This window comes from Diadema antillarum, unplaced genomic scaffold, assembly GCF_040938485.1.
Source record: "Diadema antillarum isolate AM-2024a unplaced genomic scaffold, OU_Dant_1.0 seq00000798_RagTag, whole genome shotgun sequence".
In the NCBI taxonomy this organism is placed as follows: Eukaryota; Metazoa; Echinodermata; class Echinoidea; order Diadematoida; family Diadematidae; genus Diadema; species Diadema antillarum.
Window position 1 is genome coordinate 3,310,730 of NW_027271682.1, and position 65,598 is coordinate 3,376,327.

General features: G+C 37.8%; 2 protein-coding genes across 2 annotated transcripts; one reads left to right on the forward strand and one right to left on the reverse strand.

Moving 5' to 3' along the window:
* The first annotated feature begins 486 nt into the window (after window positions 1-486).
* LOC139739429 (stimulated by retinoic acid gene 6 protein-like) lies at window positions 487-28,868 on the forward strand. Its single transcript, XM_071650041.1, has 20 exons — window positions 487-567; window positions 894-1,080; window positions 2,164-2,249; window positions 3,001-3,092; window positions 4,320-4,471; window positions 6,148-6,268; window positions 6,960-7,011; window positions 11,392-11,517; window positions 11,869-11,942; window positions 12,551-12,668; window positions 13,462-13,621; window positions 15,194-15,269; window positions 16,482-16,557; window positions 17,589-17,637; window positions 18,176-18,293; window positions 19,036-19,155; window positions 21,237-21,400; window positions 22,149-22,328; window positions 24,419-24,484; window positions 27,968-28,868. The coding sequence occupies exons 2-20, from the start codon at window positions 1,074-1,076 to the stop codon at window positions 28,759-28,761; spliced, it is 2,631 nt and encodes an 876-aa protein (XP_071506142.1). The 5' UTR covers window positions 487-567; window positions 894-1,073; the 3' UTR covers window positions 28,762-28,868.
* Window positions 28,869-44,155: 15,287 nt separating this feature from the next.
* LOC139739358 (G-protein coupled receptor moody-like) lies at window positions 44,156-45,292 on the reverse strand. Its single transcript, XM_071649978.1, has one exon. It carries the CDS (start codon window positions 45,290-45,292, stop codon window positions 44,156-44,158), a length of 1,137 nt encoding a protein of 378 aa, XP_071506079.1.
* Between the last annotated feature and the right edge of the window lie 20,306 nt (window positions 45,293-65,598).

Genomic DNA, 65,598 nt, shown 5'->3' on the forward strand with positions numbered 1-65,598 from the left:
CATATAGCCGTGAGATCGAGACCCGCAGTTCATAAGTATTGCTTTGATTAAATGATAAAATATTGCGTAATGTTTGATTAAAAATATCGAAAGAAGATTACAACGTAAATAAGTGTTACTTCGTGCATGGATCAATACTTGACACCGACGAAGTACCCCCGCTTTTTTTACGTATGAGAAGGAAGTTTTCGTTAAACACTGAGGAATGACGCCTATAACTATGAAGTATTAAAGACTGTTCAAACTGACGAACACAATGAGACCATACCACAAGTTTGGCCTTTATACCCTGTTTGACGTGAGTGTTGTGATAACGCAGGTATGACAACTTCCCATTGGTATCGTGAATTCTTTATGCAGCCGCCAAGACATAGTGACCTTTGCAATCGATGTTGATTCTTCAGCTCATATGGCAGGGTTCTCTATCATTATCGAAACTATAGGGGACCAAACTATCGGTGCTCGTATATATAGACCCGCGCGGAAATCGGCTTATCTCTCTCAAGACCTTCTTCTTCTGGTTGTTCATTAATGAAGTCCTCTGGGTTTCCCATTCTTCAAACACGAGTAAGTTCCATTAAGTCGGATCGTCACTCCAAGTTGCGGTTCGTGTTGATGTTGTGAGTTTTCTGTGTAGGTCGCAACGAAGGTAAACATGTACAGCTGCTGACTGTATTACCCAGGAAGTAACTTGTCGATGCGATGTTCGCAGGGAAAGCGGGAAAAGTTTCGGTTTGTAGGCGGCACTCATACGTCGAAAGGTATGATTTATGATAAACTCTCCGAAACTTCTCTTCACTGAAGAGACCAATTCATCATTCATATATTGAGGAACACTCAGACATTTCGTTGGCTTCTCTTTATTTGACTTCTCCGTATTTCGTTTCTTCCAGGTTGCAACAGCAGGTATTATCCACCGCGACAGAGTTATTGGAGTTCTAGAGAAGTGGGTTTCGAGAAGCATGCATGCAGTTGGTTCGTTGCAGTAATGAATGAAACAGTGAGCCAGTAGGCCCTACCTCCACGCACGGCTGTCAGACATTACTCCTGCATTTCGACCCAAGCTACTCGCCATGGCACGTGAGTATGTTGTGAAATAGCTCTATGCCACGTCCAACAATAACGAATGTGCCAGTTTATCATGACTTCCCGACATGGGTTATGTTCCTATCGCATCACCTGATCGTAATCGGCGACATGTTTCCTTTGCTTTGTTTCTCTGTTCCTTGTTTTTTTTTCTCTGCGTGTTTGTAGTGATTTCGAGGGCTACTGCAGCTGCTGCAGACGAGTGATTCATATAGCCGAGCGGACTTACGTCCCTAAATATATCCCACACAGATGATATTTTAGATCTAGACCACTAATAGTATTGATGTCAGAAAGAAAAGTCATAATAATGTTATACTGCTTATATTGTCAATGTTGTACAGTGTGTACTTCTGATTGACAGAAGACAACATGAGAACATATATCTAAGTTCGTATGCAGGTAAGAGAAGCTAAATGGAATATGTCATCATAAACATACATATGATATAAATATATATATCTATATATATCTATATATCTATATATATAACTATATATATATATAAATAAATAAATATATATATATATATATATATATATATATATATACATATACGCATATACAGTGTGCATAAAATTTTTTCACTTATACGTAGCATATTTTATCAGTATTACTGATATGTTACTCTAATTCTGTCTGGTATATAGCTTTCAATACAATAGCGGATGTCAGTGGTGAATGTAATATGATTCATTGCCAAGGTCTAAAAGTACATACACTACAAAAATTTACCGCTACGTTAGAGCAATTTTAATGGTCAATATATATATGTATATATATATATATATATATATATATATATATAGGAGATAGAATTTAGTTCGGGAGAAACAACTATGCTAAAGCTTTATTTAAAAAGTAAAGTAAAGTAAAGTAAAGTAAAGTATCTACATTATGGTATTTATACGATGTTATGGATATCATATATATATATGTATATATATATATATATATATATATATATATATATATATATAATTATAGATATATGAATGATATCAATATTATGAAATAAAAATGGGGTTATTCTGTGAGCGAGGAATTCACATCGTTTCTCCTGTCCTACTGTTGCAGTCTTTGATGATTTTGGGATCGCGTCGGCCCCGGACTGTCGAGGCCCCGACTGGACGATCTTCATCCACAGTTCCCTGATCCCAGCGGTATGAGGCTAAACAGAAATTTGCAATCAAGCATTAACAATTTAGCATTAGTGGAAGTAGTAGATAGAGTTCTTGGGTGGATTGGATAACACTCCTGCTTTTTATATCGAATACAAATATTACCTGTTTTCATTGTATAATCTGCTGTTTATTATGTAATCATGTTGTCATTTATATATCATACTATCATTACAGACATTTATTCCAAAAAACGAATGCTGAAAAAATATCTACAAAATAAGCTCTACAAGAAGTTGTAGTGGTAACAGCAGCGGTGGTTAGCAGTAACATATCGAAGTAAGCCACTGGAAATAGATCCTGACACCTCCGCAACCTTAGATGCATCATTGTCCTTTATTACGTAATCAAGCTCCATGGCTTAACAAAGCAGAATTTTGTGACATTCGTTTCAAACCAATTTAAAGGAGAAACTGCATAGTCAAGTCTATGAGCGTCGTACACTGCTATGCCTGTGTTAATTGCCTGCGAGCCTTGAGCTGAATGGTAGAAAGTTGTCCCACAGACATTATTTCTGAAGCTTATCATGAATAAAGATAACTTTATCACCTTGTGTTTTGTTTTCTCCGACAAAATTACCTCACGTTCCATTGTTGCGTCATCACAGACGGTGATGTCATTGTAATCTTCCTCTATCATGTCAAAGAGGCGAGTAGATCTATGAATAACATAGATTATGTGTTAGATATTACGTTTAAATTGTGTACCTGCCTTGCAAACGTCACTTCCGCAGTTGCTGATCGTACTTATTCTGAGCTTCTTCGGAAAGCGATACAACTTCCGGTTACGTTCTCTCTTCGGAATCAAGCAACTGGCCGTCATACTGTGAGTCAATCCCAAATCCTACATAGCTCCTGTCTCCAACCCCTTCTAATATCTGGTATCCCCCTTTACTTCTAGTATTTGGTATCGAAACGAGACGTCTCATGCATCTTATCTGTTCAAAAAGTAACATAATGATTGTTAGATAATGATCTTTGCGGCATTTTATTGTTTCTGTAATCATTTTTTCCTGTTCATCTTTTTCCCTCAAAAGCGCATAATAGACCTTGCCAAAGGTATTGTGCCCTATGTCAGAACGGTAATAATAACAGTAATAATGATACTACTACTACTACTTCTACTCCTCCTCCTCCTCCTCCTCCTCCTACTACTACTACTACTAATACTACTAATAATAATAATGATAATTACAATAACAACAATAATGATATTGTGGAACTGTCTCTTTACTTCATTCATCAAGGATTTAAATTACGTTGGATATCGCTGTATTATAGTGAACTCCACAATAAATATGACATGTCTTCTAACTGCCCTTACGATAAATAAGAATTGTTGCTATCCGTGAAAATAAGCGTCACGTGACCAAACCAAAACCATTCTGATTAAAGATAAGGGATTGGTGAGTCAAATACTGACAACAGGTTACACTGGTTCCCAGACCCCATGACTGGCAAACTGTTCGAGCAAATTACAGACAAAACAAAACAAACAAAAATCAAGAGACAATGAAAACCCTCATTACTTATTAACCTTTGATACAATCTATTACACTATACACATGCATTTTTGTTCCTCTCTATAGTTAATTTGGAATGTTTTGTGTGGTACACATGTGTTTTTTGTTCTTAGTAAACTTCATTTACAGTATTTCAAGTATCAAAAAATATTTTTGACGTCGAAGTGAATTTGAACACATACATTGAAAACTGGAGTAAACTTAACAATGTTCAGGTCAAATTGAAAAGAGAGAACTCCAATCAAAGAGCGATGGATAAAAACTTAACAAGGTGAACTTAGCGAAACCAAGGCAGGTAAACCTTGGCCAAATGGAGCCAAAAAGTCAAAGCAGCAAACTTGATTGCTCCATTCAGAGACAAAGATTACTACCTGTAAGATGTACATAACAATTAATAGAGCATGAGAAAGAAAGGGAGGTAAGTTAGATATAGCTGGCTAGACAGCTGGTATGTATGATTATATGAATGTAAATGTGTACTTGCTTTGTTTATGTTTGCTTATTATTGTTTGTTTGCCTTTTCACTGAAGTCCGATAAACCTGCTCGACGACCACGACCATCGATGGTCACATGCCCTCGCATTCGGCGCCACGGCGTCGGTCATCTTGACCCTGTTCTCCGGGGGATACACAAACCTCTACCTGCCGGACGAAACAGAAGTTGTCGAAACATGGTTAAAAAGTAAGATATAGAGAGCAGAAATATACACTATTATGTTTGATACATTTGTTGTTCGTCCTCTGAAGCGAGAGAAGAAGGGTTTTTTTTTTCACGATTTTTCAAGGCGAATGTCATTTCAATCTATCAATCTATCTTTCTATCTCTCTGCCTATCTGTATATTTGTTGCTGTCTCTCTGTGTTTCTATGATATGTATATGATTATATTGATATACATTGCTATATATATATATATATATATATATATATATGTATATATATATATATATAAGTATTGGAACAAGTTCACTCGGTTGACAGCAGGTTCATCCGTATTTTATTGCTACTCGGAGTTTCATGCCACCTCCATGAGGGTCAATCATCAGGCAATCAAGATCGGATCAAGATTCCCCTTGATCCTGCTGTCACCAAGTGTATATATATATACACGTATATATATATATATATATATATATATATATATATATATATATATATATATATATATATAAGTAACAAAGCTGCAACAAAGTTCATGCTGTTGATATGCTGTTGATATCAACACTTGAGAAAGGGCGGCGAGACGCTCGAAAATTTGTGTGAAGAAATAAACCGTTGGTGAATACAGCATGAACTTTGTTGCAGCTTTGTTACTTATCTTTTTATCTTGCCAACACGTGGACTGCCTTATCAACATATATATATATATATATATATATATATATATATATATATATATACATATATATATATTTATATATATAGCGGCCACTCTTTTCATCTCCCTTGGTGACCGTCATTGACAGGCTTGGCTGCATATATATGTGACCGTGCACCACAAAACGAACACAAAGTCGCACACACTGATTTTGCGTGAGGACTGAAAATAGGTGAAATGGGTCAACCTAGCCGATCTTGACTTTTGCATATTTTCTGAAAGGGCAAGTCTTCTATACATTATGCTAAAATTTGGGACCATAAAAAGGGCTGGAAAGTGTGTTTTATAGCAGCTTATCTCGAACATTTTTGGTAGAATACTGTAATTAGATGTGTCTTTAGAGTCCAATTTTCATTTCTGAGAAACCTTGTACACATTCTTCACTTTCAACTCTAATAACTTTTGAAAGGGTGACGCTACTGCTTTAAAAATTGGCATTAATTATTGATAGAGTGTGTTAATAAGGAATGGTCAATTTCAGTTCAATTTGATAATCCCTTCATTGTTGTTACTCCGGTGGTTTACTTCCTGTTTTTGTCCCATTCATCGCACAGGCAGCATGGCTTGGTAAAGATTAAGCGGTTCAATACACACTGTACTTCAGAGCCTCTTTTCTCAGTTCACACTTTTCCTGAGTGTGTGCTTTCTTTCCAATATTTATATAGGTTAGGAGCATCCATTTGAATTGATTTATACATCATTTTAGAACTTAGAGTCTGCTTTTTCAGAATCTGCTCTTAACTAAAAATCCATGTCTGGCGACTTTTTGTGTGTTTTGTGGTGCAGGGTCACACACACACACACACACACACACACACACACACACACACATATATATATATATATATATATATATATATATATATATATATATAATGAAGATAAAGAGAGATATATTCGAGAATAGTGACCGCGTTGTAAGCTTGTATCATCTATTACGCGAATGTTAATTTGCATCCCTGTGCATGTCTTCTTTTATAGTTCTGCTTGGGGCGATCGCAACGTTCGAAGTCGGTACCGTACTCTTCCCCTTCTTCGCCTGCATCACCTCTCCCAACCTCTTCATTGGTTCGCTCCTCGGGTTCATGTACGTCGCCGTCTGGTGAGTGATTTTTCAGACAAGAAACTGTGCATATTTAAACTAGATATAAACAGTAAAGCGTATAGTCATAGTTTACGATGTAGATGAGGTAGATATCCTTCAGATGTTTCCAGAAAAAAAACAAGTCTATTCAAATTTGATCTTCATTTGACTTATTGTTTGTTTGTTCTAGATATCCTTTGACCAAGGGTCTTATAACCCGCAATCTGATAATATCGATAAGAGAAGAAATGATAGTGCGTCCAAATTTCATGTTAATGATGGCTCTTGACCCTTTAGTTGGAAATATGAATGGCATATTTCAGTGGTGTGCTTTTATTGGATGTTCAAAGGTCTAATTGACATGATAACACAGCCTCGTGACAATGAGTGTCCAAAGTTCAGCGAAGACTTTTAATTACTTTCTCATTACTGGTTATGCATATAGACAAGCTATGCACTTTGCCCATAAGTTTCAGTTTCTTGTGCTGAACTTTACTGTTCTTACTTGTGCTTACAAAAAGCTAATCTGTACTCAACGCTAGCTGACAGAATTTTCATGGCCTTTCGAAAAATGATGAAACATTCATGATTTCCTTGTCTTTCATCATTATCATTATTATCATCATTATTATTATCATCATCATCATCACATGTTCTCATTGCATAAAGATAACATTCATTTTCAATATGTTTGTTACTTTTGTGTAAGGTTCTCGGTGTTGCTGTCAACCATGGTTTTATGCCCAAATCTGGACGCAGGGGTACGTTCTTAAAACCAAGAATTCAATATTACGAGACGTAATTCACATTGGTACTTGTTTCCTGGAATCCGCAGTTACAAGCTATACTTTTGCCATTCCTTCATATTTCACAATGCTTATTGAGAATTGTCTTTTAATGTAGATTTCGTATGCTGATACAATTTCTGGTCATAATCCACTGTATATCACATTTTTGTCCCTTTTTTGTCCTTTAAAAAAAAAATATATTATGTATTACATCAATGTGTATTGAACTATGCTAATGCCCCAGTCACACAGTGCTTTACGATGGCTTACGTCCGCCGCGGATAGATACGAATGAGTGGACGCAGGGGGACGCAGCGTGGACGCAGGCATCCGCAGGGACGTATGTAGACGTAACTGTCCGTAACTCATCCGTAAAGAAACGCAAAATGACGTCGCCGAACCTGCGAAATTTTGAAATGTTCAAAATTTCTCAGAGGGACGCCACGGACGCAGACTTACGCAAGTAACCGTAACCAAACGTAACTATCCGTAACTGAACGTAACTACCCGTGGCTTGGACGCAGACCATCCGCAAAAGAATTTACCTTCCGTCCGTTTGCGTTCGCTTACGTCCACCGTAAGTATCCGAAATTAACCGCAAGTTAACGTATCACAACAGTTTCGTCCGCTTACGGATATGTACGGACAGCTACGGATGTTGCGGACAATTACGTCCTTCGACGTTTTCCGTTTTCCACTCGCATGGGAACACAGAGACTCGTGGGAAGGCACACTACTCCTGTTGCCAAGCTGCAGCGCCTTTACCTGAAGGAATGCTACAACACAGTCGGAGCGGTGGAGAGGCAGAACTGCATGGTCAAATTATGAAATTTCTCCCACAATTAATGGTCATTTTAAGTGGCACCCATACCATGTATACTCATGACATTGGTTGACTCTTGGTGCTGAACTTTTTTTTCTTGTACTCTTCGAATGTATATTTTTCGAAAAAAACAATATCTTGGGTAGGGGATGGGGTGATAGCATTTTATTCACTTTTCTGGCCGGGGAAGGTGTGGGACACGGGCAACTATATAAAATGAGAACGAATTTATTTCTCTATAGTCTTACCCATTCACTTTACGCTCCATCGAATGTGTATATATTACATTTTTTATAATAATAATAATAATAATAATAATAATAATAATAATAATAATAATAATAATAATAATATTAATGATAACAATAATAATAATAATAATAATAATAATGATAATAATAATAAAGGACGTTTATATTGCGCAGCTACTATGATAATATACTCTACTGCGCATTACAAAATGACATGCATACAAGAAATTCAAACAGAAAATACATTACTTCAAGAGATGACTTGATATTGTACTTGGGTGTGGGAGGGGTGTTTGAAAGTTCTGATGTCTTTTTGTTTCTGTAAATTTAATAAGCATTGCTTTATCATAAATATCTCCTTAACATAACCCAGTAAGTCATGAATATCGCTGAGCAACGACAGCGTAACCACAGTTTGTCTATTCCATGACTGCAAGTAATATTTTCTTACTCTAATGTTTAACTTTGTATTTTATTTGTGGTATAGTGACGTTATATGTGACCCTGCATCACAAAACACACAAAAAGTCGCCACACATGAAATTTTAGTTGAGAGGATATTCTGAAAAAGCAGACTTTAAGCTTTAAAATGATGTATTACTCAAGTCAAAAATGGACTCTCCTCACCTATCTAAATAGTGGAAAGAATGCACACACTTAGAAAAAGTGTAAACTGAGAAAAGAGGCTCTGAAGTACAGTGTCTATTCAAGCGCTTAATTTTTACCAAGCCGTGCTGGTTGTGCGATGAATGGGACAAAAAACAGGATGGAAACCACCGGAGTAACAACAATGAGGGGATTATCAGATTAAACTGAAATTAATAATAATAACAATAATAATGATAATAATATTGATAATAATAATGATAATAATAATAATAATAATAATAATAATAACAATAATAATGATGATAATAATAATAATAATAATAATAATAATAATAATAATAAGGCCTTATTTACCCAGGGTAGCCAAGTCAAGATCGGCTCTGTTGACCCATTTCACCTATTTTCAGTCCTCACACAAAATCAGTGTGTGCGACTTTTTGTTCGTTTTGTGATGCACGGTCACATATATTCTTTACATTTATGACGTTTATTCATATTTGAGTTGCACAAACAAAATTCAAACTTCAAGTTCAAAATTTCATATATCTTTCACTATTGTAAAGCAAATTTTAAAGGATTACGATTTTTTTCACAACTTGTACGTAATTCAATTTCAGTTTTCCTCAGTGTGCAATGTAAGACAGTCCAAAGTGTGATAACCTTGCTGTCATAATACACTGACTTAGCAGGAATCGTAAGAGAAAACCAAATTGTCCATAATTATTAATAACAATCTGTAACTATCCGTAACTATCCGAAAATATCCGCAACTCTCCGCAAGTGTTCAGAACTATTATGTTCCAATTCGTAAGAATATCCGCAAGTGGACGCAAGTATTCGCATCTGGTCGTATCTGTCCGTATCGCCCGCATTTTTTTGCCCGCATGTTTTGTACAAATTTCTGGTGACGGCAAAGGATCCGCTGGGGTCCGCGGAAAAAAATGACTTTTTTGGACGTAACGCCGGACGCAGAGCATTATGTGACTGGGGCTTAACAAAAATGTGCTGGAACTGTCCGCTGAGTCTTGAGTGTAAGACCGGTGCAGTTTCAGTGATTGGATTCAATTCAATTCGATTTTTCGAGAACTGGAATAGGGTTTCAGATTTTTAAATAGTGGTATGAAAATCAGTGTTACCAAATTCAACCATATGCTAATCCGTACTTCATCAATGTTGTTGTTGTTGCTTTATAGAAAGAAAGAAGAGAGAGAAAAATGGGGCCCTATGCAAATAATTTGCCCAAGACAGCACTTAACATAAAACAGACATTATAAATCTTAGAAAAATATAAACAAGATTATTAAATATATATATTCAATAATCTTCAATATACTTCATTAAGTATTCTACAGGTACAGAGCTTAATATGATTGTGGGTATTCTATTATGTCAGTTACTTGATTTACTGAATTTAGTGCAAATATTTGGGCAGTTCTGTCTTTTATTATGAACGCGTCATGTGCCTGTTTAAAAACATTTAAGTGATTCGGAATTATTGCATATTTTGTAATTATGTCTCATCATGATTAGATACACAAATAAGATTAAATAAAATCTAATTACTTATGACTGGCTGACGAAGGTATTGTGGTGAATCTTACCTGACTGTATATCCTCGAATGGTAAATATCTCATTGCCGTGTCATTAGACTTGTTCTCAGAGTGACCCAGCCATGGAGCAATGAGCCAGTTCGCAGTTCCACTTTCTGACTTTGCGCATGAGCAGAAAATAAGACCATTCGTACGAATAGGAATGTTGGTTTTTAAATTCACTGGGATAAACGTCTGTGATGTCATAATTATTCATGTAATCCTGGATTATATGCTGCTTGCCAGCACATCCAGCTGACAGGAAAAGCATGTATTTGGCAATATCAATAGAAAGAGATTGTGAATACATTCAATGCAAAAATAACGAAATGGATGTTTTCTAAAGTGTTAATTGACTGATCATTCTGGTCATATTGTCTATGCAAGTTCATTCTTTGTTTTAACAGGATTGATAAACCCCATAAATTGTTATGTAAATCTTATGCATTATATTCCTCTGAAAACGACTGAAGCGCCCCTAATTGACTGACAAAAAAGAAAGGTCATTCGTACCAATGTGCCCATAAGCTAACTCCGAACTGGCTTATTGGATTGAGTGCATATTTCAGTAATCCACAAGAAAGCAAGTTCCGAAAACACTTTTCTCTTTATTGCGTTGATCATTGTCGTCTAACGTTTTAGAGTAAAACCGTAATTCAAGAACAAAGATCTATATAACGACCTCTCTGTTAAAAAAAAAGATAACAACAAAACGCAACCAAAAAAAGAAACCACATTTTCCTAGTGTTTTACTACTATACACTATTTCGACTACAACTACATAGTACTTCTGTTACAACAACAACAACAAAAACAAACGAGAAGGCACTAATTACCATGTACTGCTACTTTTGTATCAACTGATTTCTATTCACAGTGCTTCTTTTCAATCTGTTCATCCATTTCTTCTTAAAAATGCACTAGACTATCTGATTTCACGTATCTTTTACTCCTTGTCACTCTAATCTAGTCATTATTATTTGTTGTTGTTTTCTCCTGCTTTCCTTGATCGTCTTCTTTATCATGTATTATGACGTCATCATCTCTCTGTCTTCCCTGGCACCGCTCCGTGATACCCAGGGGTTCCCCTACGAGTCGGTGGTCCTCCAGTTACCCGTTCTCGTCTTCACCTTCCTGCTGATGTTGAGGTTCCTCTACTACCTCGTCGTGTCCATCATAAGAAGGGTTAAAGGAGTCAAGCTGACGGTGAGTGTAGTCTATAATATTTCTGCAAAGCGACTTGAAAGGCGTCTAGTATAGCAGACATGGCAATTTCTAAGTCTCCGTGATAATCTTATTGTTTGATACTATTGTAAAAAAAAAAAGCCAATTTCATTCGCCAGCATGTTACAATACTTTCAACATACTTCCAATGCATGCTCCGGCTTGCGTTGTTTATGTAAAGCTAATGAAACGTCTTTTCGTTTTATATTGTTTCATTGAATTCTCTTTATATTCGTTTATTGTATGTCATATATATATAATTGTCCACGCACATTGAGTCCATTGATATCAAAAACAAAACAAAATAAAACAAAATTCAATGTTTGCCTTTAGAGCGACGAGAAGTTGATGAAATCATACCAAGCTCAACACGTGATGACGCTCCTTCGACCACCGCAGCCAGAGAGGTGAGACGATATAGTAATGTGACGTAAGAACTAAACTGTACCAGACAAATTTACTTTTCTAGGGCATAAAATCACCATTCCATGAGATTGACTCATTTATTTACTCAGATAAATGGGCATCGAGCATGTTTACAGTATGATATCAGAATTATGCAGAGTGCTTCAAATTTGCTTACCTATAAACTTGCAGTGCTCTACCGTTTGCACTCCAATCAGGTAAGCCATAACCATGACAATATTATGCGGAAATGTTGTTTCCTGTCTTTTAAATATGATTCTATACAATTCAACTCAGTTCAGATTTTATTTTCTGTCCAATAAAGAGTGGAACAAAATATAATGTAATATAATGCATGCGAAAAACAGACACATTAAGTGATGGAAATGTACACCTGAACAATAACATTGTTTGATTAATTTTTATCGAGGAAAAAATGGTGATGTCCGATGAATACACTGCTTTTTAATGTATCTTTTCAACAACCCTGTACAGAATCAGAAGGGTTTTATTGTCAAGTGTGATGCGAAGGCGAACAGCACGTATTCTTTTGCAAAGCGCATACATGTATATATTAAAGAGGTAGGGTGATTTGTTATCTTTGATATAGAGAATACACCAAACGATGGGAACAAATAGCGTATAAATGGTACACCCCGGCTGACACCTTCGTCTATCCAACTCGGATCATCTGTACTTTCACCGTGGCTATCCTATGCCAGTATGAGGTAAGTGAATCATTATCATAGACTTACAGATTTTGCATGATTTGTTTCCCTTTTTCATGTTTCGTATATTATCTACTTAACATTAGTAGTTATGTATGTTATATTAATATGTTATTGATTGTATGATATTTTGCTTGGAAATTGTCATGATTTTTTATACAAATCAGATTCTAAATAACTTCTTTATCTTATGTTACATAGTTTTTAACCAATAACAGAGCCCTGAGGATCAAGACCGCCAAGTAACTTTGCTTTTTTAAAATTTGCATGATTGTATCTCATTGTTTTATTTTGAATGCATATGATTGTATATCATGTATGTACTTTGTTTGTAATCCCTGTTGCTGTGTTTAAGTTTTTATTCATTTTTGGGTGATCAGGCCACTCTTTGTAAAGATTTGCAATAGACATGAAATAAAAAAAAAAAAACAATAGACCACGTCATTATTTATCATTCCAATGGCGTAACCTAGTGGCGTGGATCATATTATCATGTGTGAATATTGAATCATCGCGAACGTACTGTATGAGTAGTATGGCAATAAAATGAGTGTGTAAATACGTTTAAGAAGTGCAGTTTCATTTCTCAGAGTCCAAAGGCTGCAAAAAGACTGCAAACTTCAGATGAAAGTTATGGCAGATGTTTATATAAAAGATTAAAGCAAACTAGGAATAGGGAGTTTGAAAAGACAGTAACATGATCTCAGGGTCTTCATTCTTTCTTGGGAAAAGAAACACAGTCATGTCAAATTGTAGCAACTTATGCAATGATCGATTCTTGTGTAATGTATAGATTTCGATCGGGCTCACGTATAGCTTCGATCAATTTATCAATCGTGTGGCGGACAGTTTAAGGGAGTACTACGGTGTATACGTCATCAGCTATAACATCACTCCAGCAGTGGCCAACGAGACTTACCTGGCCATCACCCGATACGAAAGCGCCGCTCATGGTAATTCCATTTCTCCTGTTCCTCCGTCAATCTTCTCCTGTCTTAATATCTGGTTTATTTCAATTGTTCTAAAAATCTGTTTTCTCTCTCCTTTCTCTTCAATTTGATGATGAGCTAATTCTATTCCTGTCGATAAAAAAATAACACACTATGTGCTACAAAGGACCCTGGCTATTCGTAATATAATGCACTGCTAGAGTTGCAAATCACGAATTGAGGCGAGCATCCTCAAAGCACGGCTACCAAAGGTCAAAGGTTGAAGGTTAAAGATTAAGTGAAAATGTATTTTTTCACATATATATATTTCGGAAATGGTTCAAGGTACATTCATGCAACTTAGTGAGCATACCCGTATTGATTGGCAGTGATTGTTTGAAAGTTTAGGGTCAAAGGTGAAGGTCAAATGTACATTTTTCCTTCTTTGTTTCTCCCATGCTTGTGCAATGCCGGAGGGTATATTTTGAAGCTTGGTGTGTATTTGTATTACTTGATGTTTTTTATTCTTGGGTTGGGGGGGGGGGGGGGGGGGGGGGGCATGAGGTCAAAGGTCAAACGTCAAGTGTAAATAATTTTTTTATATATCTGGGAAATGGTTCAAGGAACTTTCATGGAACTAAGTGAATATGCATGAATTGATGGGCAGAAATTGTTTTGGAAATATTAGGGTTAAAGGTCAAACATAAAGTGAAAATGTTACAATTCCAATTTCTTTTTTTTTCCTCGTACCCGGAAATGGTTTAAGGTACAATGTACATTCATGGAACTTAATGAATATTCATGTACTGATTGGCAGTGATTGTCTTGGAAACTTTAGGGTCAGCGATCCAAGTCAATTCAAACTTTCATTATTTTTTGTGTATGCAGTGCCTGAGAGTTTCTTTCTTGTTCGAATTGTTCTTGTTTTGTGTGAGCCTGCGTGTTATTTTGATTTTGTAATTTTACATTAATTTTGTACTATGTAATACTGTGTATGAATATTTTTCACTTTTGTAAAATCATTTGTAATTCAGCCTCTGGCTGCGATCAATGATTTGTTGAATAAAGATACCATTAATAATAATAATCAGGTACGGCTGAAGAACTGATAGCGCAGAAAAGTTGCATTCCAGGAAACATGTTGTGTTTCCTCCAAATGTACCCATGATGTTACATTCATGTCTCTTAGGTAGAAGGGTGGCAAATTGTTTGAGCATGCAGTATGATGCTTTTGGTCACATGGAAAGTTATAAAGTGAAAAGATAAAAAGGCGCTGTCTATAGTAGTGACAACGAAACAAAGTTTATGTGCATGCCATGGGGAAAGAAAGTCGAATGAAAAGTAGGATGAATGTTCTACCGCCCAAACACGTATAATACTCTCTGTAATAACATGTAGAGCGTGCAGAGCAATCAACTTGACTATCCCATCGATTCGTCTTATTCGTAACCAATCACATGTTTTCAGACTGTAAGAACTGCTATATTCCTTTAAAGGAAAAAAAAAGGAGCTCATGTGGTATGTGCATAAAATTATTATGTGTAATGTGTATTGTTTCCTCTTTCCTTCTTTTTCTATATTGATTCAAAATTCCAGTATCTTGGTATCTGGCTGCAGCTTTGTCTATTATCACTTCCCTCACATATATTGGCCATATCTTCGTTTGCTACAGGTAATATTGCTTCTTCTTCTTCTTTTTTTTTTTCATGTAACCGCAGCTTATCGAAATTTAAAATACCAACATTACAGATGGACAACAGATATGATTCGTGCTACAGTCAGAGTTCATAGAAATGTATGGTTTTGTATTATAGTGAGCGTTTATTGATGAAAAGCATATAACTAAAAAAACATGATCATGTTATATACCTCAAAAGTGAGAGTAAGTTTTCGAGATTTTTCTCTTAAATGCAATAGTTTTTTTTTGTCTCCTTGTATGTTATTTATTAGTCTGTTCTATGGAGGACATGTTATTTTGCAGTCCTACTATGAAGCTACTATAGCTCCATGTTATCATACTGCTCGACACTTACTTCCGCAATACTAAATCGCGATCACCATTTTATGATGTTGAAAGCTTAATTTCAAGATATGAAACTAAATAATACAGCCCCGGCCAGTCTCCACGCTATGGTGGTTTGTCACCATGTCAATGATGAATGATAATCTGATAGTGATAGTTATATTGTTGTTGTTTTTTTTACATCAAATTTTGTTGTGCGCTCTAAGATCATTTTGTTCTACATGTCAACAAGTTTGTTCAATGTACGCAAATGGTATGCATATGCAAGTTGCTACACAACTTCTGGGCTGCGAAATATTGCAAGGAAATATTGTTAATCATTAACAAAACAGTTATGTATGCGATTGTGTGTGTGCGTGTATGTGAGTGTATGTGTGTGTGCGAGGGAGAGAGACTCAAGGAAATGCATTTTTGTTTTATATTCGAGTTTAGTGTGTACGTCGTTAATCATTAGCAAGACGGTTGTGTGTGTGTGTGTGTGTGTGTGTGTGTGTGTGTGTGTGTGCTAGGTGGGGGCGCTGTGGTATAGTGGATAAGACTCCCAATTCCCGATCGGAGGACCAGAGTTCGAATCCCGCCCAGTGCTTACATCCTTGGACAAGATGCTTTTACCACCATGTCCCTCTCGACCCAGGTGTATAAATGGGTACCTGGTAACGCTATATAGGGTAATAATAATGGCAGGCCCTCCGGAAGAGCAGTGGTTACACTGAAGAGGTTACCCTTGGTAAAATAAGACCTAAAAAAAAAACAAGAGAGAGAGAGAGAGAGAGAGAGACTAAAAGAATGCTTTTGTTTTTATGGTCAAGTTTTGTGACTACTAATTTTCACAAGGCTGTGAATTGTTCTTTTTACTCTCAGGAAGCATATTCTTCGTCTCTATCAGGGAAATCGACGATTCCTACCCGACATCAAACTTACATCCACGCAGAATATGGTAATCATCGGATGTACAGTATGTCCCCCAAAAAAATTACAATTGGATTTTTGTATTGATAACTCACAATATGATTAAATCGTCTAAATGCTACTTCAGGGTCCTAAAATCGAACATCTTAGTTCTATTTTGCAGAGAACCCCATTCAATTTGGTTAAGCGGTCACAGAGAAATGTGGATTGTTGTAAAGCATGTCATGAGTCTGATTTTTCCAAGTTTAGCACTTGGATACTCTTGGAACTGCATATGTAAACACAATATACAGAACTTGGAGGGAAGAGATTTCTGGCATGCTCTACAAGAATCACCATTTTCTCTGACTACTGAAACAAATTGAATGGGTTTTCTGTAAGATGTCGGTAATGAGTTATAGTTTCATACCCTGAAATTATGTTTGGATTGATTCACTATTTTTAAAGTTATTGTTGCAGAGGGGACCGTTGTAATTTTTTTGAGGGGACATACGGTACAATGTGTTCATGCCTGAAAGATATTGGTATTTTGATGGAATAATGTTGTTTAGGATGGTCAACTGTTATCTTAATTTGACGTTTGTAATTTCTATAAGTGATAATTTTAATGCAGGTGTACTATGTGCCTGTAGAAATATTAAAGCTACTCGCTTTCAGAATGAAGAAGAAAGAATTAAAGAAGAAATTAAACAAGAAAAACCCTATTCAGATTCAAATTTGAACATTATCTTGGACATTTTACACTAGAGCTTGAAATATCAATAGAAATACTTGCCCTTTATCTATGAGAGTATGGTTATGTATTGATATTGATTTAAAACCCTTTTTTCATAGTTTTTATGATATACATTTTTGGAAACTAACGCTGACATTCTGGTAAAGATAGCAAACTTTTTGTTGTTGCGAAACATTGTGAGAAGATGGCAAAACGTTCTCAGAATTTAGCAATCCCTTCAATTAGAAAGTCTGTATTCACATGATATTCGTGAAACGTTATGATAATAGAGTTTTACTTTCGGAATGCCGTTAACACATAATTCCTTAAAATCTTTCATACAGACGGGAAGTTTGCAGTATTGTGGATTTCAAATCGCGTACTATCTGTCAGGTAAGCAGAACATTTCGGGTGAACGTGGTAGTAGTCAATATATTCTTAGATAATGACTTACTATGCCTGATTTCTTGCAAAATAAGCTGGGCTTCTTCGAAAGAAAGTTACTATGCTCCGTGCTGCGATTTAAGGTAACAAATAGCCCTCTGCGAAATGAATCGGTAGGCCCAAATAATGTTACTGGCATCAAAACATTTGAATTGATTTAATATGTGACGGAAATGACAAACATTTTGTTTTATGCAAGAGGTCATACCACTTGTTCAACTGTATGGCAAGTTTTCATCTGGAAACACAAATTTATAATCTACAGTCATATGACACTGATACCAACTCAACGTTTTCACTAGGCTGCCTAACCCGTTGCCAGCTATATAGTTTTGGTTATATGATTAATTTGTCATACTTTAACCGATGATTTCATTTGTTGATTATTCCTATTCACTATGTAGTAAACGTGCTCTCCGTGGTACACCACTTCTTGATGTTAATTGAAGTCATTTTATATATTTATATATACGTCACTTGATCGCAGGCTACGTCATCATGACGATGACGATGTTCGTGGTCATGTACGTCATCAGCGGGGCCATCATCATTCCTCTCATGAAGGATGCCGTGGAGTTCATTCTCAGTTTCATCAACGTGATGGTGTACGTAATCTTTTCGGCTGTGTTAGCTTACAATGTCGTGTTGACCACTCGGCTATTGAGGTAGAGAGATAGCTCACAATGTATACCAGTAGTTGGAAAAAAAAAACCCAGTGAGATACAATGATGATGATTGCGTAACTTGGTAAGAAAAAAGCACACATAAATTAATGAATACATATTATGTACACACTTTATAATTATATACTTATAGATATAGATAGAAAGATAGACACGCAGATATAAGTAACTGATGTACAAGTTTAGTGTAGGTAGAATATGGATGATATTAGGTTTGTCATGGGAACATAAACTATTATCGGCATTGATTTCCAAGAAAGCATTTCTTGGTATTAAGAATGTTTGCAAGTTAGAAAATTAAAAGTCATTCCCTCTTCTAGCAGTTATGATTCTGCTGTAGCGTATCAAAAACTTAAGATTATAAACATGCCTATACATAAGAGTCATCTTTACAAACCCAAAGCATGTTCAGTTTTCACGCCGGAATCTCGCATCATCTTACATTTTGACATGGAGAAATGCCTCGCACATAGAGATAAATGTTTTTAATCAAGCTAGTTTTGCTGTTTCTAAAATAAATGAAGATTATGATAATGGATATTCTTATTACTTTGATAAGTAACAATGTCGGTCTTATAACCATTTCGACATGCATAAAAAGTGACTAAATTGATGATCTTAAATTTGTTAACGAAGATCTTTAAATCCGATCATTCACATCCAGGCCCTTGTTAGCAGTCGCCATGTTAGTCTTTGGTAGCCAGCCGTTCCTTGCTCGGCGAGTCTTCCTCCAACCACGCATACATCCAACGGACGTTGACAAACCCCTGGCGCTCCAACACAGGTAAGAAAAGAGTGAAAACAAACAAAATAATCAATCAATTATCTGGAATCTCTTACTCATTTTGTGCGTTGAAATTGCATATGTACCCGTGTTCTATTTTCGCGGAATAAGTTTAGCTTGTGATGATCACAACAAGCACTTGTTAATTTCCCATCAATAAAGATACATATCTGGTCTGTATTCTGGTACCCTAAGTAGGTGAACTGGTAAATGCCAAAGCCCCATCAGTTAAGGTTTATAATCTCTCCATCTCACTCACATCGATATAATCATTTTTATTCACCATATAACTATACCCATCTCATGCTATTATTTCTTTTTAATTCATTTAGGATCAATTGCAATCGTATTTTTTTCATCATCTTCTTCATTTTTTTCTTCTTCGTTACCTCGAGATCCTTTGCTATCTTTTCTCCTTTTCTCTGCTTCCTCCTCATCTCTCTTTCTTCTTCTCATCATCATTTTCCTTCTCTTCTTCCCCTTCTCTGCCCCTCCATCCTGTGCCCACCTTAATCCTCCTCCTCCTGGTCTCTCATCCCTCCTCCAGTGATTGGTGAAAAAAAGAGCCATCCATTATCGTGATTAGATGCACGAGATGGGCGTATATATAGCGGGATATTTCACGAGGTAATTATGCTGAACAGACAGCACTACCAAACAAGTGATGCTCTCTGCCCGTCGCTAGATTGGATGATTATGATTGGAGCCCAGATAAATCGTCTCCATGCCTTAAAAACACATGGATACGACATTACAGACACTCGAGATTGAACGCGGAACGATTTGGGTTGCATGGAAGATTAGGTAACGCGCCAATAAAGCGATCGGGGGCTGGGCGGGACATATTGATGGAAGCGGATGACATCTTCAAATTGGACACGACGGTAGAGTTAAAACCCGTCATGCTAATGTTAACGACCTAGAAAGTGTAGTTCAGGGGCATATATTCACTCGGGATGGTATGGACAAGGGAAAATCACGTCGTTTCATCCGTACATTAGGGAACCTGATGAGGCGCCCTGAAAACTAGACTTATAGAACCGAAGCTTGTATTCTGTTATGAAAATAAAGGACATTGTCATCGTTGTTGTGTTTTTTTGCAACACGTTAAAGCGCACTGTCCCTCTACCACGTGCCATTATTCAAATTTCTAGCTGATACAATATATCATATAGGGAGTATCTCTGCTCTTGGAATTGCGACTATACATCATACATGATAATTATCGTTATGCACGGTCGCCATTCCAAGAGGTAGGATACTCCCTGAGAGCTCTCGAACAGGTCGAACGTAAAGGTCATTCTACTTTGGCCTTCCATAGATTCATTCATAATCACCGCAAAAGGAATCAGTGCGGACAGCTTGTGCTGTGATCTGAATCGAACCAAGTATCGGCCTAAACAGCTTGGCAAGGATGAGAACATCAATATCAATTGGCGAATTATGGGATTTCTTGTCAGACGGATAATCGAGGGACAACGTGGTGTTATCGGTTTTTTTTTATATTGGAATCAAAGGCAAAGGAAAGACAGATCAAGCAATGCATGCGCGTTTATCTTCTAGCCAGACTCAACACAAAATATGCATTTTACGTGAAGAATTAAGGAGACACTTTGCTGACATGAAGGAATATGTCTGCAAAACCGAGGAACATTGCGTTTATTTCCTCTTCCATAGGAACATTACCGAGAAGCGCAGTCTCATGGATAAAACAATTGTCGTAAACACAGTTTATCATTGTATTATGAATCGAACTATGTAACGCAATTTGTGTAATCAGTCTGACCAAGACACTTTAGTGACCGTGCTTGCAAAAGAAGGAGGGGAAAAAGGAATCACCAACAGGCAGTGCTTGTGAAATGTTCATTACTTTAATGGAAAATGTTACTGTTATTACATCGCTAGGCAGAATTTTAGATTCTGCCCTATTTCCCTTAATGCAGTCTTTCTATTAAGATTGTCGGTTCTGGTTTTTGGCTCTGTATTTGTAGTGAAAATCAATATGAACTCCAAATCTAGTTTAACCAGTCAATGTTCTCTGTCTATGTGGTTTCCTCCATCTCTTTCTCCCATCCGAGCAGGGACTTCTACCACACCTTCTCCTACTTCCTCGTCTTCCTCAACGTCCTGGTCGGGATGCTGTCCTGCGTGATCCGCATCCTCACCGGGCTCGTGGTCGGCGTCTTCCTCCTCTGCCGCATCGACCGTCCCATCCTGATGAGAGGATTCGAGAATCTCGATCAATGTACGTACCCGGGGAGTCGGGAAGGAGGAGGAGGGGGGGGGGGGTGGGCGAGGGTCAACTGCGACATGTTCCCATGTGAATGAATGATATTTTAAGAGAGAGAGAGAAATGGCGTACGTTCAATGTTCAAGTGAGCACTACTACAGCGTGATGAAAAGCAAACACGATGAACTGTATTGTCCTCTCTTGAGAGCCGATTTTGTAATAAATAATAAGGTCTCCTTTATCTAGGGTGCCTCATCAGTTTTACCACTGTTCTACCAAAAGGCCATGCCATTCTTATTACCCTAGCATTGCCATGTACCCATTTATGCACCTGGGTCGAGAGGGACACAGTGGGTAAAAACGTCTTGTCCAAGGACGTACGCACTGGGCGGGAATCGAACAATCATCTGATGTTACTGCCCCCATCTCTATCGCTTTTTTTCGCTAAAATAATGCATGAAATCGTCAAGCAGTGCCATTCATTTTATTGCCGATTGCAATCAATTAGAAAAAGTTCATAACTTTAGTGTGTATGGATCGGTATCCCTAAAATGAATAAAAATGAAATTGAACATTATTAGAGGACAGTTTCAGCTTCGGCGTTCCAACATTGATTGATGGATGTGCAATAATCACATATAGGCCGTTAGGCTATAATATTTCAGGCTTATGAAAGCATTAACAATAGTTGAGTGTGTGTAGTGGAACAGTTCTACCTTGGTGCCTCTATAACCTCACATTCTCCTGCCCTGGTTTCTCGCAGCCTATCTGGCATACATCGGCAACCTGAACATGATCAACGCCCACAGCCACCCCGTACTCGTAGTCTTCTGTCAGATCCTCATCAACAAGATCGTGGTCCGCAAGAAAGCTCGATTACGGCACGCCCACAACGGGCCGGAGGACGAGAGCGCGACGTATGAGATCATCGAACACGACATTGGTGAGCACACAAACTTTTTTGTTTTCCATACTGCATTTGAAAAGACAAATGTAATTCTATTCATTGTTGGGGTTTTTTTGTCCACAAAGAAAACATGAACCTGTCATTATTGGTATAATGATTGTCATGCATACAATAAAAACTACCCGTACAATGATAATTATTAAAAGATTAGAGTATGGGTAGTCCTATGCCGTATTCAATACCGCCAGAATGTTTGGTTAGTCATATTGGAAGTATCAACATTTCACTTTGAATGTTTCATTTTATGAATTTCGTGTTAACGCAGTAGTGGTCGGAGCAAGGTTTTTTTATTAAAATTATCATTCTATAACTGTGATCAAGGTCGGTGTTTTTATAGGGATGTTTTGTTAGCTCCAGAAAATATAAAAACTTTTTTTTTCAACACGACATGTGCACAACACGTTAAGTTCGATTTGGAGAACAGTGAGCAATGTGGTGATTGTGCATCCTTTTCGTCCTGCTCAATGTTTGAAGTAACCAACATTGAAAAGGAAAGCATTTCTCTCTTACGCCTAATTTCCAATGTGCAGTCGCCTCTGGTGGTTCGCCAATGTGCACTCCCACCGTGTCGAGTATATTAGGTTGCTATCAATAAATCTTAAGACAAATGAATCTAGTTTTTACCGCAGGCTATTGTGTGCCGCCAGCGACTCGTATCCTAATCACTAACAAATCAGGAGATACTTATCGACAGTCTGTCTTATAATGGCCGAGACTAAATTTAGAGAAGCGCGATCGCATATCGCAGTCTGTCAAACCCCCTCAGAGCTTTTAGTGTGTCTATAACCAGGCGCAATATCACTATTTCTTTGTGGCAATGATATCGGCAGACTGGGCAGTGCTATAAACTTTTCAAATTCAAAGTTTCAAGATGTTTTGTAAGCTCTAAATAACGACGTCCTAAAAGAGGACTTAGAGACGCACTGTTCTTACAAAGCTTGGAACGACGCTCTCTGTCCCTCACACCGCTGAGTTTAGTACAAACTGTAGTAATGTTTGTATGCAGTAGACCCCATATTCTGTGTGTATGTGTATGGTTTATTTTACGTAACGCGATAATATTGGTGATACAGCTTCATCAAAAGCGACAGATAACACCTGTTAGTATCTTCTTACTTGTATGAAAAGGACCAGATATATACAAAGAAAATGAAAACAGAATCTTCTTAATAAAACATTATGCACGTTGGCGATAAACACCATCATGACTTTCTGTGTACGCAGGAAGACCTACCATCGGTGTACTTAAAGGGACTATTCAATGCAAATGCATGTTCACTTTACTTGGATTGATTCGTAATGATAACCCTTAAAGTCACTTATGTTGGCAAATGAATATGTAAATACGGGTACACTGTATAATGTCAACACAAGTCAACGTGAATTTTCATTGCATTGTACCTTTAAACTTCTCGGTAAAACATGTACCAGCCGGCTACTCTTGTGATTCGAGGAGACATTTTGTTTGTCTGTTTTAAAAACGCTTGAAAAGTTGTTGTTTCATAGATTCACGTATCATGCTTTAGCAGCATGAGGCACATTTGTCATGGAAGCTGACTGTTGCCAATAACAACGGAAGTGCGACATGCTCTAATATGTATTACATTGACATGTGAGGTGTTTAATCACGACACACAAATTCCAGTTGTATAAGTTGTAGGGAATACAAATGCGCGCCATCGTAAATGACAGTCAAGGCGATGTGATGCGGTTTTACACGATTACAATCAAAATGATTCCACGTAGACTATAGAGGAAACAACCAGTATCAAATTTCCCAGTTGCCTATACTTTAGCAATTTGCGACATATTTGCGGCCTTACTTATTATCGAACCCATAGTGAAATACACTGCGCATATAAACGAAAGTGTCATTGTTTCACTTGCTTCTAATATACATATATCAACCTCTCCTTTCAGTTTTCCCACGCTCTAGTTGAAATCATTGCTTTCCAAAAGCGCTTTGCATGAATGTGCCATACCGTAATGTATAGTTATCGCTCTCTCTCTACTCTACCCTCTTTCTCTTTCTCTTCCCCTCCTTGTTTGTGTTGTCGCTGTATTAGGGAGGTCCAAGACATATGCCGTAGTCGACTACGGGAGTACGAATAACCGTTCTAGTACCCTGGGGAGTAAGTCTAGTCGTTTCGCTTTCGTGACGTCATCAGTGTTTTCACCGCCACAGGACACGACCTAGTCACGCATCACTTCTCTTTCAATTTAGAGACGAATATCATCGTGTCTTTTTTCTTTTCCTCCTCAGTCACCAACCAACTCGCACCAATATTGCAAAGCCATTCATCATTCCAAAACTTACGTGCCGATTTAGAATTTTTGTCCTTGGTGTCAATCACCTGCAACCCATTATGTGTTTCATTCACTTTCTCTTTCAGCTGTATCCTGTATGACTGGAATCACGATCACGCTTCCTACCTTGACAATTGTGAAGTAAATTGCAACCCCCCCCCCCCAAAAAAAAAAAATAATAATAATAATATTAAAATAAAATAAGAAAAAAAGAAAAAAAAAGAAAAAACAAACAAACCACAATAATGATGATGGCGATGATAATATTTGTAATGATAATAACAATAACAATAATAATGATTATAATAATAATAATAATAATAATAATAATAATGACAGTAACAACGATAATAACATTCATGATAACACTACTGCCAAAAATGATATAATCATTATTATGATGATCATTAAAACAAATATATTCAGTTAACGCATCAAGGAATAAGATATTCAGTATATCTTGCTTTTGATGCTTTACCCATCTCAAAGAAATTGATGTCATGACAGCAAGTCACGGAAGAAAAAGAAGGATTAAGGAGAAATGGATGAATTTCTCATTTCTCCTTCAGGAGAAGAGAAATGAGAAGGAGGAATATTGAAATAAAGAAGACAAAGGGAGTAACAGAACAGGAAAATGTTTAGATTTTAGAAATGAGAAGAAAGATAAGAAAAGAAGAAATATATAACGCAGGAGAGAAAGACGAGAAAGAAAATATAATGTGCACAGAGTGGCATGAGACCTTCTCATACGCTGACCTATTTCTTTTTTTTTTTGATTAAGGACACCCCAACATTTAGATACATGACCTTAAAACACACTTCATTCCAAATCATGTATACTTCACTGCATAATGTCGTTTTCATTACTAAATAGGGTATAATACACTTTGAGTCTTTTTCTAATTGTTCTCTCTCATTTCATTAGCGTCAGTTCCATTTCATCGATATCATCTTATTTCTGTCCCCGTGCAATTTCAATAATCACACTTTATCATAAATACACGTTGTATATTCATATCATAAATGAGCATTGAATGTCATGAATCCGGCACCTATTCATCATCATCTTCTTCAACATCACCATTATTATTGCTCCAGTCAATATTATAATATTATTCTAAATCGCCCTCTCCGAGCCCATAACAGTATATACGTATTGGTTCAATTACGCAACTGAAATCAATTAGACAAATAGGCATTGTTGAGCTTCAAATAATCCGGTGAAATTAAAGAACTGTCGTAGACCCGTTTTGTATTGTAGAAGCATAGCTTAAGTCATTAACTGCGAATAACAGAATGAATGAGTTCAAATCCCAGGTCATTCTCCCCTTTCGTTTGGTTTGGAATTAACCACGTGATCAGCTTTACAGAGAGCCGCAGCCTAAAAAACAATAATTGTAGGACAAATTTGTAACAATTCCTTGGTTGCCCGAGTTAATGTCTTTGGAATTGTACACTAGTTTGAACATGGAAAGTTATAGACCCCCCCCAAAAAAAAAAAAGACAACAAAAACGCTATCTTAAACAGAAATATCTGAGCTAATACCGTATATAGCCGCAAGAACCAATGGCACAAAATTTATATACCTTTTCCGTTTGGTGATATATATGAGCTAGTATAAGCAATTACAATATCTCATCTCACTTCAACCCAACACAATAGACAGGCATCTTTTCACACACACACACACATACACACACACACACACATACATACACACATACACAGTGATCTGATGTTTATAACCATTTCCTTTTAGTATTTACCATACTGATAACAGATGTGCTAAACAGTAGAATTCTCTGCCATTTTGTAACCTGAATGAAGTTATTGCGCGCGTGTAACATGTGGAAGCGAGTGTTGAGAGATTTGAGCAGCAGTGTTACTGTGTCCGGCCTTTTTTTTGACGGCATTTGTAGTTGTTTTGTTGAGCGGCAGCAGGCAATGGGCATGCACGCAAATGAGATATGCATCATACATTTTTCGTGGTAATTACGAATGTAAGAAGTCTTCGGCCATCACTGTAACCTTTAAATGCTCCCGATAGAGTACCGAAGTGACGTTTTCACAGTCTTTTGTTATACCTTGGGTTGGAACCAGGTGCGCACATAAACGCTCCGGCCAGGTGAGGATGTTTATAGAACCAGTTTCCATAGCGATGAATCCCTACAACATCACACCTGTGTACTCTATTTAGCATATTTTATTTTTGCGTCGCCATGGCTACCGCCTACTTATAAATATCCTTTATACATCTCTTGTCGTGTTGAGAGTATTGATGAACTGTGATTCATTTCAAGGTAATTTTTAAATGGGTATATAGATTGAAGAGTGGCCTTTAAAGACTCTAAAAACACATATATTTTTTTTTTAGTAATAAATTTGCAGTGCGGAAGTGCATTTGTTGAGATCACGTTCAGTGTATGTATTAGAATCATCATGTTTTCACAGTGTGAGGAATCATACCATAAACTATTGTAGACGAGAACATGAAATTGTGGTCATGACAATCAATATTAACATTTCAACTATGATTGTCAGTATTACTACTACTGTACTGGTAGTAGTAGCATTAGTATTATTATTTGTATCCTTGTTGTGATCATTGTTATCTATTTTGTAATTGTGTTATCATCACAGTGTTTATTTTGTGATAGCATTGAGATTAATGAATTTTTGTACCATCATCACGCACCCACGCACCCCCACACACATATTACATGTATACATGTATATATACATACATTCACATATCTACTCTTGTAATGTCATAATTACTGTAGAGACTCGATTGATTATCATTGCTTTATTGGGAGTAATTAGTGGTGTAAGGAGCCCTCCTACAATGTCGATGCCATGACAATCGTTCTCATCAGCACTACCTTGACATTTGTAGCAGCTGTTGATTAGTATGTGACGATTTCATTATCGCTATAGAAAATGCAAGTTTACATTTCTTACATGTTAGCACGTGGTCATATCACATTGGAAATGATGCGTCCGAACAGCCAGTTTTCGACTGCCTTGGTATATCACATAGTGGTTAGCCAATTGTGATTAGCTCATTCGTTCCGTCAGTAGTTCATAAAACATCAGTTTCAAAGACACGTCGGTGACTCTTCACGGAGACTGGTCATCAGGGAACAATTCAGTAGTCAAGCATTCAACCTGTTGCAGTGACTATTGACTTTCTGGCGTTGCCGGATAAAGTCTAAACGCTACTAACGTAAAGTATATCAAGCAACAGAGAGTTAATTACAACATCCATTTGAAATTTCCTTTGTTTTTTTACCATGTGGTCTTGCAGAGAGCATCTCCCCCCACGCACGTGCAGTGATGAGGTGGCAGCTGGCATACACGCTCCTTTTCAACCCGTCTCTCCTGCATACCCGGAAGCGTTCCCGCCAGATCACCTTCAAGGAAATGGAGGAGCGCATCCTCAAAGTGGCCACGCTGCTGCCCCACCGGCAGCAGGTTCTCCAGCGCTCGCAGGCCGCCGTGGCCAAAGGTCCGAGGGTGCAGTCAGCGCCGCTGCTGTACGCGGAGCGCGAGATGGCCAACAGATTGGCAGCGGCGGCACTAAATCGCGAGCTCATGGACGACATGTCCGACCACGGCGAGGAGATGACGGACGAAGACGCGCACAATTTCGACAAGACGAAGCTGGTGGTGGACGCTGTGGAGGATAAACCTGTTAACGTTCATCAAGCGAACGATGAAAAGGGAATCGCATTGAAAATCTCAAACGAGAGAGACACAGGCGCCCCAAAAGAGGGTACCCTTACCAGTGCAGGTCACGGTAGTGAAAGGAAAGAAAAGATTGATGTGAAAAATGTGGAGAATTCAGTCAATTCTGTTCCTACTGCTGGCACAGATAGAACAAGCTCTAATTCTCGTCACAGCGACGTCACGTCAACGAGCGGCGTGGTCGCCGCGCCCACCGAGGAGGAGGTCGTTCCCAGCGACGATCCGATGGGAAATAGGAGGTCCGGAGACGAACCATCGCTCGTCGACATGCAGGAGGAGGATGGAGTCCACGTAAGATTCGAAGAGACCTCAGAACCCACCATCGATGACCCGATTGACACCAATCCTCCCTAGAAATAGAATCGTTTGACAGTGTTGTATTTGTGGTGTTTGAAGAGAACGCTTTGTTTGATAATAGTCCATGCAGGCTTTTAGATTCAGGAGTAGTACAACTGAAAAACGTGCACATTACAGGAAAACGTTGTCTATATGGACACACACTCACACACTCGCACATGTTTGTATTAAAATCTTTATCTTTATTACATAATTTAAAAAAAAGAGTATGGCTGTTACACCAAACTTTTCGTGTTCAAGCAACAGATGGAATATTTGAGTTCCAAGGAAGTTGGGGTGGGGGGGGGGGGGGGGGGAGCAATCCCCACAATGCAATGTTACACATTTCAATAACCTTGTTTATTACTCCGTCATGAAATTTGGCTGTTTGTGCAGTTTTTTGCCCAAAAGGTACATTAAGTTTACTTTCTCCCCCCATCTTCAAGATAACCGCCATTTTCAACTTAAATCCAGACGTACGGAAAGGTAAAAGTTTCTTAAACAGTTTCAGTGGGAGATTTTGTACGACGGTGATATTATCACCTCCTTTAAAGGGATCGTATAGTTTTGGTTGATACCTAATTTCAGGTTTCTAACATTTTTGGTGAGATAATGAGAAACCTCTTATGATATATGAAAGAGCATGTGATTCTGTGAGGAATTCAACGTTTATTTGATGAAAATTGGTTTTGAAATGGCTGAGATGTCCCCAAAAGAGCGATTCTAATAAAGTGTGGGACCCACACTTTATTACTATCGCTTTGTTTTACTTTGTTTTTGGATGTTTCACTCATTCCAAACCCGATTTTCGTCAAATAAACTTTGAATTCCTCTTAAAATGGTATGCTCTGTACTATATCATAAGTGTTTTCTTGGTATCTCGCAAAATGTTAAAAAGCTCAATTTTCATCCTCACCAATACTGTACCATCCCTTTAAGCTATTTATGTGGTCGCTATACCTTAATGTATCACTACTTATCATAAAATTTGTGAAACTCTTAAATTCCACAACTTTGGTATTTCAGGTCAGATTTAGATTAGCCTTTGCCATTCTGTATATTTTATTTTACTCTGAATTCAACTTGAATATTGTGAGGAATTTAGAAAGGCTCCCTGAAATCCAATCATAGTGTCAAGATGATTCCTGTGCTCGTAAAATCAAAAGTAAATATCAAAATTAGGAAGTTGGATGATATATAAACATAATCATCTCTGTCCATATGGTCACGTACTATTTGTGGTTTGTTTGTTTGTTTGTTTGTTGTTGTTTTTTGCAGCGTTGTCTTAGCGCTGTGTGTTTGTGCATTCACATAACTATGTATATTTTTGTTATTGTTGGAGCTGTACTAAAATTTTTGACCGTGTGTTAATGGGTTACTTTATGGGAGAGTCTTGGTGAATGTCATAGTACAGCCACTACGTACGTGCTAGAGACTTATACCAGAGTGTCATTAAAGTCAACGTTCACGTCCCCCTGTTTTAGAAATTAAAAACACACATTATTACTCGTAGATTTTTAAACGTAATCTCATCAATGCATATGTGCATTCATTGTTTCCTCAAAATCACAAATTACGTAAAGTTTTTATCACGAGAGTAAAATACTTGTTTTGAACACCACCAGCTGTCGGTTGGACATCATTACAGTGAAACTTATGGGAACAGAACATGATAAATCGCCATTTTACGAGAGAAGTGCATTGTATATGCACGAAGAAGAACTGAATCCTTTTGAAGTCGTTGTCCCATTGCCGTGTTGGGTACTCAATGAAACCCGTGTCATGATTTGTAGGCGCCACGCATGCCATATTAGTCCAGACTCTATACATTAAATTATATCCCGCTCTTTTCTTGTTGAGCATACAGCATTATGCCAACGTCGTGTAGAAAATTATCGTCAAGTCAGTAAGTCTGTTGTGTTCGCAGCCCGCGTACGAAGATGTGATATCAACATTATGATTACACACAGAAGCAAACAATAGTTTCCTGTCTATTTCTTCGTTCGTTTGATTAGAATTATACGGAGCCCGGGAAGGGACATGCGAAAAGTACTTTTATCTCATTTAATGAGATATTACGTGATTTTAATGACATAACCATCTCATTAAAACGATAAATTATGTCATTTTGATGGGATATTATGTCATTTTAATGAGCATCTCGCTATGATTGATTGATTGATTGACTTTATTTCATCACGGATAAAATCCTGCTTTCAGCTGTTAGCTGGTTTTCAGCATTTAATACATATGTACAAAGCGTATGTTTGCAAACAGATTTACAATGAATAAAATGTAATCAGAAACGTGTAACATGAAAAGTATGTACAATGAACAAAAGAAATCAAAATGAAAACTGAGGAAAAGAATTATACAGAAATAAACAAAGGTTTGAAAAATGGGCAATCATTATAACACAGTGCAAACAGATTAAGACGTTTCAAAATGGTGAACGAGCGTTTAACGAGACGGGGGGGGGGGGGGGGGGGTGGTCAGATGAATTGACAGACCTGTCTGTGAGCAAATATTTGAATGTACAAAACTAGCACTTTGATATAAATTGAATATTAATTGTTGCAATCATACAGCTCTTTTCTTTATTTCTGTAATAAATAATTTGATATCATTAATTGTCCTAAGACTTATAGGGAGATCATTAAAGAGCTTAGAAGCTGAGTATAGTGCACTTTTTCTTACAAAATTGGTTCGTGGTTTTTGGAGAACAATTGTGGTATTATCGTTGCGGAGATTGTAATAAGACTGAGATCTAAACTGAGTCCTGGAAAACAGCGAATCAGGGGCGAGGTTATGGAGCAATTTAAGGTACTGTTATCTCGTTTTTATGATATACAATTTTTTCACTTGTCCCTTCCCGGCTCCGTAGAATTAAGCAGTACGATGACAGAACAGTGGGGAAAGGAGAATTGAAATGAGACAGAGAGAGATATACAGAGAGAGAAAGAAAGAATAGTGAATTTCACTGTGGAGAGATAAAGAAAATGAAACCAATATCCGGTCATCATGGTCACTGCGACGTTTCTTGTTACAGCCCAATATGCCAATAAATAGGTTACATACAATCTTAACCATTTTCGAAACGTGGGTAATGCTGATGACCGGATATTAGATCCTTGTTTTTCGAGAAGAATGGAATGCGTTATAAGGTCACATCCCAGGTACGAAGTTGCTTCATATTTTTGCATTCACTATGAAAATCTCTATCAGTTTTCACAAAGTTTTATTTGGCGTCATTGACATCAGACTATCATACGTCAGTCTGTGTATGAAGATTGGCCTCTTGGTTGGCACTGAAATTAGCAGTACGTCCCTTTAATGTCCTAGTACATTAAATCATTATTTTCCAATCCACTATAGGCTTCCCATGCTTCCTGTAATCCGAGTGCTTGGAACCTTATTTCCATTCTTCCCCTTGCCTACATATCGCCAGCTGAATGTTCGCTCGGTTCAGCTCAGTTTATTTCTTTTATAAAGCAATATTAGAATGCAATATAGAGTAACATAGGTCAATCATTATGATCTATATTAATATAAAACATCAAAAAGAAATATGAGAGTGGAGACTAAAATAAAGTGAGATACTTGTAAGAAATTTGTCCGCGCATAATATTACAAAGTTAATGTTACATGGTTGTTACATGTTACAGTAATAAAATCAATCAGTATTATGTTCTCGAACTTGTTCTCGTTATTTCTACCTATACTGCTTGCCAATTTCTGCTTTTCACCAAGCATCATGGCATTCGAATGAGGAGTCTGATGGTTTGATATTTGACTTTACTTTTGTACCTTTCCCTACAAAGCTATCGTGAAAGCTTTGTGAAATATCCGGTATGGCGTTTGAAAGAAATTGAAAGGATAACGGAAACACTGGATGCTTTCCAAAACAATGTGGGTTTACAAGTTGGCAAGGATTATCTCCTGTTGACATTCATATTAAATCTAAATTATTTTTAATGAGACCTCGCTCCTATAGGGAAGATCACGCTTTCTCCTTTGCATTTACAGTACACGAGAGGTATTTACCCCTACTAATTTTCCTAATTCTTAAATTTTCTGATCATATCATATTTATGATGATGATCGCGGAATTATAGTTCCTTGAATTGGTAATAAAATGTATTTGACTTTGACTTTACAAGAGGACATTTTCCTCACGACTTTGCTTAGCTGCTTCATGTAGGCCTGTTATTGCGCAAAATATCTTTTCCCTAGGTATAAATGCATGAACGATCACAAATTCAGATATACTTCTTCCGGACAAACTGTTTATGTTTATTCGACTTCGCTTTCTATAATATTTTCATTTGAATCACATTATTTATCTATTTCTACACAAACTCACTAACCAGCTCAATGCGCTATTACACGTCACATCTGTGTCGATCCACAGTTCAATACCTACATTGTCGTACGACTACCAGTTGCTCATGTGCCTTGCATATTTTGTGAAATGTGCACGTTAAACCTACCATTTTTTTCTCATCATTGTCGATAAATAGATGATTTTGAGTGAGTTTCTTAACGAATTGTAAATGATGTACATACTTTTTCCAGGATCTTTCTTTTTTTATCACAGTATGTACGGAAGAGGAGTGAGTGTACATGATGTATGCGTGTGTGTGTATGTGTGTGTGTGTGTGTGTGTGTGTGACACAAAGGAAGAGAGAGAGAGAGAGAGAGAGAGAGAGAGAAAGAGAAAGAAGGGAGAGATTTTTGGGACGACGTATTGTACAGAAATTTTTCATCGCCCACAAATAGCGAAATAATAATCATTCTAAAAGGGCGCGGGAGGCCACAGGATAACGGGGAACTTCATTTGATTGAACTCAGCCCACTCAGATAGTCAGATAGAGTTGTATCGCGAAATACTTCAATTCTTTCTAGCTGTATATTGCATGCGGATGCATGGCTTCCGGTAACACTATGTCACATTCTATGGTGAATCCGACCAAATTACATTGAACACACGACTGTCTAGATTACTGATGGCCAACCGAAAAAAAGAAAGCCTAATTGCTTTGCGAGTAATGATCTCATAATTTAAAAAAAAAATACTGTCGGTAGTGCGTCTATGTAGTGAATAGTACGGAACCATGTTGTGTTCACAGTTTCCCTGTATCAATGTATGAATAAAGCCATGGTAAACTTTGTGACTAGGGGAAATACCGAAGAAATAGTGACGAAGACAGAGAGAATGCGAATATGGAAAAACACCCTGATTGATGGAGATACATGATACAAGTTTTTTTATTACATTTCCTTCGGTTTGGTTGATTTAATTACTATATTTTTTTAAAGGCAAGAATATCAAGATGTAGTGCGTTGACATATAATTTGAAAAAAAAAACAAAAAACAAAACATAATCCGGTACAATCGCACATAACAACACAGTACGACATAGAACAATATCATGAATCATGTCATAATGATAATAGACAAAATAGAACAGAGTAGTCTTACCAAGTTGAAATATGGAAGGGGTCGTCTTCTCAAGCTCCTACTGCAGCTCTTGAAACTAACCATTTAAAACATTCAGCCCTAATTCTAAGAATGATCAAAAACTGAATGAAAAGGAGTTCTAAACAACCTTTAAAGCCACTATCTATCATCTGCAGATGGAAAAAATAGCTTTAGTGCTTCAAAATAATTCTAAAATGTAAGGGATAGAAACAACCAACATAAAATTTTTGATCAGTATAATCAATGTAAGTATTGTTAGATATACAAAATGTGAAAAATGGTTTTTATCAAAATCGTTTCTAGAATAAACCGTCAATACAGTTATGGTTTATTGAGAGATTATTAGTGATATCTCTTTATATTTGCAGCTTTATTGCCAATTCTTTATATGGTAGGGTGTTTTGTGATACAACTGACCTATAACTGTGCATGAAATGTGATAATTCAAACATTTTAATCACTGCTTCCAATGGTAAACAGTGGTTTTTAATTAAGAGGCAACATGGAGAGAAAAAGTTAATGTGAGTTGGTTAGGGGTGCGGAAGTGCATGTTGGTCGTGCAATATACACATACATGTATGAATTGACTTGTGGGTTTTTGTATTGAAACTGAATAAGGATCATGCTATCGTATTTTGTATAAAAATGAACGAATGACCCACAATTTTTTCCATACAAAAGGAGCGCAGAATATAATATTGTTTGAGGAAAATTAAAGATTATGCATACCATGCTGATATGGGTTTTGCTAAGGTTACTGCGGTTACTTTGTAAACAGCTTCACCCTACTGTACATAGTTCTAATTTTTACTTTCGCACTGGATTCTGTGAATCTGATGTGTGACACGGCACTTGGGTTACGTGGAATGGAATAATATTCTACGGAACTCTCGCCTATTCTCTCCACTTATCACGAAGTAAAGCATTCCCGAGAAAGTACACAAAGGGATAAATGCTTATGTCATTTATGTGGTTTTGTTTTGAGAGTATGATTGTAGATATGTCATCAACCAAAGCTTGTTCTTGAATTGGACAAAAAGAGAAACCACATGTTGTTTCCGTATGATACTCATTTCCTTCTCCATGTCTTCCGCTCTCTCTCCCTTCCACTCTATCGCTCTCTTTCTCTCTCTCCCTTTCTGATACTCATATGACTGTACATACCTACTTAATCAAGGTCCTCATATATATATATCTATATGTCTATATAAGAAATAACAATAATGTCACAGTAGAGGAATGCATTAAATGCCAATTGCATGATTTTAATCCAAATCCGAATTTTCCGGGGCCTCCCCCTTCATCTGGGATGAAAATGTATTTAATGCATTCCTCTATTGTGACATTATTATGGCTATTTCTAGTACTGCAAATACAATGTTTAGAACAAAATTAAATATGTGTATATATATATATATATATATATATATATATATATACATCATTAGCTGAAGACACACGACTCACACCTATATATATATATATATATATATATATATATATATATATTGCTCAGAAATAACATGCTATCTTTTTCACAGACATAGTGTTCTTCTCGATTCTAGCATTTCGTACATTAAGCCAAACTCAAAACAAAAACTTGTTCTTTGTTATGATTCAGTTGCACTTTGTCCATGCATTTCTTCATCTAAAGCATGTTTTGTTTCATTGTAAACAAATGACGTGCATTTAAATCTCGTTTGAACATGCAAAAGTTACATTGTACTTTACTTTGTTTGTAATTATGCAGTTGTCATATTGTGTACTTTCGTCGGAAATGAAATGAAATGAAATGAAATTGTAGAAACTGTCATTGAAAAGAGGAACCTAAATAAATTACATCCAGTTTAATTTTTCTTTATGCGCCAGAGAATAATCACACAAACCGAGATTATGTTAAATGTGCATAAAAATGAAAAAGGTCATAATGTTTGTAGGTGATACATTTGTTAATTACACAAAAATATGTTTGTAATTATCATGTTCCTGTTAATGATACGTTACTCTAGTCAACTGGATTATTGCTGTGAATTATAGATTTGTATCGCATATTGAAAAAGAAAACTATAAAACTACTAAATATACCTGTTCGTTCAAAAGAAACTATTAGCATACTCTTCCAGAGGAACTATTACACGTTCGAAATAAACGGGTGCCATGTACTGATGTGAAGACTGTTCTGATCTTTTTTTCTTAAATGTAGGGATTATAATTGTACATATTCAGGTTTTCACTAAACTGTTTAAGACATAATAAGATGTAGGCTTACGCGAAATGCGATATGATGTCAAAAAGGAAAGGTTCCGCTTGCAACTTAACTCCTGCGAGACTCAAGATCATGCTGAAGAAAATTTCATATGAGCATGTGCAATTCTATAGAATAAACTAGATAATTTTCACTTCCGATCCATATTCTAACAATATATGTCTATCAGTATCATTTCACTGTTGCCGTCGTGAATCTGTTATGCACAAAATAAACAATTTGAAGATATTGATTAGCATTTTAATTCAAAGTTTCCTTATGACTATGCCTTTGGTGATTCTAGATAGCGAAATGAGACACATTAATTCCAGCGATTATGACGCAGAGAGCTTCGGGCAATGGCGGTCCACTGTCGCTGCGGACGCCACCGACCTGGAACGACAGCTAGGGCGGGGAAGGTGAGGCTTCCTTCACGGCAAGAGTGACCGAGGACGCGTTCGTCGACGCCTAGAGTCCGAGAGCTTGCGATCACGGTAAATAGTAGGGCCTAAGTATACCAATCATACTTTTTTATGAGGGGACTGCATTCTACAAGCTCTGCTTTTTAGCAGTCCCCTCTATTTCCAGCAATTTTGTTTCTGCCTTTACCACAGTGACGTAACATTTATTTGTATCTCTTTTGATAATTCACCTTTATCTCTTTGTCAATGATATTCTGTTCATCGCATTGTGGTACTGATTTCCTGACATCTGTATATACGAGTGTTTCATCGTATTTCTAATTATTTGTTTGTTGGAAATGAAATAAATCAACTTGAATTTGACCTCCGACTGCGCCGATGACTTAAATGAATAGCGATATGATAGAAACGACGATTTGTCGGCTAGTACAATCGTCAGATATAATATCCCAAAGAGATAACACGGCAATGAAGTCGGGATTATTTCCAACGATGACGGTGGCCATCTTGAGTCACCATCTTAATGGCGGGGCAGTTCAAAGAAACGGTAGAAGGAAAAATACATATTTTTTTCAGATCGTGTGAAGAGTTCATGGCAAAAATAAACAAAGTAATCCAAACAACGAGGAAACGCCAAAGCAAATCATCTTCTCCTTTCCTTGCTATCGTATAGGTTTACCTCTCTGCGATTATTGCGAACATCATTCATTTTATTAGAGAAACGTATTTCATGTACTAGTGTCATGTGTGCTATGACACAAACCATTGCACCTTCTTCCAGTAGCTGAGGAAGCTCTCCTTTTTGAAAAAAAGAAGAAGAAAGTCTTACTATAGTATGTCGAGTCATTCAATTGAAGTGACCCTGGCTGAACGTATGCATCCAAAACTTGCGATTGACATAGATTAGATACCACATTCATAAAAGTGTCACTTTCTTTTTTTTTTCTTTGTCACGGAATACAAAATCCAAAAGCCTAAAATACAAAGCACGAGGATAAAGCAGTGACAAACTGAAAGATTTATAGATATGAATACATCCTTGAAAATCCAGAACTACCACTAGTTTGTGTGATCACAATAAGGAGTCTTGATAATTTCGTGATGGAACATGTTGTCAAGAGGACTTTATTGATGGTGTTGTTATCATTGTTGCAATGATAAAGATGGCAATAGCACTAATAATTATCATCATTGTTACAGATGGAATGATGATTATCATCATTACATCATTTGACAGATTTTGCTAAAACAGCTCAAACTCGTGAGAAATTACATATCATCCTGCACAGTCGGGTGAAGACAGCAAGAGATAAACAAGAGATAAAGTTAATCTTTTAAATAATCATTTGGTATGCGTTTCTCACGGACTACTACCTAAATCATCTATATTCTTGATCATCTAAACTCGCAGATGATTAGTAGATCTACCTTCCTTTCTCTAATTCAAACACTACTAGTAGTAGAAGAGCTAAATATAAGGGGGCAATAATGTACTACAGACAACAATATGTGTGTGGAGGACGATTTTGAATTAAGTATTATTTGCAAGATATATCCACTTAAAAAAAGACGCTCTTTTTTTGTTTAATTGCTTGCATAGACCACGGAGGCACTTTAGTTATTTGACATCTTACGATAATTTACGATAATACGATAATTTACTAGTGCAGGCGAGGTACTCGCTCATTCAATTTGGCAGTTGCCATAACTTTTCATTAGAATTGTTGATAAGAACAGCCTGACCTACAGAGGTTCACACGCCAAGGTCCATGGCCTTGCAACACTGAAGCCATGCTGATCCATACTCCTTAGACTGTATACAGTGCAATCCCGTCATATTATGAATGCGGTTATTACGAAATTCCGGTTACAACGAAGTAAAAATTCAGCCCGCAACATTATCCGCTAGTGATTATATTAATTGCTTATTTATTCGGTAACAACGAAAGAAAACTTCGCTATAACTGGAGTCTACTCTGCATAGAGGCCTTAAAGGTCTGACGGAATTAAGACCAGGGCTAGACAGGGTGGATCTTTTATATCAAATATTATCGTCCCTTACGGTCAATATTGTCTGGGACTAACAATAACCAATGTGATCATACCATCCCCCCCCCCCCCCACAAAGAAGAAGAAGAAGAAGAACGAGAAGAAGAAGAAGAAGAAGAAGAAACAGCCTTATTCACAGCTTTCTGCAGACAGGAGTTGAATCGCGTCAAGCACATATAGCTCAAGGAATAAAAAATAAAAATACAATAATAATCAATACAATTATCAACTCCATCACAGTAATGGGAATGAATGGAGGACTTATAGACTTTTTGTCTCTCTGCAGATGCATGGTATCTCAAAAATTATAGAACATTTAGAACAGGTGCAAAATAATTTGTGCCCGTCGCTGTGAAGCCTGATAAAGTTGCCAAACGTCGATTTTTTTCTGATTGTGGCATTTATTTCATTCTTCAAACCCTGAGCTACGGAAAGATATACAATTTGTCCCAAATCAACTCACTTACAAAAAAAAAAAAAAAAACAGAGAAGAAGAATACTAAGAAGCAGGAGAAATTCGGGCTCTACAGAAACACAATATTTAGAATTCGATTTTCAAGCTGAGATTCAGTAAAATATTTCAGACTGAGCATTTCAATACAGTAGAACATTTGAACACACACCGGTTTAACATGCTTCCTAGCTTGAAAACGAAATGACCAGGATATTACGGTATAATTGAAACTTTGCCACGCAGACAGGAAGGAGTTAACGTATATTATCAGCTTTCGATTTCTGGACGCATTATTTTTTTGTTCAATTTTTCGACCCCAATTTATTCACTCAACAGGGTAACTGGGAAACGGGTCACAAAAGAATTTTGTTGAACAGATATTTCGCAATTGCTCATGTGAGCTCATGTGATCAATTTTAACGATTTCGAATATGGTGTACTGTAAAAATAATTTCTGATCTATTGTTGTCAATAGGACAAACAGTCAAATGGAATGACAAGTTTGCAGTGTGCCAAAGAGATATGTGCCAAAAAGTCCGACATATTGGGGGTGCATATATGCTTTATGACTGCCGTAGCTTTCGAAGCCAGGGTGACGGCTCTGTTATCTGGTCGAAGTCGCGTCGAAGAAGAGCCCTGAAAACGACCCGGAAATGTGGGTGGTTGAAGCCGTAGATGAGCGGGTTGATGAAGTTGGAAGCACACAAAAAGAGATTCATGAAGAAAAGTGCCTTATTATTGTGTGGAATAACGACTGTGATTGCGTAGGGGACGAAAGACACGAAAAATCCGAAGATGACCCAAAAGAAATTTCTCGTAATTTGAATCTCACGCTTTGAAGGCAGCTCCCTTCCTACTTGAGCGTTTTGTCTGTTGTCAGTCTGGTTCTCCTGGGTCGGTTGTGACATCAGCAGCTGGGGGATGCTGGCTGCGCTTGGCGTAGTCGGCGGCATGCGGTGTCTCCCAAAGAAGTTTTTCCTCAAGAAGATGTAAATCAGCCCGTATGCTACCACGACAACTACGAAACAACAGATTTGAACGCAAGCTGTTATGATTAAGTATATACGTGCATATTTGGTGCCTAGATCCATCGCGCAAATCCCGTGCTCCTCTATGTAGCCCAGCTCCCCTTTACCTGCCAGCTGAGGGATTACCTTGGTTGAAAGTGGAATGAGCCACGACAACACAATCATGATGGCTACGTTACGGACAGAGAAGATTCTTCGATACGTACTCCGTTTGGCCGTGATGATGACGAGACGATTGACGGCGATAAGAGCCAGCGTGATGACGCTAGCGTTGGCGGCAGATATGGCGATTCCCCCAATGACTCCGCAGAGTTTATCATGCAGAAGCGGTCCGCTCTTGCTGAGGGTGTTAGTAACCTGGAAAGGGATGACGAAACAAAAGAGTATATCCGCCACGGCAAGATTGACGACAATAGCGTTTGTGGACGTTTGGAGCTTCCGGGACACGGCCACGGCGATCAGGACCAGCGTGTTGCCTACCACCCCAACAATGAATGTCACAAGCACGATCAAAGCGACGACTAATCGAGCGCTGTAAGCGATTAACTCCTCCTCGGCTGTTGGTGATGGTGATGGTGATGGTGATGCATTACTCTGACAGTTATCACACCTTAGGCTGTAGTTTTGAGGCTCCATTGTAGTAGAGGTGTGAGATACAAAAGAATGCACGATTCTGTCAGTGGTCCTGCCACTGTCGATGAATATCACTCACTCTCCGTGACTGTCATCACCACAAGCGACACGACCATGCGGGAAAGTTGAATCAGGAAGTTCTGAGAGATATACAAATCTGCGAAGACCTAGAAAATATACCACTTACCCAGAACTCTGGGTAGTATCCGCAGAGTTCATATTTTAGGTTTCGCTTTCGTTTCTTCTTGTTTTTTCTTTACACTCTCACATTTCCTTATGACTTAAAAGAAAAAGAAACGAACCACGAAAAACAAAATCCAAGAGGTGTCTGGGTCACGTTATCCAGCATCATTTTATTGATACAGCGTTGGTAAAATGACACAGATGTCAGATGATAACTAAATGAAAGCTGTTTCTGAGAAGAGACTACCGGTAAACCGACAGAGAAGGAAAACCCCAGAATTAACATCCGAACATGATTTCCGGCCAAAGAGTGACTCTGAAAGTCAGTAGTTTCCTAAAAGAGGGGAATACTAGAGGATAATAAAAAGTAAAAGTAAATTGCACGTTACCGCAAAATTTATGACATTAGATAAAAGAGAAATTATCAATGCAAACTAAATGATAATGCTTGGAAAATGATAAGAAAGATTTCAAAAACTTATGAAGTGTACTGCTTTAAGACAAGAATTGATTAATAAAAACTGACAGGGTAAAAGATGAAAAAGCCAGATCCTGAAAGGGTCACAATTTGATATACCAGAAATGTTAATTCTATCAATTCTGGTAACTATGTCTTCATGTCTTCGTCCTACACTTTTTATCAGTCTTCACGAACAGAGTAGCAATAATCATATCAACACGGGGCTGCAAAATAAAGTATCCTAAAAATCATTTAGTAGCAGTGTGTGTGTGTGTGCTTGTCTGTGTGTGTGTGTGTGACTTAGCAATTATCTGTACAGGAACCAATAAAACTACTTCTAATTGTCATTCATCTTTCCAATTAGTGCAAAACTTTACAGGTGAATTGAAACAAAAGATGAAACGAACAAATGTAACAGTTTTGACTGATGTTCGTCCAGTCCACGCTTTCACCATCATGTAGCAAACTCCTGTATTGCTTAATGTACAAAGCATACTTGATCATATCCTTCTCGTTCCAGTGTTGACATTTATTCCAGACAGTAACCGAGAATGTTTGTCAATTCATTGGTTGGTAGGTATATAGTATAAAAAAACAGATTTTCGCAGTGATAAGTTCCAATACAATTAAACTGCCTAAATGCTACTTCAGGGGCTTGAAATATATCATCATAGCTATATTTTGCAGAAAACCCCATTCAATTTGGTTTCGTGGTCACAGAGAAATGTAGATCATTGTAAAGCATGTCATAGGACTAATTTTGCTGCCGTGTTTAATTGGTTAGGATTTAAGTGGATGTAAGCTGTGCGTGGATTAGGTTGTTACTGTGTGTCCTGATTGCTGCCACACCAGTCCATACGAGAAACATACGTCTAACAATTGCAATTGTAAGTTTTTTTTTATGTACGTGTAAGATGACAGTATAGAGTCCTAATAACCGACGTTTAAGCTATTGCATCCTTGTGATAGAATAGATTACCGTCTCAGCATGCAGCCTGAGAACAGTACTCAGAGATTGAGAACACGAACGCACGATTTCATCTTGGAATTCGTCATTCCACTTGACAAACTTTCTTTCACCAGCCAGACAAGTCTATAGACGTGTCTACGGCGAAGAGAGTCTTTTGGGAACACTAGGCGTTTTCACATCAGCCCGATGAAAACCCAAGATATTTTTCGTGATCGCAAATTAGCGCGCTCTTTCATTTCCTATTCACACCAGCCCGAAGAGAATTAGCCCGATTTTTTTTGGGAGCTAATTCGACAGCTGAGCATGAGCAAATAATGTCGGGTATACCAGTAGAGCGCATGCTTTCGGGTCACACACAAAATGCTAGGCATGATGGGATGCATCCCGCTAATTTCTTGAGGCGATTTCACATTATCAAATAGCGCGCTAGTTCGCCAATTATCCCGCTATTTCCGAAATTTCCCGAGTTGGACTAGAGAAATTTTCTCGATCAGAGCGATGCAATTAGCGCGCTAATGTGTGTTCACACTATCAAATAGCGCGCTACTTCGTGATCGGGTTAATTTCCCATGTCAGAAAATAGCGCGCTATTTCGAAACATCGGGCTGATGTGAAAACGCCTAATAAAACCATGCCTGTTTCGAATTACAATGGAGCAGGTTATGTTACACATTCTTAAGACAACCACGAAGAACATCAAGTTTACCCCCCCCCCCCCATTAATGAGTAGGTGACACTTGAAGGCACTTAATTTGCTTTTGATATATTACCTCCTTAATCGTTCACTGATCATATTACTGCAAGATTTGGGAATACATAATGCCAAAACATAACACAACACGTGCATTTCTACGAAAAGAAATACATGTATGCATTTCATCTTGATAGACTCACCGTTTATCAATTGCTTACATCATTGACTGATGAATTAGACATGGAAGTCATGCGCAGAAAAAAAAAGTGACAGCAGAATCAAGGGTAATCTATCACTTGGTCTACTCCTGCTACGTCTAATAGCCATTAGTCTCAACCCACATGGTCTAATCCCGCATCGTCTACAACCATTTCGTCTAATGACCACTTAGTCCAATATTGCAACTTATCCTCATTACCAGTTGGTCTACTTCCAGATGAACTATGCCCATTTCGTATAATATCCACAGTTTATTAGACAAAATGGAGAGAAATCCAAGAAGTCAAAATTGGAATTAGACTTTCTGGTCATTAGACGAAATGATAATTATCCAAACTGGAAATTAGACCAAGTGAGGATTAGACAAAACGGACATTAGACAAAATTTATAGTTGACCATGCACATGAGATTAGCCCTATAGTGGTCTTAGACGAACTGGGAAGTAGACCATCTGATATTAGACCAAGTTGCAATAAACCAAATTTTCAAAGCACTTGTTGTCTACACTCTTTAGTAGGTGCACAGTACAAACAACAAATAAAGGCAGGGCATCTCTAATGTTTTCATTGTTTTCATTTTCTTAGTGCGCGGAAGAGTGGAGACGGTTCCGGTATCCGGTCGAAATCACATCGAAGGAGAGTGCGGAAAACGACACGGAAATGTGGGTGGTTGAAGCCGTAGATGATTGGGTTGATGATGCTCGATGCACACAAGAGCAGCGTCATGTAAACAAGCACTCTGCTGCTGTTCGGGATGGATACGGCAATGGCATACGGTACTATGGACACGAAAAACCCGCAGATGACATAGAAGAGGTTTCGAGTGATCTGTACCTCTCGCTTAGACGGCATCTTCACGCCATTCCCTTCCCGCGCTTCTCCGTTTCTCTCACGCCATGGGGTGGTCTGTGACGTGGAGAGCTGATCGGTAAAACTTGTTGTCACGGTTGGTACAATGCGGTTCGTGTTCCCGTCATTTGAAATGCGCGAAGCGCTACGCGCAAAGAACATTTTCTGTCGTAAAAATCTATATATCTTTCCGTATGTAACAACTATGATGATAAAACAGGTAAGTTGAATGAAAGCAGCGAGGTACTCATAAATAAAAGCGTAACTGTGGTCTCCATCCATTAGGCACAATTTGTATTTCTTGGTGTAACCAATTCTCCCGAACCCTGCAACTTGAGGTAACACCATAGTAGCTAGAGGGAAAACCCAGGAAAACAGTACCATGGCCGTCACGTTGCAAGTAGAATAAATTTTCTCGTACGTCCTGCGTTCTGTCGTGATTATAATGCAGCGATTGATTGCTATGAGTGCCAGCGTGATCACACTGGCGATGGCGGAGGAAATAGCGATTCCACCGATGATGCCGCAGAGAGCATCAGGAAGCAGTGGTCCTGTGGTGCTGAGAACATTGACGACTTGGAATGGCAATACAAGACAGGAAAAGAGATCAGTGACACTCAGACACACCACAAATGCGTTGGTAGAGGTTTGAAGCTTCTGAGATACAACGACTGCGACCAAGACTAACGCGTTACCAACGACTCCTATCAAAAAGATGGCAAGTAGCATCACAGAGACGGCGATGCGCTGACGGTAGTCGGTGAACTCGAAACCCGACGAGGTCGGCGGTGCAGTCGAAGCCGACAACGATGTGCTGCGATGATGGTGGCCACTAACTTCGCTTACGATGTCAAACTCCATATTCAATATGATTTACGCAAATTCAATTACTTGTGTAAGCACTTGATAACCCCTGTTCGTCAAACGATTTTCACTTCATAAAGTCGAATGCATGACACTTGCAAAAGAATACTCTAATATGCATAATAATTTTGTTGGTGTGTCACCATTTCAGAAAGCCGTCACCCAATTGTCACAGAGACCGTCGTAGATGGAACACATTCATCTCGCTGTTAAATCCCGCCAAGCACGTCAGAACAAAGGAATTAAATGATGTTGTGTTGACCGCTCGTGTGTTCTCTGTTTTTGTAATGATCCCAGTTCCGTCTTTTTGTCAAGTATGTCTCTCCACTCTGCCCTATGGATACATTTCACTGTCCGTTTAAATAATCGTCTGTTATACTTTCTTGTAACAAAACAAGCAAATTAAAGGGACCATGCAAAACGTATTTTGTACCGCTTCCCTGGCAAATATGAGTTTTCCGGTAAATATGCGGAGGGCTCTTCATTTAGCGACACTAATGAAATATTTCAGTAGAAATCGTCAGTGCACGAAGGTTTGTTACAGTCCTGTCACGAACTGTACTCCCATGTCCAACGACTATTATGTCGAAACGCAAACACGCATCGACTTAATCCTGTTTGTCCAAGCTTCCAGCGGGATGTCGTGTCAGTTCGAGATGCTGGAGCTAAATGTCAAATACCTGGAGTTCATTACTTGGACTCTTCACCCATTGACAAGCTCTTCCGACATCCTGATTAATCATTCAACTCAACCTAACGGCATCCACTACCGTCCCGATTCCACATCACGTTGGCGCGTGTGGAGTTGTGAGCAAAATTCACCCTCACATCGAAAGTCTCCCTTGCAGTCGTTTATATGTCACGTTGCGTACTTTATCAAATTTCTATACCACCGACGCCGACAGTTTGCCTTCTTATAGAGAAAAATACACCATAATCAGTTTTCTCTCCATCACAGACTAAAACGCAATCTCTATAGATGACCCGAAAAAAAGTCGTGTTAGGACACTGTCTTGTAGAATGTATGTCTTGTAGACGGTGTATACAGAGAGGCTGGACAATCACGATGAAAGCAATACTACTGCACGGCTCCATGTAACATCGCAATATTTCTTGTCAGTTTGCCTTCCAGTCCAGTGAAAAGGCTTGGAATGAGTGAACAGTTGTCGCCCGGCTGGTCCCCAATGATGCTGTATCCACACTGGTCTTTGGATTTAATGATGAGACTGACGCGAGACGCTCCTCCGCATTGGTCTGCAGCATCAGTCTCACTGGCAGTGAGCGCACACGGGCAGCAGATCTTGCGCGCACCAATACGGATACATCACAAAAGTAACTGTGTAACGAATTCTCGGCCATTATAGACTGACGAAAAGAAAAGAAAAACGAAACGAAACGAAACGGAAGCTGATCAACAACAACATCAATACAATGCATATCCGCTCCCTGTTCATGTTATTGCGGTTTCGATGTAAAGGGAAAAATGTTGCTAGAAAGGTTGCTTTTTTTACAGTTTTCTCAGCTGCTGGTGAAAACTACTAACCACACTCTTCTTATTTTTCTTATTAATCTTAACCTGTGATTACAAACCCTCATGCACTTTGAATCCATGGAGTCAAGGATGTTTTCGTATTCTTGACATAGCATAATGTCATAGAATCTTAAAGGGACCGTATAGTTTTGGTTGCTAACATTTTTTGGTGAGATAATGAGAAACCTCTTATAAACTATGAGAGAGCATGTAATTCCATGAGGAATTCAACGTTTATTTGATGAAAATTTGTTTTGAAATGGCTGTTTTACTTTGTTTTTGGATGTTTCAGTCATTCCAAACCCGATTTGCATTGAATAAACTCTGAATTCCTCTTAAAATGGCATGCTCTGTACCATTTGATAAGTGTTTTCTTGGTATCTCGCAAAAAGTTAAAAGCCCAATTCTCATCTCCAACAATACTGTACCATCCCTTTAAAAAAAGTGAAAAACAGAAACCTTGTTTCACATCAACTCTGTCAGCTGGTTAGCCACTACAATATTTTTTAGCCGTCTCATTTGAAAAAAAAAATGATACAGAATTTCTAAGATATGTGTGCTAAATTGAGAGTAAACATTATTTTGATATTGTTTTAGAAAAAGGTCACTGTGTGAACTCTGTCAGCAGAGAGTAATTTTTCACCATTTCTCTCCATCCAGAGTCCACTATGGTCCGACGGCAACACCTCGGATGACATAAAGAACAAGCCTTGGCAACGACATGGTGATGGCACCAGCATCAGCAAACGACCTGTCGCTAAACAAGACCTGAAATTTTGCATCATATTTGCGCCCACCGTATTTGTTCCCAGCTGAGTTGCTCCCTTGAGGTTTCCTCCAGAAATAAACGTCCTGACAATCGAAGCGGCTAAAGAAAATAAAAACCCCAATCAAAATACATTTCTCCCGCGATATCGAATACAATTCAAATGAATGTGACTCAGCACAAGTTATGTTAATATCTGTCACGAGCGCTGCAACCAGATCCACTCCTTTTGTTTGAACCCATTCTCACAGGTTAGGCTATCGAATCCAACAGACTGGTTGATCCACGCCGGAGAAGCACAGGATATTATTTAATTGAGCCGGGGAAAATTATCGAGACGAAATCTCTGGACACACTTGCCTCTAACAGTAAAAGAAGAAGAAGAAGAAGAAGGGCAAAAAACAACAGCAACAAAACAACAAAAACAAAACAAAAACATACAAACAACTTTATGATGACGCACAATACCGCAGGATCGCACTGTTGAGTCTTGACCCGTCAGAAGGATTGAATGACTTCAAAGCACGTTTTCTGGAGAGAATTTCATTGTCAAGAATTGGGTGGGGAGGAGGAGGGGGGGGGGGGGTAGGCTCGTCTGCCTACTCCACACCTTCATTGCCTCTGATGGGCTTCTAATCCAAGACAGGGGGAAAAAGGTCGTCATTGCACATGGCCTGAAAGGAACAAACGACATGTCATGACATGATATTACAAAAGTTAGACTTCTCGAAATTAGTAATAAGACGTAAGTATTTTAGACTCATAGGCCCGAATTCACGAAGGTGGTACAAATGAAACCATGGTTTAAACCATGGACAAAAACCATGGAGCGCCATGTGTCGCATGGAATATTTCGTTACGAAATCTGTCATTTCGTCGATGAAATGATTATTTTGTAACGTAGTGACAACATTTTGTAACTAAATGGACATTTCGTCCAAGAAATGATAATTTCGTTAACGAAACGGTCATTTTGTCGACGAAATGACCAATTTCGTAACGAATTATTCCGTGCGACACTTGGCGCTCAGTGGTTTTTGACCATGGTTTAAACCATGATTTCATTTGTACCACCTTCGTGAATGCGGGCCGTAATGTTTTGTTAGCTGGCAAATGATATGGTAAATACCGACAATGCATAATCACGCCCGCTAACAGATTTCAAAAGAACAGACCATAGCAATAAGATATTCCATCTGCAAGAATAGATTATCTTAAAAAGTTCTTTTACTTTTAAACTTCACAAGAATGGAACTAATAACGTATATTGAAAAGAGCACATCTTATTTTCGTTTTTAACGTAGGCCTATATCAGAACAGTTTCAATACATGTAAATTTAGCATAGTACTTTAATACACAGTATGTTTAATTTGGTGCATGTTTTTTAACCCTATCTATTCCTCAAAATTATATCAATACAATATCCATGTTTATACTATGTTATCTACTTCCTTTTTGATACTCTACTAATTTAAGCTTGATTTCACTTGTATAGTGTAATGTAAAAGCACTTCAGATTATTTTATGTCTTCTAACTTTGCGATTTGTACTTATTGTATACACTTGCGCACAGTGCATTTCAAGAGTGCAGACGAGCATGGGTATTCGTACTTTTTTCTGCTCCCCTAGACATGTCGTTTTAATTTGTCTGAATGAATACAATACAATGCACCGTCACACACGTAACACACACACACATCGGCACATACTCAAATTGTTGTTCACAAATCGCCTCAAGATTCTAATCATTGACGGGAGGGAACTGTTCTTAAAGGCGAAGGATTATGTTTCGTCGGTCTTCTGTCACGTCGAATTTGACTCAGGATCAAATTGTGACGTCAGAGTTTAGAAACCGATGTGTCGGAAAGCCGTCTCATTCTCGACGGACAGAAGCCAATTCCATGCAGGACCCATGATTGGTGACGATCAAATCTCAGTTTTTCTCCAAACTTAGCATGAGTATAAGAATGAGAAACTATAGTCAATAAAACCTGCCATAAAAAGTCCATCGATTAAATCTCGTTAAGCTATCTGTTTATCAACGCAAAAACACACTAGATTTAATCTACCATGGTTGTGATGACTGGTCGCAACCAGTTGAAAGCTCGCAAATTCGGATAATTCGATTCGAAGAAATCGGATAATCAATACAGGATATTGATGCCATTCTGCTAGTTATTCTGTATATTTCGTGGTATAGTTAAAAATGTTAATTACATATTATGCCACCTGCTTTTATTATGTATTTCTGGGCTTATAGAAACGTAAAAAAAAAACATATCAATTCAAAACAACTACTGGTGATGTACTGGTGATGTATTGATATGTGGGTAAAAACAAAGAGATCACCTCGATTGAAATTTTCAAAACATCTTTTTTTCCCCTCCTAAAATGGAAAGATAGATGATTTAACACATGTTGCCATGATGAAGATCCACACTTCAGTGCATTACTGATTTCCTCGCACAACGTGCTCAAGTCAACATTTACGCCAAAAAAGTGCTTTCAGTAGGATTTCCAAACAGATGCCATTCCATAATGATGGATCAATAAAAGTCACATTTTACTGCTATGTTTGTGTATAATTCATGTCAGTTTTATATTGTAAAAGCAGACAGATCTCTTGATCTCTTTCACTGAAAATCGTATTATATTAGCATAATACTTTAATAAGTAATGCCCATACCATCAGAAGAGGTGGCGATCCTTTTCAAAGGATTTATTCACCTATAAGTTTGACTTTGGGTAACATATTAGATGAAAGTGTAGATGCACATGATATACGAGTGAAACATGCTGTTTTGCCGTTTTTAAACTGTCTTTAATTTGTCAACATGGAAAAACATTTTTTTTTTTTTAGTAATTGGTTAGTTGTTAGTTAGTTTATAGTTAGTTGTTAATTGTAGTTTTCCCTCTCAGGCAAGAGAGGTAAAGACGTTCTCCTACTTAACAATCGTTGGTTTTGTAGGCAAGATATGCCAAGGTATAAAATCATGGAACCAATTTAACTGGAAGGTATACGTTATGCCATTTCATGTTTTCAGAAAAAAAATATGATATCTTTAGAATGTAATCATTCCGTGTAGCGGTGAAATGTTATATATCTATGTCAATGTGACGGCAATTTTCTACCGGGGAAAGAACACAGTCTCTCACATTGTGTTAACAATGTGTTCACATAATGATTATCATTGTAGTCGTCAATGCGAAAACGTTCGAATCTAACAGTGTGAAGATGATTCCACGCTGTGGAGTGGGTTTTCACATAGTGTTCACATGGTGATGTTCTATTTCACACTCTAACTTGATGAATCACAATGTGTTCGCAATGTTAAATTGCTTGAAAAACAATGTGAAGAGATTTTACACTGTGTTTCACATTGTGCTTCACACTGTTAGGCACTGTTCTTTGCCGCAGGGAATTTCTCATTCCTTGTATGAGAAATGATTCTTATTGCATATGGATCCCACAAAATGTATTTGTTCGTTCTTTTTTTTTCAATTCTAATTTTAGTATATTGTCATATAATCATAAGAATAGAATTATACAACACAAAAATTACGAAGTATGAATTATAGGTAAAACTTTCACCTTAATGTAAAGCGTTTATTGTCTCGATATGAAAATAAACAGAAAGGCATGTTTACAGTAGTATTGGACAATAAATCTTACAAAGTAGGATAGATATGATTGTGCCTCCACAAAAGCAAAATTGTTCAGTCGTAGGTCCCAAAATGAAATCAGGTATAGGGAAATATGGAGCATGCATATCTATTCAGACCATTCAGCAGAGGAAAAAAAAATATGATTGAAGAAACAGACAAACTGGTGTTAATACAGTATGTAAGACTCAGAGAAGCCACATGATGGAAAAGTAATACATTACTGAAAAGTAAAGACATTGAAGGGAACAGCAACCGAGATTATGATGATTCAAATGGATATGAGTGGCATAAATGCATATAACTTTGAACGTATGATAGTAAGAAACTGTCGGACACGTATAAACATGACACGCAAAAAGAACATAGCGCAGGAACCGCATTCCAGCAAGGGGCCCGAACTAGGCCGCGTGATTATTATGATGCTCAATGATCTTGTAACTTTTTTTCCACAGCTAATCATAAATATGTTAACATTTTCACACCTCTTAAACTTCAACATTTTCTCAGCTAAAGCATGCACGCCATTTCTCGAACGGTATGCTTGATAAAGACCGCATTTGAAGATCGTGGTATTACAGTTTTACAGTGAGTAGGACCTTGACGTGCATCTCTCAAGTTCAAAAGGATGAAAATGGCTTGCTTGACGCATGGTTGATTGGTTTGTTGGTTGATTGACAATGTTGATCCTTGGTCTCGCATTAATTAATTGGCTGACAAAGAAATGTACTACAGAAACGTGTTCAGCAAACAGCAAAGCATCAACACTATGGCCCGAATTCACGAAGGTGGTACAAATGAAACCATGGTTTAAACCATGGACAAAAACCATGGAGCGCCAAGTGTCGCACGAAATATTTCGTTACGAAATCTGTCATTTCGTCGATGAAATGATTATTTTGTAACGAAATGACAACATTTTGTAACTAAATGAACATTTCGTCCACGAAATGATAATTTCGTTAACGAAACGGTCATTTTGTCGACGAAATGACCAATTTCGCAACGAAATATTCCGTGTGACACTTGGCACTCCATAGTTTTTGTCCATGATTTAAACCATGGTTTTATTTGTACCACCTTCGTGAATTCGGGCCATAGGTCTTGATATAGCATCCGCGTGGAAGAAATTAGTTAACTGCGTCATAGAAAAAGTATTAATAAACAACGTATAGTGTGGTACATACACTTGGTTGACGTGGTTACTTTACAAATCTGTGCTGGAGTTCAGCCAAACTGGTCAATCTTTGTCATCATCTATTCATCCGCAGCTTTGAGAAGAGAAACTGAAATCCCCCATATAAAAACAATAGCTAAATACCAATATACTATCAAATATGGTCTGCTGCCGCTCTATACAAAATCTATTTTGGTAGGGAAACAGGAAACACTTATGCACAATATTGTTGTCACCTTGTTTGGAGATGCCATCTCGGACGCCGCCATGGGGGGCATTTCATGAAGCATTTTGTCCGACAAAGTTGTCAGACAAATTTGCTCTCAGTCAATCAGATGCAAGGATTTCAGTAGCTTGTAACAGTTTGTCTGAAAAATGTCCGACCAAAACGCTTCATGAAATGGCCCCTTTAAGTTGCCTTCTTGGTGAGAGCACGAACCATACAAATGTTGTGGTTTTTGGTGTTGTTGTTGTTGTTGTTTTTTTTTGGGGGGGGGGGCGATGTTCTTTTCTACAACAGTCGAGTCAATCGCGGCGATGCCTCCTCCAGTGAGATAGGCCTTTAAAGATCTCGACGTTATACATGTGTATTGTGTATATTTGCCACCAAGTATGCGCCGTTGCGTGTTATTCTTTCGAGTAATTACGCTAAAAGCCAGTGACCAACCCGTTTCCACCAAGGTCTGTTAAAATCGTATGCCAAAATTGATTGATTTCATCAAAACGCCGCGGGTACAATAGTTATTTGGTGGAGCCTTTTAGTGTACTAGTGTACTAGTACTTGTCACTGTACTGTGTAGGAGTTGTAAAGACATCCAAACCATCATTTTACCTACCTGCCGTATGCAAGCCTTTTTCATTACTGATATTACAGTACTGTCGAGTACATTATGTACTTAACATTGGACCCCGTATCGTGAAACGCTGCAATCGACCTCAGGCTTGCTTACAATCCTAATTAAAAGGCTAATTACATATTTGATAGGTTGTGCTTATTGAAGCTTTTCCTGCTATAAGACCGTATATAGATGCACCAAAATGCACTGTAATGAGTGCAGAGTATAATCATTGTACTTGGGTGGAAACATTTTCTTTCTTTATTCTTTTTTAAAGGGAGGGGTTACAGAAGAGCAGGAGGAGTAACATTGAAATGAAATTGGGGTGTACCATTGTTCATCCATGCATGGAGCTGCAACACATGTAGCTTCATGGTTCACCAGTGGAAGTCATCAAGTGCCGGCCACGCATCTGAATTGTAGATTTGGAGTTGGTGAGCCTGAATCGCAACACTTTATTAAATGAGGGTATAGGAAAGTTGAATACAGTATCTGAAAAAAATCCCTTTAATCATTGACAGCTGATCAGTTAACTCTTGTTGATCTTGTATATCTTATGGATATTTCAAATGTAATACCTTCCATGTTTTCTTTGTTCCTTTCCGATGAAATGCATTGGGTCCATTTCATTATCCAACTGCAATTAATTCACAATGACCGTATATAGCTATTATGGCAGTAAGATGGGCAGCAATTTACAAAACGTGATAATCTATGTCATTACCATGATACTCTGCAAACGCGAAACACCTTTTTATGAAACAACGTTATGAAACAACACCACTATGTCACGTAAACTAGAAGAAGCAACAGCAATAAATGATTGCAAGGAATAGTGTGCCTTTCTTCACACTTACACAAACATCCCAGAATCCCTGATTAGTTGTAGAAAAGACAGCATCATTATTATACCGTCATTATCATAATCATACTGTCATACAATATAGCATTATAATATAATCACATAGGCCTACTTGCACAAATACACTGAAATCCTGAATATATAAAATAAAGTATTGTTGTACACCCACACATCTTTTGCAGCATGTCTATTTTATATACCACCCTTTGACAGATACACAATGCACAATTATATCCGCGACCATGAAAACACCGCAACATGTCAAACCTAGATATATCGCAACAATTTATCAATAATGTCTTTCAATTTAAATCACATATAGGTATAGGTCCATCTAATGTTATTATTGTCATTTTTTAAATTAATTTTTCATTAAACCATCATTATGATCGTCAGTGTCAGCGTTCTGATGGACAACTCTCCCACAACGTGTTTGCCAATTTGACAGAGAGAGAGAGAGAGAGAGGGGGGGGGGGATGGAGTGGATTCGCCACCGGCGTGTAAAGCAGAAAACGCTTCCTGCATGATCATGCATGCATGACTTGTTCAGCAATGACTTTGATTTGCCTCCCGAATAGATAACAAAACGATTCGATAAACAAGGAAGCTGAGACTAAAAAGCGATCATTTTAAATCACGAAGTCACTGACTGTTTCTGTTAACGTTAGCTCCAATGAATTTATAAAGAGCAACTCCAAGACACATCCACGTTGATTTTTATCAAAGCAATCTATAACTCCCCCATATAAAACTAAAAGCAAAATGGCAGAGGTTTTACCAAATTATAGCACTTTGAAGGACCAGTCGTTAAAAAAAACCAGTGATTTTACATTAGCCTCAACCACATAATTCAGATGATGATGATGAGGATTTGGTAATACAGGTAATGTAGAAGTCTCATCAAAAGCTTATATTGACCTATACGCCTAAATGTAACCCCTGCCGAAATACACACACATTGAATCGACTGAATTGCAGACTGAGTATACCATATATAAACTATACTAAACTATCGATCTGCTTTGCTCAACTTATTACGGTTAACTTGAACAAACATAAAAATGTAAATTCGAACGACAGATATGCTGTATACTATATGCTTTATGTGTTTATTTCCATATACATATGATTTCATTTGTTTTTCAAAAGAACAACAAAAATATCAAATATAATAAATGACAAACATAAAACACTGGAAACACATAAATTGATACGAAGAGATAGATAGGCCTAGATAGACTTACATTGTAATGACAGGGAACACCAACGTGTAAATTTATGCTGGTGAATGTTAATGGCGAACGAGGGTAACTCGATGATAAACCAGAGATGGTTCGGTATAGGAAACAGGTTGAAGCATTTTTGTAATCTATACGGTCATCATAATACAGGATGGAAAGGCGACTTGACCTAGTTTTGATTATGAAAGCAACAACCGTGACTTGGATTACTGCCACTATATACAACAGAGATGACCATTAGGTAGTTATAGTAAAATTTAATTTGGTAGCGTATTTCGCCCGTGCCAAGGCCGTAAGAGGGATATCAGCCTGTTCAGCAATAAATACAGCTGCTACTACTAGTAAAGATAACAATCCATTGGTCTTTGGATGAGGGCAAAGGTAAAGCTCTGCTGTTTAAGATGCCTTACGCCATTGTTTACAGCAACACATATACACCTCAAGCGTTTGAATAATTTTTGAATTGATAAAAACGCGGTGTAATCAACATATCGTGCTGTTATAGACATGTAGACCATGCGGATACATGAACGACGATGATACACGGATATTCTTCCATCACACTTTCACTTGCGTCTACATTAGGCGATCAAGTTTCACCTCTGATACTTCAATGTGAAACCGAAAATAATTTAAGCCAGAAGAATATATGAATACGAAGTTGCCGCAACAGCCCAATGAATGGAGGAATGAACCTAGTCTTCGATTACCAGTCGATCACGCCAAAGAATTAAACAAAACACTCAATTGTACTTGAAGATTCACTAGTGAATCACTATGACAAGGGTTTAAGCTAGGGTATAATAATCTGAATCGGGCTCTAATTCTAGACACCTGTGATGACATAGAACCTGTCCTCGTTTTCTTGTATACGCCTTCAACAATAAATATGTGTCTTTGTATGTCTTACTATAGATATCTACGGTGACGTCCAAAACTTAAGCGGTTTACTTGGGTGAAATTTCTTGATTCGTATGTCTCCACTCTTCCAGCACGAGGTGTCCGACTGCAAGGAACATTTCTTCTTGTACCTGTCCGTCTCCACGAAGATTCGTGTCCCTTTATGAGTATGAATGTGATGATTCGAGCTGAGGGTGACGTCACACTGTCCCGAAAGTGACACAAGACAATGCAAGATGGCAATACGAATCTGAACCTTGGCAAGGTCTTCGGGCGATTTGGGGGCTTGCCAGAGATTTTGCCACCACTCACGAAGTTGCCGCCGGAGTCCGAGAAACTCCATCGGAGGTCATTAACTGTTAAACTGTACGATGGCTTAAGATGCCCTCACGAATGACAGGAAGTTTATACGGTCAGAGCCGAATGTGAACATTTCCTTTATCGTGTGTTCATCTTTTCCCGATTTCGGGACAGTGCATGCCTGCATCGAAGCACTGCCTTTTCGTGTAAATACACGGAGAAGAAGATGAATGCAGAAAACAGAACTTCGTGTTGAGCATTTACGATAGTATGTGCGATACAGTAAAATTCTGGACGCGGAGACGTGGTTAACAAAAGAATCTAATAGAATGTGATATAGTGATGATATGACCTCATCTTTGAGACTGGAAAACAAGCTTGTAACATCGAGAGAGAGAGAGAAAAAAAACCGAAACTATATTACTGTTTCCATGGTAGCATCATTGGTTTCACCAAGCTATCGCATGTCTGCGGGAAAGCACTTTATGAAAGGATTGCGGAAGTAAGTTTCTCACAGCGAATAGAGCATAAACTAGCTATTAGCAAGACCGTGCACGTGGTGTTTAGTTATTCTCGAATATTACTTTCTAACACTATAGACGCATTCCATGCTGTGTACTTAGCTGCTTTAATGAGAGTCACATTATCGTGCGCAACGAATTAACTTGAAAGTTGCAGGGAACAGTAGCCCAACGACACTACGGAGATGCAGAGGTCAGAGGGTGTCTTTCGATTTTTTATCGAAGAATAGTTCTTGATTACAAGTCTACCTCAAGAAATACACCGGGCCAGCTAGGAAGTCAATGGAGTTGGTTCCTCGTATGTATTACAAAGGCTGAAGTTACTGCACAGGAAGGAATCATTCAAGTTTCATATCCGATGCCAGCGGAGCGAAGCCAATTACACTGTCGTAGAGCAATGTCACATTTTGCGCTGGGATTTCCTGGTATAAGGCTGTTTCTGCTTCATAATTTTATCATGCATAAAAGTGCGTCTTGAGAGGATCCGCGTTCATGACCATGCTCACCCAACCAGGAAGATTTCGTCTTCAGTTTTGGTTGTTCTACGTTATTGTGTATTTTCCTTTCTTCCGATGAGAAGATGTACATGTGATGCGTATTTGCAACGGTACTGTAGAGGGTCCTCGTTCTCAAACATATGTATTTTAGCGGAAGGGGAAGGCGTATTTACATCAGCGCCTCAAATTACAACATTTCGTACATTCGGTTTGTATCACCAGGATACGCCACTGCGGATGTGGAGTGAACGGGAATATGGCCAGCGTAATATGTATTTGTCTCGTGGTGATAGCGGTCATCGCAATCATTTGCATTGGTCTGTACGCCTACTTCAATAAGTCTAAGGTGCGAAGGTGCATAAGAAGGAGCCGACATCTCACCTACGCTCTGTGGACTAACGATACGTCAACAGATGACGCCATAATAGACTCGACGGAGAGCATGGAAGACAAGCAGTCGCGATCGGTTCAAGTCTCCTTACACAGCAGCGACACAGCTTTGTCTGTCGCCGAGCGCGAACGATCAAGCAACGTCGATTTCGAATGGGACTCCTTCCAAGCGTCGAGCCAGGAACCGGAGCTCGTATCGCCCGTTGCTGCGGCCGAGGCGACATTCGACTTTCGCCGACAAGACTGCGTTGACGTCGTACAATCTAACTCCTCACCAAAGAATGCACCGGGCGGTACTTCCAGTCCAGCTCGAGAGCGACATGACATTCGAGACGCCTGTAATGATCTTTCTAATTCTTCTTCGTCCTTCTCGTCGCTGTCCTCGCTGTCCATATCATCGTTGTCTTCTTGTGACGACTTGGAACCAACTGGTAATGGACATGTGTCTCTACCCAGAGATCGCCCGGACGTGAGCGAGAACTTCACAAAGGATGGTGGGAGTGCCATAACGCGAGATGGTTATGATCCTGTGGGAAACGTTGAACATTCTACCAAGGAGCTTAAAGTGCCATGAACACCCTCCAGCAATTGTTCCCAGAATCCTTAGACTGTCCTTATGCACACATTTACCCAGTCGGGTCAACAGGCTGAATGAAAAAGAAGTACCTGACAGACCACATCCATTAACGCCAATTCCAATCAATGAACAGCTGTTTAGCCAAAGTCTTCCTGCTTTGTGACGTAACAATTGACTTAATGCGGCCGTGTTTTGGTGATTTTACAGTGAGAATTGATACATGGCTGTGGAAACCTGAAACGATGTTATTGTAGAAACTGCGCACATTTTAACTTGCTGATAATTCAATTAAAATACATTGTATGTCAGCTTCCTTACTCTGAAAAAGTTGCTACTCTGTAATTCATCGAAAGAAAGAATTTCCATGTTTTTGCTTAAGGAAGTTTATATTTTCCTTTGTTTGAAAGGTTGTTTTGAATACTGAAAACCTAACTAAACGCAGTAAATTTTCTCTAGGTGTTTATTAATTGTGAACAATTAGATTCCACTTACAGAGGAAAGAAAAAAGTGTGATTTTTTTTCAAAGAGCAATGGATTTGGTCGATGCAATGTGTGTTATTAGAAAGTTGTGACTCAATGTTAAGTGGCATAATTTTTCTCGAGTCCTAGCCGCATTTTACGTCTTTTAAACACAACAATACTGATTATTTAGATGCACGTTAAAATCGCTCAAATTGCTATGCTCTAGTGTGCTACGCATTCTCCCATATCTTCTCTGAAAGTCGTCAAGGATTACACGGGGCAAGAAGAGAAACTTATACAGCACGAACACATTAATGTGCGAATAATTGAGCGATATCGGACATATTACTTATTTTACGTATGCAATCATTTGACTTCTAATGTAGTTTAACTCATATCTTATTGCTGCTGTCAAGAGAGGTGAAAATCATTGTTTATGTACTGGCTGTTGGTAGACAAAGTACTTTACATCTTCGTGGCAGCTTTGCTTCAATAGTACAAACTCTTATAGGGGTGGTATACACTGCAAAAAGTCCGGTGTTAAATAGTGAACACCGAGCTGGTGTTAAATTTTCGGTGCTCATTTATGGTATTAAATGAACACCTCCGGGTGTCATTTCCAAATATAAAACTGTTTTTTGAAGAGTTTCTTAGTAACTGCACTTCTTGTTGATTTTTAATTTAGACAAGACGATCAAGAATTTTACATTAAAATACTGGATTTTTGAAAAAAATGTGAAAACAAATTTACACCACAGTAACACCAGCTGGTGTGGTCTCTTATTGAAGCTGGACGGGTGTTAAACCATTGATATTAACACCAACAAATATCAAATCAACACCATGTGGTGTCATTTTTGAATTAACACCAGTACAGTGTCAAAATAACACCAGATACAGTGTCAAATTAACACCACGAAGTGTCAGGTGAACACTTTTCAACACCATCACAGTGCATTTTCTACACCTGTGGGCGTGGTCCTCTATTGAAGTTTGATCGGTGTTAGATTTAACACCCATGGTGTTAAATCTAACACCGATGTTTTTACAGTGTAGTTTCCGATGGGATGGGACCTTAGGTTCTTAACGTTATAAGATCATCAGTTTTTAAGATAATGAGTAACTTCTGTAAAATATGAAAGAGTATATTACTCTAAGATGAATTCAAAATTTAGTTGATGAAAATTGGTTTTGAAATGGCTGAGATAGAAAAAAAAAGTGATCCTGATGAAAGGTACGTGAGACTCAACTTTTATTAGGATTGTTTTGTTCTACTTTGCTTTGGAATATCAGCCATTTCAAAGAAGATTTTCATCAAATTAAATCTGAATTTCTCATATGCATGCTCTTTAACATTTCATAAAGTGGTTTCTAAGTATCTCGCAAAAAAAAATTAAAAGCTTAATCCTCATCTCAGTCAATACTATATCCCCTTGAGGAGAAAAATGCGCAAAACATTGAGCTCAGGTGCTGCGATATTTAGAACGCCAAGACACCAGGGTTTTCCTTATTAAAAACTGTTTTTGATTTGACAGAATTGCTTGATGTATTACAGGGAATATCAGAACAGTACTACGATTCCAATAGTGTTGGGGTTTCTTTCTTTCTTCTTCTTCTTCTTCTTCTTCTTCTTCTCTTCTCTTCTTCTTGTGAGTAAAGTGTATCCATTGTTCAATCAATGTGTAGACTGTACTTAAATTAATATCATGATGATGTGAGCTAAAAATCTTGTAATAATGGTGTTTCATGGTGTAACAAGATGGCATTTACCACTCAATATGAAGGGGTAGATACTTTGTCACATATCCCAGCTGAAGTTGCACATTCATTTCATACATGTCTTTGGACAAAACATTTGAACATTTATATAGCATACATTCGTTTAGTATGATCTAGAGGGCCTGTTAAGCTTACGTAATAATTGCTGAAGAGACTGGTATCTTTAAAACTGACCTAAAAATCTCTCCGTCTTCATCGAGCTTTGAATTTGATCTCGAAAGGAACTGATTAGATTGATACATTTACGTCTAATTTGTTTTTATCTTTTACCTTTTGTCTAATTTGTATATGTTTAATTAACTATGGTGTAAGGGGGGTAATCGTTTGACATGACCCCTGAGGGCATTTATTCATCAGGCCACAATCTAAATTTGTTTGTATTTTGTTGTGATTCCTTGTTTGTATATAAGGTATTTTATCATGATATAAGCTTCCGAGAACCCGAGGAAAGCACGAAAGTTAAATGTTGGTCACGAGTCCATGCAACATGCTATTCTTGCCATAATGATATATCTATACAGAGAACATTTTCCGTGTATATGTAATGTTTAAATGCGCTTTACGATGAAACTAGTTGTGGATCAAGTGAATTTTAGATGTTTTTGAAGAGTCATGTGAATGCTCGCTGACAAAATGTGAAGTAAATATATGGTCAAGTTGATCTACAAAGCACTATATAGCAAATCTTAAATGTATACACACATGGGCGATTGGGACGTAACTACTCTCACAAGTTGGAAGACATCAACTTGAAGAATATCGTATTCAAAGCCATTAAAGGACAAGTTCACCTTCATAAACATAAGGATTGAGAAAATGCAACAATATTAGTAGAACACATTAGTGAAAGTTTGAGGAAAATTGGACAATCGATGCAAAAGTTATGAATTTTCTAAATTTTTGTGTTGGCACCGCTGTATGAGGAGACTACTACAGCTTGTGAGTCATATGCGTACAACAGTATAAAGAAAATATAAAACTAAAATTCAACATATTTTCACTTTTTTCGCATAATAAAAGAGCAATTGACTTGCCTCTTTCTAAAGGCAGGGGGAATAATATCACCCATAAAATTTATCGGTAACGAGTCAGGGGAATTTGTACTTTTTTTAAAAGATGGAATTTTGTGAAATTCTCTTTATATTTTCCTTATATTGTTGTACGCATGTGACATCTAAGTTTTTCATACACTGCAGTAGTCTTCTCATCCAGCGGGTACTGCACAAAAACTTCAAAAATTCATAACTTTTGAACGGATTGTCTGATTTTCCTCAAACTTTCAATGATGTGTTCTACTAATATTGCTACATTCTCTCAATCCTTATGTTTATGAAGGTGAACTTGTCCTTTAAGCCTTTATGTGCCAGAGACTTTGGACAGTGTGTAAAAGGCTGTGGGGTTTTAAGAGCCAATCGGCATTCAAACCGCACAAAGGATTAAGGTTCATCGTCTCCAAAAATTATGCATGTTTTTCCTCCTGATACCTTCGAAAGTGATATTAAAGATGAGTGAGATGACACTTCTCTGAAACACGTGACCTTCATTGTCCATCCAGACTAGTAATAGGTGCAGTTTTAAGGTGCAAGAATATATAGCAAAGAGAAAGAAAAAAAAATTAAAACTCACATATACTTCTGGAAAGGTTTGCTATACATGGCAGACAGCATAATATTGTTTAACTACTGAATCAAGTCTTCGAAAACGATTGTACAAACACTGTAATTATTCGCAATCCATTGTAATAGTATATACTTTCATTGCAGGCATCGAAAGTGAGAGTCATTTTGAATAGTGTTCACACCACTCAGTTCAAATTAAACCACTTGTGTATGGAAAATAAGTGCTTGAAAACCAAAACTGGAATTTAGTCGCAATGGGAAGCCCATTCACTGTGAGTTCGTGATTCATCTACTTTAAAACAATTAAACTGAAAGCAATTCAAAACACGGCTATCAAAACGCATTACCATCACGTCAATGACAAGAATAAGAGTTCTTGATTTTGTACATGTATATATATATATATATATATATATATATATATATATATATATTGTGTGTGTATGCATACAGGGCTCCACACTAACTTTTTTTTTTGTTTGATGGCCCGATGGGGCCACCAAAATCCTCAATTTCAAAGTTTTGGTGGCCCGAGAGAAAAATTTGGTGGCCCGAAAAAAAAAAAACACCCGATAAAAGCATTAAAAGTCCTGGGTTTTTTTTTAATGAGTCAAATATTTAAGTTTTATCATAGTAAGAATTTGAAGTTGGACATATCTGCTCATAAATAAACCTCAACAAAGTCGCAACACTCACTCTAAGGCACTCATTTAGTCCTTTTCATCCATCCTTTAAACAAATTTAACTGCTAATTTCCGGCGCAAAAAGTTACAAATTTATTGACATACTTTTAAAAAATTTTGGTGGCCCGAGGCGGGCCACCAAATTTGCCTTTTTTTTTAAATTTGGCGGCCCATCTTTCATCCCCGGTCCACCGGGCCACCGTTTAGTGTCGAGCCCTGGTGTATGTATATGTATTTATATATGTATTAAACGGAAAACAATTAACGAAATGCCAATGACAACCTAAGAGTACATGTTACATATATATATGTATATATTATATATATATATATATATATATATATATATATATATATATAATGTCACAATAGAGGAATGCATTAAATGCCAATTGCCTTGATTTTAATTCAAAATCCGAATTTTCGGGGGCCTCCCCCTTCGTCAGGGATGATATGTGACATTATTATTGCTATTTCTAGTACTGCTAATACGCGGAGCAACTACAATATTACAGATTTGTGTCAATATAATTTTGTGTGTGCATAAGAATGAAAGAAAAGAAACAATAATTCCGACCAGTCGAACAAACATAATCGTAACATCAAAACCGATTGTGAGCGATGCAGTGTCTGCTGTTTTGCACACACTGATCATTGTTCCACAGAACTGCGAACATACACTGTAACATAGAAATACCAGAAATACCAGTAACAGAGTTTGTGTCATCTTAAGCCCCAACAACACATTATAGATTGTCGTCTTTGTGGATTTAGATGGCTGTATTTTGTGAAGTCATGTGAAACGTTACAAGTTTGTTAACGTCTTTTATAGATTAATGTTATTTTATGAAACTTCTTCCATTTGGTTTTACTCTGCCTATCCTTTCAACATGACGTGGATTTACACTTGAATATCACAGTGTGCCCCCTATGGTAACATTTTGGCGCAGGCATCCAAGTGGTTGACGATTTGAAATATGAATAAATATTGCGTCATATACACTGCAACCTTAAAAAGCAGTTATATCCAGATGGGCTGGTCAAAGACAAAATGACGCAAAAGTTCAATGTGCAATTAAAGGCGAGCATAGAATGTTTATACCTGTATCTAAACCAACGCCAGGGACATAATTATAATATATGCAAGATACCCTCGATGGCAGATATTGGTCGTGCTTGAACTTCGCACAGACATATTTGTGTGTCGTTAATATTGCCTTTGTACACACGTGGCGCTCAGACACAATAGGTAATCTTTGATCCGAAAACACTCCACTCTGAAGATCGACCAACTCTGCCTTTAAATTTCATCACCTGCTAAACAGAGATACTGGGAGAGCGTTACGTGGCAGAAGGGTTAGGAGAATATAAAAGGCATGAATGCAAATGATTTAGATGAATAAAGGAGGCTTTTAAGCAGGACTGGAACAGAAGCACATAGGAGGACTCTAACAGCTCGACTTGAGGAAACGATAGAGTAAGGTAAGTCCCGTTTCCCTAGCTATTAGTAAGTCTTCAAATTTACATTATGTCATGAATAAGAGGGGGGGGGGGGGTGACTGCAGTATCGGAGTTTGCATTGACGACTGTGCTTCGCCGTGGGAGTTTGTGTATTCTACCTGGAATTGTCAAGTGTATACCGAAGTCGCCGATCAACTAAAACATTCGTGCTAATATGCCAAACTTTTTTCTTTTCACTAGAAGCACACGCAGATTGCTGCTATAAAACTGTCCCTTATCAATACCTTTGAAGTGAGGGTGTACTTGATGCATGCTGCACTTCCGTTCCAAAGGTCCACGATTCAAGCTGTTGAGCAAGAGGCTATATCCGCCGTGCTTTCGACCGCTCTCTAGGAGATATTGTGGTTGGATTTAGAGCACAATGCACGACGTATTCAGCATGACAGCAGAAGAGTGTGCACTGTAGCCATAGGTTTTGATTTAAGTTAATCAAAATTCAATTCAATTCAATTCAATTCAATTCAATTTATTTTCATATTTCTCAATGGAGGAATGTACTTCAAATATAATAAAAACATAGTGAATCATAATATCCGGTTTGGATGTACAATAAGTGCATCCAAGATATCGAAAATGATAGCATTGTCAAACGCTTCGAGCATCAGAACATCTCGGGGAGGGAGGGGGGGGGGGGAGAGCAGTAAGAACGCAAAAACATATAGCAACAATAACAGCTTCCATCAGTTGCTCACCCTGACCATTGAAGGTGCCAAATTCAGATTTAAATTTTGTCCAATCTTTTTTATTTTTTGAAGGTGCTTAATCCGAATCTGGATGATGCAAATCTTATACAGCTGTTACATCTTTGGGGATTTTGAGATATTCACAAGCCAATATCGTTCCCAAAATCTGAATCACTATACAGTATATTTCCTTACAAATGGTGAAGAATTAAAAAGAAAGATGAGTGCTTTGAACATAATATTCGAGGGCGCTGAATCCGGTTGAAACAACTCTTGATTTCAAATGGTAGTCAA

Coding starts and splice junctions, on each gene's coding strand:
- LOC139739358 (XM_071649978.1), bottom strand. CDS start 45,292: ATGGAGTTTGACATCGTAAGCGAAGTTAGTGGCCACCATCATCGCAGC.
- LOC139739429 (XM_071650041.1), top strand. Junction 13,622..15,193: donor ATACGAAAGCGCCGCTCATG/GTAATTCCATTT, acceptor TCAAAATTCCAG/TATCTTGGTATCTGGCTGCA. Junction 18,294..19,035: donor AGTTTCATCAACGTGATGGT/GTACGTAATCTT, acceptor ATTCACATCCAG/GCCCTTGTTAGCAGTCGCCA.